Genomic DNA, 72,089 nt, shown 5'->3' on the forward strand with positions numbered 1-72,089 from the left:
TCAAATCTTGACTTATCTCCAATAAAATAAGTAAATTCCAAAATATGGGAGATTGAGAGCGCGGGCTATCTTCTATCAATCAATATCTCTTGGATACGACCTATATGAATGCATCAGATATTGAAATCCTCAATGCTAGATCGGCCGAGCTGACTCTTCTAGTGCAATCTTGGCATCTAAAGGATGAGATTCGTTAGAAACAGCGATCAAGGGTGGCTTGGCCTAAAGCAGGTGACAAGAATACAAGGTTCTTTCATTCTTTAGCATCTCACAGGCATCGAAGACATGTGATTCATTCTATGTGTATCAACGGTGTCTCCTTTTCGGGCGATTAGGTAATCAATGTTGTCACCAACTATTTCTCTAACTTGTATTTCTGCAACCAAGCTGCAGGTGACAATATGGGTATGACTTTATTTTTGTCCATGGATCGAGCTCTCTCCAACTCGATTCAGAAGTTGTTCACCGAAGAAGAAATCTTCTCGGCGGTACAGGATTCGTCTGGGTGGAAAGCTCTAGGATTTGATGGGCATCCAGTGAATTTCTTTCACATATTATGACAATGCGTTAAGAGTGACATTCTTAGTGTCTTCGTTGAGTTTCATCGCAATGGCCGATTACCGGTTCATTCTCACCTAGCAATTGTGTCGCTTATTTCTAAAGAGGAAGCTGCATCGGATATCTCACGGTTTCGCCTTATATTAGTGTTAGGAAGTTTATATCGCATTATCGCCAAGGTCTTGGCTAATAGGATGCGGTCAGTCGCTCCTAGGATTTTTTCGAAGGCTCAGTTTGCCTTTATTTCTAATAGAAGGCTTCAACATTCCTTCATTTTGGCCACAAAAGTGTTGCACTCTCTCAAGATCAGCTGGGGGGCCTTCTTCACTCTTAAGCTTGACTTTCATAAAGCCTACGGCTCGGTTCATTGGCCGTTCCTCTTCAACATGTTGGCGAACTTGGGCTTCAGCAGACATTTCTCTAGTTGGGTGCATGAGCTGGTAACCAATGCCTAGTCACAGATTCAGATTAATGGGGTCAAGGGAAAACAATTCAAACTTGGTTGCGGTCTTCAACAAGGATGTCCTCTGTCTCCGTTACTCTTTAACGTTGTATCTGAAGGCCTTGTAATTTTGGTTAAGAGGGCAGTTGAGAGTGGTCTAATTGAGTCTCTTGGTATACAGGAGTGTCGTAGTCAGATCCTAACCTACACTGATGACATGATTATCTTCAGAAGGGCTTCCATCCAACAAATATTAAGATTCAAGCTTGTCCTTTTTTTCTTATCGATGTCAGGTCTATCCATAAACTACGATAAGTATTGTCTATCCATGGTCAATGCTCCTCCGTCAATATTGGACATAGGCCAGTGGATATTCGGGTGCTCGGTATAAAAAAACTCCTTTTCTTATCTGGTTCTATCGCTTCAAATCAGTTGTGTAACAACAACAACCTGGAGTACTACTATTCAAAGGGTTCAGAATAAAATATCGGGCTGGCAAGCTTCCTACCTTTCTATCGTGAGTAGACTGACTCTCATCAAGCATGTTCTTTCTGCTATGCCAGGATTTTTTATGTCCATGTTCCTGATGCCTATGGGGGTTAGTAAGAACCTAGCTCGGGTAGTGGCGAACTTCCTGTGGTCTGGGCGAGGTCCCAACAACAAGCGCCACCTAATAGGGTGGGACACACTTCGACTTCCTCTATATAGGAGGGGTTTGGGAATCAAGGATCCCCGACTGAGGAGTATGATTCTCGTCGTGAAGCAGAGCTGGCTGGCGCACCAACCTGGGTCCCCGTGTGCAAGTGTGTTTCTAACTAAATATGGAGGTGTTGAATCATTGGTGGGGGGCACAAGTGTGCATCAATGAATAATGTCAAAGCTTTGTCGATCATGGATCCAAGCATGTTCTGCGGTTTTGTCACATAATGGAAATGTTGACTCACAGTCTCAGTTCTTTGGACGCAACTTTGCTCCGAACGGATCTTTCCGCTCAAAAGAAGGCTACCTCGCTCTCCTTCCATCAAGGGTGGACCAGTTCCCGACGAGCCCGATTTGGGGCAAAGGTCCGACTCTGAGATCATGTTTCCTAGCTTGGCCAATCTTACACGATCGGGTGTAGACTGACAACTTCCTCAAATCCATCGGATTTCATCTGTCGAGTAAATGTGTGTTGTACGAGGCAACCGAAGAATCTACGTTTCACCTTTTTGGGGAGTGCTCTGTTTTTCAAAACATTTTTAAGGTGACTTGGAATAAGCTGGGGGTCAGCGTGCACCAGGAATCGTTCGCCAGCGATTTGCTGTAGGATCCTCAGTCAGTTCGTCATTGCAACAAATGATGAATTATTTGGCGTACTTGGCTTCTCTCGTCATGGTGGGCCGTATGGATGACTCACAACAACGTTATTTTTTGGTATATTCCAGTGTTCAACAAAATGGTGAACCTTATTTTGGCGGACGTGTACGACATTCTACGCATCAGCATCCCTGATCTACAACACAATCTGCCTCCATGGACCACTCATGATTCAAGGTGATGCTCGTCGACTAACTGTATTTGTTTCTTGTTTCTCTTTTTTCCTTTTTCATTTCTCTTTTTCTCTTTTTTTTCTTCTTTTTGGGGCTCCTTGGCATGTCTTGGGCCTTTTTGGTTGTCCGGTGGGTTTAATGTTGGTTGAACCTGTTTCTTAATGTTGATGGTCTCTCTCTCTCTCTCTCTCTCTCTCTCTCTCTCTCTCTCTCTCTATATATATATATATATATATATATATATATATATATATATATATATATATATATATATATATATATATATATATATATATATCTCCGTACCCACATTTTTTAAAATTACCATGTTGTCCTTCCATATCCATAGCTGCAGCCGTGCCCGAGTGACAGTGTGTTCAGGCGTGCCTTGCTAATAAAAGCACAAAGCTGTTAAAGGGAGAAACGTAGAACCCAATCTGGATGAGGGCATCATACCCTTTACAATATAGAACCTGAAACTCCATTAGCGAGAAATTTGTTGTGATCTGGAAAAGCAAGCAGCAGTAATGAACCAGACCGTGTGATCCCTGATACCATAGCCAGATTCCATTTGGCACGATGAAAACTGAATCAGATGAAGAGGTGGCTGATAGATTATTCATGTTTGAAACGCAAGGGGTAAGTGGCATCGATTAGGCACAGAGAAACCTAGCCTTTACAGTCTGTCTAGGTTAAAAGTCTTGCCGCTACCACAAGTCTTATAGCAGCTCGTGGGGAAGAGTATTTGCACCTTATGAACTTGCATAAATGAAAACAACTTGCATGTCTCCTCATGAAGTCCCACGCTGAGGCCGTAGAGAACGTTCGCAAATGTGTCCAAGCAAGTTGGTCTTTCTTGGAAGAATCTCTTGGGATCCCCTGTGAATAATTCTTGCAGATGAGGAGTAATATGCAACACATTGTGCTTAATGATGCAGTGACGAGCCAGTAATTATCAAATTGCTGTAGTAAATTGTGATATATATATATATATATATATATATATATATATATATATATATATATATATATATATATATAGAGAGAGAGAGAGAGAGAGAGAGAACTGAACATATTAGGCCTCATTTCTTGTTCTGTCCCATGGTTTTAAGTGTTTTATGATAGGTCTGAACCATTAGATGTATTTAGCATGCTCAATTTAATTAGTGGGGGACTACTCTTGGATCATATTTTTTTATGCAAAATATGTTTTTATGAGTGGAAAAAAACTGGTACCTTCATAGTCATTAATTTTGGATCAACAGAAAAACCTGTATACATGTGAGATTTAGGTGATCCAAAGCCAATTTCCACTAAAAAAAACTATAGATCACATCTATGGTGTTAGATGTGAAAAATACCAAAAAAATACGATTTTGAGAGGACAGAACTGGAAAAACCGAGAAAGTAGGAAGCACCAATGCGTCATATATATATATATATATATATATATATATATATATATATATATATATATATATATATATATATATATATATATATATATATATATATATATATATATATATAGAGAGAGAGAGAGAGAGAGAGAGAGAGAGAGAGAGAGAGAGAGAGATGAAAACCTATCGTATAGAAATGTACTAACCCTACCCACTAAGATTTTTTTGGAGCTTTTTAGAAATTCCAACCTGAAAGATGTGTTCAGCATGATTATTTACCATAAATTGGCACTTGGATCATGCATTTTGGATGAAAAAATGGTATTTGAAGCCTAAAAAAATTATAAAAATTGTAGACCATTGATTTTTGAACCTTATAAAAACTTATTCATGCATCATAATCAAATTATTCAAGTGTCAATTTCTAGTAAATCAATCATGCTGAACACATGTAAGGTTAGAATCACACAAAACACCAAAAATTGACGATCTCAAGCAATTGGGTACCATATGTATATATATATATATATATATATATATATATATATATATATATATATATATATATATATATATATATATATATATATATATATATATATATATGTGTGTGTGTGTGTGTGTGTGAGAGAGAGAGAGAGAGAGAGAATGAAAACCGACAAAATAAAAAACCAACTAAATTAATCATGCCAAAGGATTTTCATGATTTTTTGTCATTTTTCAAAATTTCAACCATACAAATGTGATCTATATACTTGTTTTTATAGGAATCACTTCTTGTAACATTTGATTCAAATGCATGATTAGGTTTTTAATAGGTTTCTATAAGGTTTCAAAAATCATTAAAACTATCATGTTTTATTTATGGGGTCAGAATCATTAAAAATCAAAAATCATAAATTCTGACACATTTATGGGGTCAGAATTTTGAAAATAATATCGAAAATCCACTATCATGTTTTATTTAGTAAGTTTTGTATTTTGTATATATATATATATATATAAACATGTTGTATGGCTAATTTAACACGTTTTTTGAAATGCCCTATAGTTTTTAATATACTTTCATGTTTAAAATTACAAATATTTAGATTTAAAAAGATGTTTTACCTTTTGCACATGTGAACTTCCTATATATGCAAACTCAAAAATGAGAACTCTATAGGGGTTTTTGATTTTGACTCAAAACAGAAAAGTTACAGTCCTATGTTTTATCTTTCCAATGACTAAAAAAACATAAGTTTTTGGCGTCAGATCGAAGAGATACAAATATAAGAATCTGAATAAAATAGTCACATATTTGAGAAAAAAATTACATATATTTAGAAAGTCTTGCATGTGCAAATGGTAAAAATGACTTTAAAATTGAATATTTGTGGTTTTGGATATGAGAAGAATAACAAAAATTATATGACACTTAAAAAAACATGTCAAATTATCCATACAACATGTTCATCATTTCCTTATATATAACCTAAAAAATGAGCATGGTGCTAAATGAAACACGCTATTGGATTTTTAGTTGTTTTTATTCAAAATTCAAACCCCATAGATGTGTTCAGATTTACTAAAAATGGCTGCTTGGTTTATGCATTTTGGATGAAAAAAAGGTGTTTTGAAACTCAAAAATTTATGAAAACTGTAGACCATTGATTTTTGAAACCTTATAAAAACCCGTTCATGCATTAGAACCAAATGCTCTAGTAAGTGATTCCTGTAAAAACAAGCATATAGATCACATTTGTAAGGTCCGTCGAAAAAACACCAAAAATTTAATAGCATGTTTCATCCTGTGTTGTAGGTTTCCATTCCCCCCTCCTCTCTCTCTATATATAAATATAATGAACTTTTATACAAAATCTAATAAATGAACTATAATAGTTCGATCGTGCTCTTTTTATGACGAGGAACCCTTGCCTGAGGAAAACCCCGGGTTGGCCCTCACAACCGTCGTTTGATCATGTTTTGATCGGACGACTGTAGTTGTCCTCTTAAATATACTCCCTTTCCCCCCTTTCCAGCCTTAAACGCTCTCTCTCTCCGGCCTCCCTTCTCTGGCGATCAGACGACCATTGGCAACGACGATCAGCCCATCGCCGGCGACGGTGGCCCAACCTCTCTCCCTCTCTCACCCCCTTCTCCCTTCTACGGTGATCAGACCCAGACGACCATTGGCGATGGCGACGACTATCAGCCCTTCTCTGCCTATCGAGCTGACTATCCTGTCGAGCTCCATGATCTGGCACCCACCCTGCGGAGCTCACCCTCTTGCTGAGCACCCTATTCGTCTAATTGGCCACCTTGCGGAGCTCAGGCGACATCTTCCCCATTTGTTTTTCCTATGTCGGATCAGGCGATACATCCCGTGTCGGGTGGAGTTGGGGTACCGCCCAAGAGTGAGGAGATGAGGCTGCAACGTGAGAGTGGTGGGCGCCGGAGGAAGTTTCAGCCCATCGCCGGAGTTGGCGTACCTTCTGAGGGAGAGTGAGGAGAGGAGGGAGGGTGAAGTGTGAGAGTGGCGGCCGCCAAAGGGTTGGAGTACCACCGGAGGGAGGCTGTGCCCTCGCTGGAGGCATGGGATACCACTGGAGGGATGCTGCAACGTGAGGGAGAGGGGGTAGAGGAGACACAATAAGGGAGAAGAGAGAATGGGCAAGGGCAAGCATTGAGAGAGTGTTTATTAAGGGGGTGATTATGGACCTTTAGCATATGTTGTATGGAATCCTCCAACCTTATAGATGATTGATTTACTAGAAATCGATCATGCATTTTGGATAAAAAAAATGGTATTTAGAGCCTAAAAATTTTATGAAAATTATAAGTGGTTGATTTTTTAAACCTTATATAAACATATGCATGCATGACAATCAAATGCTCCAAAAAATGATTCTTATAAAAACAAGCATACAGATGACCTGTAGGTTAAAATTTAAAAAAAAAAACACTAGAAATCACCGTGCCCATTTTACAGGTTTCCGTTTTCATATATATATATATATATATATATATATATATATATATATATATATATATATATATATATATATATATATATATAATGCCTTGATGCATTAAATTGGTGCGTGCGGGCACACACACATACAACTGGAACGTGGTTAGGACCTGTTATTTGGGAAATCATGGGGCAGAAGGAACTTCAGGGCCCTGTTGCATGTATGGACGAAGCATACGCATATGCTAGCAAAGCAAGCATGTGCACACGTCAATAGTACATAAATAAAAGACAATACAACAATCGAATATAATTAACGAACGATAACAAGGTCACAGTTGAACACTGCAATCAAAGTTTCACGATTTCTTGGACATATTTACAGCCACAGGAACAGAGAACAGGGGGCCCATAAAAGAAGTCTTACCGTAGAGCGGACGAAAGTTCAAAGGCTTAGAATGAGAGTGGTGGGTCATCAGATTCAAATCACATCAATCTCATCAAGACTGAGCCAATCATTTGATTCTGTGCTCTCTTCAGCCCTCCCTGGATGGTTTTCACCATCGCCTTTATCCTTACTCGAGAGAGGCTTGAGATCTAATGGGCGGCTGCTGGGAGTGGAGCGACCGTCCTCTGCTGCATCATCGCTAGGGGTTTCACTAAGTTGGACCCATCCTCTAGATCCATCAGCAGACGAATCAGAAGCATCCTTAGCCTTGGAGCTTGTTGGTACACAGTTAACATCATCGTCCTCCAGATCGCTGAATGACACATCCTCCTCGTTCACCAATGCAGTCGCCATGTTTCCAGAGCCACTAATTTCTGCACTCTCCTCTAACCACGCATCTCCATCTTCCTCGAAAGTCTCACTTGAAACTTGCACCGTTCGTGTCAATACATTCTTATTTTGTATGAATGATTCTTCATCTATGACTGATTTATCAACAATTCTCAACTCATTCGTTGCAGACAATTTTTCACTTTCAGTATCCACATCTAAATTTTTAGCTGGCTCCAGAGATGCATTCTTAAATGAAGATTCCATTTCAGACACTGGAACACGTTCCTGGGGAAGCAATTTAGGGTCTTGAGCATAGGCTGAACTTTCAGTCCTGACACTACCTGTCTTTGTGCGGGTCTGCAACTCCTGCAACATACTTCTAGCCTGAACAATCTGCATAAAAATAGGTGAAGTAGCGAAGCGATAAGTCATGGTTTGAGCAGAATGTTGGCTTAAAAAGCCCAAAGCCCAAACTGGTCATGACTAGGGACAATAAATTCACAAAGTTTAGTAAATGCAAAATGCCATATTTGATAGCCTAAAAGAAACCATAATGATTATTCTCCTGAAAGTATTGAATCCCCTGTATCATTTAGGAAGAATGGGTCATCATGATTGTCCAAAACAATAAGAAGCTAAGAACATATTTCTCTTGAGAAGAACCTTTAATGATGACAATGATTTGTTATATTGCACATAATGATCTCACCTACAGATGGGCTTGGCACAAGTATGATGTTCAATTTAGATCCCAAAATACCTTTGCTTTCTACTAAAAATATAATAAATAATAATAGAACTATTTATGATAATTCAATATTCAATAACAAATTAAATTAAGAAATGTCATATAATGATACAGATGTGCATACAAGCTATATAAATATAGACATACATGCAAGTTGTACTAAATGAGTCATCTTTGACTCCGACTAGAAGTTTTTTTTCATTCTTTGAAATGCCTTAAATCAAACCAGGCCATGGATATTTTCATATTAAGATTTGAACCAGATTTAGACATAAAACCAACATAGCAGATATCCAGTACATCATCAGAAGTGGATTGATTCTACATTGGATCTGACTAGATCCTAGTCAACTAAAGGTGGTGGTTGGTCCAATAATTTGTATTGCTTTTCTTCTAATAAATGTCAATCTTTCATCTCACAAAGAACATGGTGGTTCCACCAAGTAATTGCTTCTGGTTTGTAAAATCCTTGAGGTTCTTCCTGCCCATTGGGAGTACAACCAGCTTTGACCTTCCGGCAAGGGATGCCCCATGTGGGTTTGAATCGTGGTCATCTCATGTTAGGTGACAAACCGTGGTTGCTCCAACCAGGAAGTGGAGCCCTTGTGCGCACGTACATCTATATCCTTCCGACACACTGGTATTTTTTTTTCAACATTCTCTGAATTTTAACAGGTATGACTTGCAGAGCTAAGATAAATATTTAACACTACAAAGCTGACTGCGAATCTTGATGAGAGAAGATGAAGAGAAAGAGGGGCGGATAGGATTGGAACAAGAATCAACCAGCCTTGTCCTGGTCGTGCACTTTATTATTTATATTAGTAGGCTTCTGGTAAATTTCAGAAATACCTTTGATGCTAGTATATGTTATTGTCACGAAACACTAAAAGAAAAGATAATGTCACAAAGTGACTAGGAAATGCACAAGCACACAAGCAATACGCCACTAATGGGCAAGAATACAACAAGTCACAAAGTGTCAACAAACATAAAAATAAGAAAGAAAGCTAAAAAATATAACTTTTATAGAGAAAACAATTACATGGCGCAAAGCCCCTTATTTATACACAAGAGAAGACCCAAGGAGGCGCTCCCATAGGAACGTTGGAGCCCCTCCAATGGTCATAACTTCCAATGGTCATAATTATGACCGTTGGAGGGGTCCAACGTTCATATGGTGGGCCTCTCCAATGATGTAAAAAAAAAGGAATAAAAAAAAGGAGAAAGCATATTCCAAATGAATATGCGTGAAATATGTAAAAAGACTATTTTACCCTTAGTGGGTATTATATATGTATAGGTGTCACCCTATATATGTATATAGATATATATGTAAATATAATTTAACACCCCCCTCAAACACACAGAGAGATCACCGAGAGTTTTCTGAGGAGAAAGTAGAAGCGAGGCGATGCCAATGCTTTGGTGAAAAAGTCTGCTAGCTGATACTCTGAAGTAACATAGGGTAGTTGAATGATATCCCGTAAGAATTCATCTCGAACAGAGTGGGAATCCATCTCTATGTACTTTGTCCGTTCATAGAAGGTGTGGTTGCTAGCAGTGTAGATACTAGATAGCACTCTTGTTGTTGCAACACAACTTCGAAGAAGTAGAAAAAAGAACGCCCATATCTTTGAACAAACTTTTCAACCAGACATGTTCAGTGGTAGTGGTGGCCATCGCTCTATACTCAGCCTCTGTGAAAGAAATAAAAACTTTTTGTTGTTTCTTACATCTCAAAGAAATTAATGATTTTTCAAGAAAAACACAATAACCTATTGTAGAAATACGATCATCGAGGTTACCCCCCAATCAGAGTCATATAAGCAAGTAAATTAGGAGATGAAGAGGAGGATAAAAATAGTTCTTTTGTTATGGTTCTTTTTAAATATTTGATAATTCTTATAACCGCCGCCATGTGAATCGAAGTAGGAGCAGTCTGAAATTGACTTGCACTGTGAACAACATGAGTAATATCTGGCCTGATAATAGACAAATATGTTAGTGAACCAATCAACTGACGATAAGAAGTAGGATCTGCTAAAGGAGTTCCATCATTGACTCTCATCTTGGCGTTGATTACTTCTAAAGTCTCCACTTTCTTTTCGTTAGTTAATCCAAACTGAGCAATAATGTCTGATGCAAGCTTAATATGAGATAGAAGCTATCCCCTAGGGTAATATGCAACTTCAATCCCTAAAAAATACTTTAGAAAACCAAGGTTAGACATATCAAAATGTTCTTTGAGAATATTTTTAATAAGCTCAATGCCTTTTTTATCATTTCTAGTGATGATCATATCATCAACATATAACAATAAGATAGTTATCTGATCTCCTGTAGTCTTAACAAATAAAACAGTATCAGTATAACAAGAGGAAAAACCATTAGCAAAAACAACTTTGCTAAAAAGATCATACCAAGCTTTTAGAGCTTGTTTGAGACCATAAAGAGCATTGTTAAGTTTTAGAATATTTTCTTTACTAATCTCAAGACCCGATGGAGGATCCATAAACACTTCTTCACAAAGACTTTCATTTAAAAAAGCATTTTTAACATCAAATTGATAGATAGGCCATTGTTTAATAGATGCTAAAGCGATCAAGGTTCGTACACTAGTCATCTTAGCTACCAGGGCAAAAGTTTCTTCATAATCGATTTCATATTCTCGGGCGTATCCTTTAGCAACTAACCTAGCTTTGTATCTTTCTAATGTTTCATCGCTCTTAATTTTGACCTTATATACTCATCTACATCCAATAGCCTTTTTTCCTAATGGTTGACTTACAATGGTCTAAGTATTGGCCTTGTTAAGAGCTTTTAGTTCAAGTCTCATAGCTTCAATCCAATGTGGATGCTGCTTAGCCTCTTTAAAATTGGAAAGCTCATGATAGGAATGTATCATCATTAGACAAGTTCTATATCTTGGAGAAAAAAAATCATATGACACAAATTTTTAAAGAGGTCTACTATTCTTAGAGGATCGCCTAAGTTGGGTTTCTTCATCTTGATCTTCAAAGAGATGTCATGAGAGTATCTATCGAAAGCACTTTGATGTTCATTTCCCTCATGCCGAGTATATACATGAATATCATTAGAATCTTCATTGTAAGAATCATCAATTGTACGCGACAAATCATCATTTTGATGTGAATTGTCATTACAAGTATAATCACAAATTAAATCACTTTTAGACTTAGTTCTAAGTAATAAGTCGAATAGAAAAAAGTAATCAATCTCTTCTTTAGATTTTTGAATTTCAAAACCAAAGGTTACATTTCTTGAGACATAAAGTTTATTGTTTTGTACATCATAACACCTATAACCTCTTTTATTTTCACTGCAATCAATAAAAGTACATTTAAGAGCTTTTGGTGATAATTTATCTTGTCCTTGAAAAAGGACAAAGCACTTATAACAAAAAACTCTCAATCTTTTAAAATCCGAAGATATTTTGAACAATTTCTCAAAAGGGAAAACATTTTTTAAAGAGGAGAAAGGCATACGATTTATGAGATAAGTTGCGGTAAGAATAGTTTCGGCCCAAAAAAAATTTGGAACATTTTTAGAAACAAGAAGTGTCATTGTTGTTTCAATAAGATGCCTATGTTTCCTCTCGGCAAAACCATTTTGTTGAGGAGTTTTTGGACAAGATCTTTGATGTATAACGTCGTTTAATTTAAGAAAATTTTGAAATTCTTTTGACATGTATTCGCCTCCAGAATCGGATCTAAAAATAGCTATGTTGTTTTGAAATTGATTTTGAATAAGAATGTAAAATTCTTTAAATTGGAGAAGACATCGGATTTGTCTTTAATAAAATACACCCATGTGTATCTAGTAAAGTCATCAATAAAGACAATATAATAAGAATAACCTCCTTTAAACATAACGGGTGTCGGTCTCCATATATCAGAATGCACTAATTCAAATAGTCTTTTGGAAACAAAATTACTATGTGAATACGGCAGCGAATGCATTTTTTCAACAATACAATCATTGCAAGTAAATGTTTTTCATTAAAAAAAAATTCAAAAATGGAAAAAGATATAACTTGGAAATACTACGATGTCCAAGACTTTTGTGCCAAGTCTAAATATCTTTAGATTGAACATGATTACAAAAAGATTTGGATGACAAAGACAAAAAATCTATGTAATATAGATTTCCTCATATATGGCCTTGCTCAATCCGCTTATCGGATCGAAGATCCTGCACATAGCAATGGGTTGATGAAAAAGAGACACTACATCCAAAATTAGTGATTTGAGAGACCGAAAAAAAAATTAAATTAAGTTTTGGAATGATTGATGGAGATGTAAATCATAGGATAAAGGTTGGGTGGATGAAATGGAAGAGTGCAACTGGAGTGTTGTGCGATCGTAGAATGCCATTGCGGTTGAAGGGAAAGTTTTATAGGACGACTATTAGGCCCGCTTTACTATATAGTACGGAATGTTGGGCTGCCAAGAGACATCATATTCAAAAAATGAGTGTAGCTGAGATGCGTATGCTGAGATGGATGTGTGGAAATACAATAAAAGATAAGATTCAGAACGAGAAGATACGTAAGAAGGTAGGCGTTGCACCCATTGAAAATAAGATGAGAGAGAATCGTTTACGGTGGTTTGGACATATTCGACGAAGGCCTAATGATGCTCCAGTTAGAAGGATGGAGAAATGAGAAAATATATTAATTAAAAGAGGTCGGGGTAGGCCTAGGAAGACATGGATGGAGGTGCTAAGAAAGGATATGAATGCTTTGAACCTCACCGAGGACATGGCATTGGATAGAAATGAATGGAGGAGAAGAATTCATGTGGAAGACCCATAATGATTTTCTTTGTTGGTTCATATCGCCGACCCCAATTGTTTTGGGATGAAGGCGTAGTTGTTGTTGAAGTTTTGGAATGATTCTAATTTTTGGAACATAAAATTCTTTGTTTTGACCATAAACTTTTTCAAGGTTTCTCATTCTTTCAACATCTAATGATGTTCAATCGGTTGTGAAAACAAAGGATTTAAAAGTATTGAGACTTAGTTTTGACAAAAGATATGCATTCAGAGACATGTGGAAAGAGGCACCCGAATCAAGAATCCAAGCAGACATACCTGGAATTGATGAGATCGCGGCACCGAAGGTGGAAGGTGTGGAAGAATTGATTCTCATGAATTGTTGGAGAGTTTTTGTAAGTTGCGCAAAGGAGTCTTTTATATCTCCATCTCTCTTTGATTCTTCACTTGAATTGCTTGGACACTCTCCAACGAAAGCCACCTTTCTTTTAAGCTTAGGACAATTCGGTCGAAGATCACCTGGTTCATTACAATGATAACAAATAATTTTTCTTCCACCATCATTGTTATTTTTTCAAAAATGAGGTGGTTTATATGTCCTTATATTGTTTCTCGGTCTTGATACCGCATGAACCTCATCAATATCTTTCTTTAAAGCCAAACAAGTTTCTTCTTGGCACAAATCGGCTAAAATTTCACTAAGAGGGATAAAAGCCCTGTGAAGAAAGGACCCTCTTAATTGTTTAAATTCGGGACGAAGCCCATGAATAAATTGAAAAAAAACTTTATTTTCATTTGTGCTTGCCTCATATCAATAGCACTTCCTTCCCATTGTGGCTCAAGAAGGGAAAGTTCATTCCATAATGAGGATATAGCGCTATAGTAGTCTCTAATGCTCATGTCCCCTTGCTTAGTTTCTCTTATTTTTCTTGCAAAAAGAAATGCCTAGCAAGGTCTTTTTGAGTGTACACACCTTTTATAAAAAACCAAGCTTCATTTGCCTTCTTGAATTTTGCAAGATTGACACATATTTTGAGCTCCACATTGTTCATGAACCATGTCAATATCTTGGCATGCCCGCTTTCCCAATCTTCTATTTTAGATTGATATTCTTGAATAGTTTTGGCCTTCTCTTCTTCATTCAAGGCCTTTTCTTCATTTCCCTCCTTTGTAAGCTTTAATTGTGGTTCCACATACATAATCCCAAAGTCCTTTACTTTTAAGATTATTTTCCATGGCGGCCGCCCACATCCTATAATTTTTTATTTAATTTGAATGAAAGATTTGAATCTTTATCGGTCATTTTGAAGGAGTTTGATGAAGAGCAAAAAAAAGAGTGATGCTTAAAAAAATTTACTCAAACGTGAGTAAGAGTACTCCAATGGTACTTTCACAACCAAGGCTCGGATACCATGTCACAAAACATTAAAGAGAAAAGATAATGTCACAAAGTGACTAGGAAATGCACTAGCACACAAACAATAGGCCACTAATGGGCAAGAATACAACAAGCCACAAAGTGGCAACAAACATAAAAATGAGAGAGAGCTAGGAATTTTTATAGAGAAAACTCCAAGAAGCTTAACAATTACATGGGGCAAAGCCCTTTATTTATACACAAGAGAGGACCCAAGGAGGGGCTCCCATAGGAACGTTGGAGCCCCTCCAATGATGTAAAAAAATAAAATAAAAAAAATAAAAAAGGAAATTGAAAAGGAATAAAAAAAGGAAAAGGCATATTCCAAATGAATATGCATGGAATATATAAAAAGACTATTTTACCCCTAGTGGGTATTACAAAATGTATATATATATATATATATAATATATGTATAGGTGTCTCTATACATGTAATATAATTTAACAGTTGTGTGTATGAAACCATACCATGATCCAAGTATATTGTAGGTTTATTATGATAATAATACAATATATTCTAAACAGTGTTATCAACAACGCACCTTCAGGTGCAAAAGGCACGCCTCGCCTTGAGGCGCGGCCCTATGTGCCTCAAGGTGCAAAAAAAAAATTTGTTTTTTTTTATAACAAGATTTTTGAGACATGATCAACAAGATTTTGGTAGGTTAATCTCATATATTTTCCAGTCATTTCAGTTATGTAATCAGTTTCTTAGTATATTACTATATTTTAACTTTTGTTGGTTAATCTCATATATTTTTCAGTTATTTCAGTTATGTAATTAGTTTCTTAATATATTTTAACTTTTGTTGGTTAATCTCATATATTTTCCAGTTATATAATCAGTTTTTTAGTTACTTTTATATGTTAATCTTATATTTGTTAGAATAATCTCATATATTTTAATTTTTATAGGTTAATCTCATATATTTTCCAGTTATTTCAGTTATGTAATCAGTTTCTTAGTATATTTTAACTTTTGTTGGTTAATATCATATATTTTCCAGTTATGCAATCAGTTTTTAGTTACTTTTATATGCTAATCTCATATATTTTAACTTTTGTAGGCTAATCTCACTCATATATTTTCCAGTTATGTAATCAGTTTTTAGTTACTTTTATATGTTAATCTCATATATTTTAACTTTTGTAGGTTAATCTCATATATTTTCCAGTTATTTCAGTTATGTAATCCGTTTCTTAGTATATTTTAACTTTTGTTGGTTAATCTCATATATTTTCCAGTTATCTAATCAGTTTTTTAGTTACTTTTATATGTTAATCTCATATTTTTTAGAATAATCTCATACATTTTAACTTTTATTGGTTAATCTCATATATTTTCCAGTTATGTAATCAGTTTCTTAGTATATTTTATCTTTTGTTGGTTAATCTCATATATTTTTCAGTTATGTAATCATTTTTTTAGTTACTTTTATATGTTAATCTCATATTTTTAGAATAATCTCATATATTTTAACTTTTGTAGGTTAATCTCATATATTTTCCAGTTATTTCAGTTATGTAATCAGTTTTTTAGTATATTTTAACTTTTGTTGGTTAATCTCATATATTTTTCAGTTACGTAATCAGGTTTTTAGTTACTTTTATATGTTAATCTCATATTTTTTAAAATAATCTCATATATTTCAACTTTTGTTGGTTAATCTCATATATTTTCCAGTTATGTAATCGGTTTTTTAGTATATTTTATCTTTTGTTGGTTAATCTCATATATTTTTCGGTTATGTAATCATTTTTTTAGTTACATTTATATGTTCATCTCATATTTTTTAGAATAATCTCATATATTTTAACTTTTGTAGGTTAATCTCATATATTTTTCAGTTATTTCAGTTATGTAATCAGTTTCTTAGTATATTTTAACTTTTTTTGGTTAATCTCATATATTTTCCAGTTATGTAATCAGTTTTTAGTTACTTTTATATGTTAATCTCATATTTTTTAGTACTTATTTGAGATTTTCTATTTCTTATTGGTTGTTATTTCATCAATAAAGCATTTCTTTATTTATTTATATTTTTAGATATTTTTTTATAATTTTTTTAAAGTTTTCAAAAAAAATATTTGAGGCTTACTCCTCACCTCGGTTTTTGGTGGAGCGCCTCGCTACGCCTCAACGCTTTTCACAACACTGGTTCTAAACACATCTGGTCTAACAGTCCTCAAGCTTTACATGGTAAGGACCATGTACAACTTGTTCTTCAATTCCCAATGCCGTGATAAATAACTTTTTCACTTAATGCTTGTCAAAGATAAACTGTCTTAATCGTCTAATCATATACTTTTTCAGGATCAAAATGCTTGTCCAACTCCATATGCTTCACCTTACCATGATAGATTAGGTTAACTGAAATAACAACTGTAATTGTCTCAATCAATGTTTTCAGAATCAGTTTCCGAATCAAATAGGGTTTCCAAAAAAAGCCCGGATTGGTGAGAATTGGATCCAAGTGAATTGGTATATTTAAACAAATGATTTTTTTTTCAGAAGAATCAGAAAGAAAAACATTGTATATATAGGCCGATTCAGACCAAATTCAAACTGATACAGATGAATCTGATGATTCAGTAGGGACCTGAATAGAATTGGAAAAGGGCAGATTCATTCGAATTGGCTGATTCGGCCAGTTCAATCCAATTTAGATAAGCTGGTCTCAATACAAGATAGAGTAGGTAATCAGCTAAACAGGTGCAGTAAGAAGATCTTGCAGTCAAGAAATGTCAGTTGTATGGCTGCTGTCCTATACTCTGCCAAAATGTGTGATCATGCAACTATATGTTTTTTTATACTTCAAGAAACTAAGTGAGAGCCTCAAATGTAAAAAATACCAAATCATGGACTAGAGAATGGCTGGATCACCAGTCTACATCTTAATATGCCACCAATACTCCTATAGAAGGATTAGAAGAAATGGAGGATATTAATCCATATTTGCAAATTCCTTCTATTCACTTGAGGATCCTCTTCACTACTTCAAAAATGACTCTTTCTAGGTGCATGCATATATTGTGCAGATTGATTTACTGTGAAGACAATATCTGAACAACGAGCATGTAAAAGAAAGATACCAGGATGCTATCACTACGCTCATATCCTAACCTGGAACTAATGAACACTACCACAAATAGATTAACAAATCAGAAATTTAATATGTTTGCAGCATATTTATTATAGTTGCAATATAAAGCACATACCTGAGGTGTTGACAAGAGTTCAGCGTCATGCTTACTAAGTCGTGAGTGCAGAAGGACAAAATATATCTTCCAGAAGCATCCCTCACTCATATGGCCAGGGCAAAGTTCGATCCTCAGTGCTGCCAATCTTGGAGCCAAACGTTCAACAGCCAAGGCATGATCTTGCTGGGCATCAGACATCTCAAAATCTGCCAAAGATATGCAATTCATAATGTAAGAATTTTGAGCATAAGACAATATTTTGACAGCATAACACAAGCTCTTAAACCAAAACAGCGACAATGGTAAACTCAACATTGCATTAATGTGGAAAATCAACTTTCAAGTCCTATTCTATGGCTAGATAATTCATTCACTAAAATAAAGTTTCATATTAGCTACCAGTTACAGAGAAGTTAGCCATAGAGCATAATAGTCCAAAGCAGTCACAAACTTTGCAGGACTTGAGAACAAATTAAAAAATAATGTGAAAGAAAGAAACGCTCTGTAGATACATAGCCACACATTATTTAATGGTGGCTCAAAAATAAAATTATTATTCAGTTAACTTAAGGGACCGAACATATATGTTGAATTACTCTATGTAGGGTCATGTTAGTCTGACCAGTACCATATTATTGCAACTTTTGCTATGTAGTTCAGTCCAATAATGGTTGCATTACCAACCCCAGTATACCATCTAAGTAAATATGTGACCCTCAGTCAGTTCTTTCAATTCATGATGGTTATTAAGATTTGCCAGATACTGAAAAGACCAAATATCATATAATGGTTAAGTTGCATAACTTTGCAGATTTGTATACCACAACAATCCCTTTCTTTTTGCAAGATGTATCTACATTTAGAATATGACCAGGATTTCTGGTTATTTAACATGGTATTCAGTATTCTCTCCCAAAAATTGCCATTTTGAATTTTCCCAAGAGATTTGCATTCTTCCTACTTAAGAGTTTCAATATGATCATGATTTCTGGTTATCTAACATGGTATTTTCTCCTAATTTCTCACTGCAGATTTCCCTGAAATTTGCATCTTTCTACTTAAGAGTTATCAACATGAGTGACCTCCGTTGCTTGTTAACCAAAAAATATCAAGGTCCTTTTTTGCTTCTCAAATTCAATCAAGAATCAATGATTAATGGTTATAATAAAGAAACAGGGTGGTAATAGTTTTACAAAGACAGCTATTTTTTTTTCAATGAGAACAGCTAAAGTTAGCAAAATGAAATTATGTATACATTAGTAGTAGTGGAAGTATTCGTTCTGCAGTTTAGCATTACTAATATTAATTTCATAGCAAAAGTAACATAGTTAACAGTATGAAACAAGAACATTCTTAAACTCATACCAACTAGCACAAACACACAGAGACATCTACACGTTCTGAGTGAGAGAGAGAAGAAAGACACAGAGCACCAGAAAACAAATTTCTTTTTGTTTCTAATTTCAATTAGGACCACTCAACGGATTGATTCCTAGCCTGAATCCGAGATCAAATGCCTAGATAGGAAATCACCAAGCAGAACTGAATCACTACCCAGCACTCTAATCATACCAGGGTCCCTTTTGGTTCAAATGATCCTCACACAGTGCATCAGAGTCTCCTCCACTTGGCAACCCATGAAGGGACAAGGTAAACAAGAGTCAGACTATCACAAGCAGAACAAAAAAGAAGACAAAAACAAAATAAAACAAAGTCAAAGAACAGCTAAACGATCAGTCTCTAATTTGGATTTCCCAATCCAGTCAAGATCTGAAACAGCAATTTTTCCTTGGTAAAGAGCCTCATATCACATTATATTTTCCAATGTATCCACATAAGTGGCCCTTTCAGGTGATCAAGGACACCTATATTCTACCCTCTTTGGGGATCAGCCACATGAAAGCAATGATCATGGGATTAGGGCAAGATCCCCAAATAATCTTTGTAGGAAAAAGGGACATGAAAGGAGCCAAAAGTGAATAATAGCAAGAAACAACTGAGAAAATCTTTGATCTAGAGTACCTAAAATGAATTTCTCCTCCTCATCCACTAGATGCCGGGCCAATAACTAGCTCATCAGATGCAACTGCGACTTGAACTCTATTCTCATCGAATTCCTCCTAAGCATGATGCTCAAACTCCATTTCCGAAGTATCACTTATGCCACCTTCACCTTTTACTTTCTTGCTAAAGAAAAGAACTCCTAATTATTCAGAAGCAAGAATCTGATGTCTCAACCATGAGTTTAACTAAAATGTTATGGACCCTTTTCTGCTCCAGGTCTGACCCAGGGAATCCGCCTCAGTTGGATCCGTTCCGCCAGAGGAGCCGCCCATTTAGAGTCCAACTCCAAGTGGGACTCTACCAGATTTATCAGACTTTGCTGGATTTATCAGAGTTCAGCCCAGCCTGAAGTCATACCTAGGCTAGGATCTATGGAAGTTATTCCTTAGGCACACATCTAGGGTGTGAATGTTCCTGTGTAACTTATCTTCTTCTCCTTCTGTATTCTATAAATATGTCTGTATAGTTTAATTTTTCTTCAATGAGATTTATTGAGTGTTCCTCTAAATTTCGTTCATGTTCTTGTGTGTGAGTGCTCATTGAGGGAAAGATTCTACTCCCTCATCCGTCAATCCATTCTCGCTCATCGCCGGCTAGTCGGGAATGTATTTCTCCCTTCCAGCCGTGCCTCCGCTTACCGCCTCGATCCTCATGGCCGCCTGGTGGGGTCCGATATGGGCCAAAGCGAGCAAAGAAACCTTGCACACATTCATTGATGGGTTTGGGGCTGAATTTTCATGGGATTGGGTTATGTATATATGGGTTTGGGACGCAGGAGGTATATTAAATAATGATTGTAAAATGGGAACATGGGGCATTAGTGAGGATAGGGTAGGATGGATTCGTTTATGGGACCAATTAGGTGAGGCCTAAAGAAGGGCTAAGAGGCTATAAATAAGCCCCATGTAATTGGGTAAAGGCATCAATGAAGAATTTGGCTTAGGCCTTGGAGGTAGCTCAGCCTCGAAAGAGCATTCCCTCTCCCTTGCATTCAACACCCTCACTCTTCTCCCTAGATGCGTGTCCTCCTTGGGTTGAGACTACTCGTAGCCTACCCTCGCCGTGCACATTCCCACCTCCCACACACCCATAGCTTGGTCGAGGCCTCTGTTGTCTCCCTTGCCGTGCATCCATCCCATCGCTCTCGTCGTTTCGTCGTGCACACCACCTCCGCGCACACCATTCCACACGAAAGTTCACTCTCGTGCGTGCACACAGCACCCTACATCGACGATGCTCCTCGTTGGCTCCTATCAGAAACTTCAACAACTGCCAAAAATCTTTTTCCAAAAAATCTTTCAAACTTGCCAGCTAATGAAACCCATAAGCTTCTAGTTGTCTCGGCCAAACATTGTGTTGTACGGTAAACCAGAGTGGATGGATTTGTCAAGGAAGAGTTGCTATCCACACTGACTCAACAACATTCCCAAGGTGAAGGCCCCAATCCACAAGAGCATTTGCACGGCCACTAACGCAGAAAGGCAGGATAAGCCAGAAATTTGCAACTTCAGATCAGGACATAAGCAGGAGATCTTGGTCCATACTTGGTATTAAAAAAATTAATGTCATCGTGGAGAATTTGACAGGGACTATATCAGCAGAATCCTGCCAATGTCCTGAGCTACACACAACGGGTTGATGGAAGGAACACAGGCAACTTCAGTGCAGATAGAGGAGGCGGGAATTTGCAAAGAGGACTCGTTTTCCAGTCTGACAGTCCCCAAGTAAGTGATTGTGCAAGTGGGCACAGGAGGACTTGCAGACACCTCTTGTAGTTCTTGCTTCTACAATTCGCTCAATATTCATTATAGAACATATACAGTGTTTAAGGAATCAATCACATAGAACAGTAAACTGGAGGGGGATTAGGGCAATTGTCGGGTATTTTGTCTTCGTTATTCCAGAACCAACCTAGTGAAGCTCGTCTAATCTACAACATTAACTCGGAGAAACCATCGCATAAAGTCAAAATACCCATGTTTTTTTTCGTCCAAACGGATCCTTTTCTCCAGAAACAAACGCTCATCGAAATTCCGCAGTAGGATGAATAGAATACCGGATCCAAAATGAATGCCCATGGAATTTACCGATGCAATCAATGATGGTTCATGCAATTTTCTAGCGGACAACATAACAAAATGATCGGATCAAATCCACAGATAAATGAATTAGGGCGAAAAGAGATCGAAAACGAATAAATGCCAGAAAGACGATCGATCAGGTCTTTTACCATCAGCGTCTTCATCATCGGTAAACAGGGGGAAATCCAGCCAGGTTTCCGGATGCATCGATATGTTCCTCGCGAAGGTCAGGACCTCCTCGGTGACCCCAACCGCCCGGGCTGCCGACTCATCGTCAACGAGTTCCTCCGAGTCGTCCTCATCCACCGTACCGAACGGGAGGAAGCTCGAAGCGAACCTCGAGATCTCGCTGACGGCCTTGTTACTGGAAGCCAGTCTGGAGATCCCGGTCTTGAACCGGCCCCCGATCTCTGATAAATCGCTGCGAATCCCGGCCATCCGCGGCGAATTCCCAGCGGCCGAAGCATCATCGCCGGATTCCTTGCCGGAAGAAGGGGAATCTGGGTCGGAATTGCGAGGAGGAGAGGAGGGAGGATCAGTGGAGGAGGAGGTTGGGGGAGGGGCGAGGAAAGAGGCGACGCCCCAGAGTTGGCGCGTGAAGGATTTGGTGAGCTCGGAGAGATCTTCCTTGACGCCCTTGCCGGTGAGCGAGGAGGAGGAAGAGTCCTCTGGATCGTCGTCCTCCTCCTTCTCGTCGGAGTTGAAGGAGTTCGCCAGAGACCTCGCCAGCCACGCCATGCTCACACTCGCTTGCGAATTACAGAAAGGATGACGGAGCAGCTCATTCCCGTTTGAGTCGCTTTTTTTTTTTTAATGTCCTTGGCAACCGTAGATGCGACGATCATCGTAGATTCGGACCGGAACCGGGATCCCGTGGCGTACGGCATGCATTGATGATAGCGCTGACAAACGGGTCGGATCTATCTGGTTGCCCGATTCAACATGACCCTAATACCGATTACCGAAATCTAGCCGCTCGTGGATCGGCTCATGTTCAGCTCGTAAAGAGCTCGTTCAAACTCAATATGAACAATAGGTATTCATTCAAACTCACATGTGAGAAGGTAGGATCCTTTCAGCATCCACCATCGAAATGTTATCGGGTTGACCCGAATCGAATCTGTAGATCAGGTTTGGCCTATGATTTTTGTTGGATATCCAAGCCGACCGGACTCACCTGAGTGTTTTCTAATATGTTTTATTTGAAAAATATCTTAAATGCTCTCTAAACGGTTCTTGTCAACCTAACATAACCCGTACCCAAACCCAAATGCTTGATATTTAGTCTGGTTCGGTTGCACCCTAATGGGTCAGATACCCAACCTATTGACAACCCTAATTGGTTGGCAGGAGAACAATCCTTTGCTCTCTCGGACAAACGGATCAGGTGTGTACCAAATGTCCAAATCCACTGCCAGTACATTTCTAGACTTGGTAGAGAAAAAACATCCTGAATCTGATTAGGATGCGATAATGTTGAATTTGAATTTGAACTGTATCTGGATCAAGCAGGTGATTCAGATATGATGACAAATATATTAAGTGGTTGGATTTGGATTCGGTTTACTTTCTCTATCTTGCACAAAACAGCCTTGTTAGGTGTATGTCATGTTATAATGAGGAATCTTTGAAGAAATGCAAATAAAAGTAATTACGATTAAAATGTTACTAAGATGTCAATTTTAAATAAAAATGCTAATTACAATATTAAAATGAAGTTTAATGGACATAGAGGTGCAAACGGATCTGGTTTGGTTGGGACCTCCAATCCACTTCTGACACTTTATTTCTGGATATGGATTCTAAAATTAAGATGAAAAGGTACTCGAATCATATTCAGATTATTTTTAGATTCAGATCAATCTCTGATCAATGTTTCCAGCTGGATCTATGTTTGGATCCAGATATGATCCAATCAGTTGCATAAACCCTTAATTTTGGTCATCTTTTACCAGATCCAGCATTATCACACATATGTTGGATCTGGATCCAACTATACATCATCAGATCACATTCAGATCCTAACTTGGATGCAAATCTATTGCACAAAATTCAGAGGAACGGGCAGAATACTGCCCATGTTTGATTCTTCCGCAGCCCTAACTGCACATCGTTTATACGCGCAGCACTGATCCACTAGATGCAGCTTAATATTCAACCAATGATGCTCAGATTAAACCCACCAATGCAAGTCCTACCAAATCAGTTTGGGCGTATACAAAATCTGATTTAGCTGGGTGCTTAGGGATAGGAAATAGGTAGAGCCGCTCATGTTCAGCTCGTAAAGGACTCTTAAAATAGGCTCCGCAAGCTCGATAAAAATAATAGGTATTTAAAAACATATTTTAGATATATTTACATGTGTTTTTTTGTAATCCTATTTCTTTAAGCTATAAACCAATGCATTTTTTTTATAAACAAGCCAGCTGAAACTCGGCTTCCTTAACTTGAACTTATTATGAGCTCGAACTCGGCTGGGCTTGCCACAAGGATGAACCAAGTTTGAACACTTCAAGCTTGCACTACAAGAAAAACGTTGATTAGCGACGAAAATTAGCGACAGAAATAATTTATCACAAATTTGTGACGGATTAGTTAGAGAAAACTAGTCGTCCCTAAAATTGGAATTAGTTGCGAAATTAGCGATGAAAAAATTTTGTCTCAAAATTCATCGCTAATTAGCGATGAAAATATTTTATCTCAAATTCCGTCGCAACTTCACAACGGATAAGCGACAAAATTTTTCCGTCGCTACTTTGTCGTTAATTTGCGATGGCGTTTGAGACATAATATTTTCATCGCTACTTTTCGATATAAAACGTCCAACTAGGGCACAAAATTCTCTCCTCCCCCTACTCTCTCTCCTCCCTCTTCCGCCGATCACCCCCGCGCTGCTCGCCTTCTCCGCCCCTGCTGTTCGGCGACCCAACATCCGACAACTCTCTCTCCCTCCCTTTGTAATTGCTCCCCGCCTGTCCGACCTGCAGCTCGTCGGAGACCTCATCGGCCACCTCCCTCACTTGTTCCCCCCACCAGAAGAAAATAGTAAGTCATCAATATATATATATATATAATGAAATTTATAAGTATTTTTGCATACTTTCTAATTGATTTTTTTATCATTTAACCTTATAGGAAGCCAAAAAAGAAGGTCTTGTGCCTACAAGGATGTGTTTGTTGAAACACATAAACGTAAGGGCATGAGAGAGTTCGTATTAGAGAAGGTGAGAGCAACAACGGTATATATTTATTATATTAATAAATATTGTAATATACAAGTTATCATGAATTATATTATCATAAATATTATAATTCTTAATTATTAATTCACACTGTAATCATTACTTTATAGAAGTTATACGAACAATAGACGGTAGAACGATATGGCGGTGACTCCACTCAGCATTGACCTTTTGATCATGCAACATGGGTGTCTGCAACCGATGAACCCAAAAAAGGTTATGTGTTCGGGTTTGAGACTAATATGAACACCACAACAGTCATTGCCTCCTCTAGCAAAAGCTCTCAGAGTTCTCCCATCGACATCAACTCTCAGCGTCTGATTGACCTTACTATTTCTTGGGATGGTATCTACCAACTTCTTCAAGACACAATGCGTGACTTTTTACATGAAGTCATTCTCAACCTTGTCCATAATGAGTTGTGCAACTTTTTTCGGGACAGAAGAACTCTGTCTGCCTTCAACATGAGCTTTGGTGCCCGTCAAGTATGTATAACGTTTATTTCAATACATATCTAAAGTTTCATGTCATTAGTTTCATGCCGTTAGATTTCAATATGTATAGGCCTATAATATTTCATTATGATTATATTAGTTGAATTTGACTATTCTTTAATATGTGACATTGACACAACCTCAACTCAAAATCTCATGGCCAATTGGCAATGGCTATCAACTCAGAACCTCAACTAATATTTTTAGAGACTCTACATGTACTGATTGTTCGCTTCTGAATTCTGTTAATGTCATTCACTTTATTGTTAGTCTATGTGTCATTCAACCATGTTACTTTGATTGCCTTAGATTAGGTGCATTGCATATAATTTATTTTGTTATATTTTGTTTATCAATATTAATATTTTTGTTTTATTGTAAGATGCCAAAGATGATAAGCGTAAAGGGGCTGATGGAGGCATGGATGGAGAGGCAGATCGAGACAATGAAGATGATGATGCTCTGAATCTTGGCGAGGAGTAGCTTTATGTATTGAATTTATTTTACGTACTTGTTGTTTCAAACAAAACTCTTTGTATATGTTCACTTATAACTAATTAAAACTTGGCGAGAATTATACTGGGTTGTTAAATTTGTTTCACTTATAACTTGTGTTAAATTTGTTTCACCTACTTTATATATGTATTTTTTATGTGTACTTTGTCTTTTATACATAGCTTATATAAATTGTATAACGACAAAATTTTTCTCGATATTTATATTTCAAACAAAAATATTTTATTTTTTTTAAAATTTTGTGACGGATTAGTGACAAAATTTAAAGATAGATATGTATTCATCGTTAAATTTTTGTGACGAACATGTATATACCACAAAACCAAATCAGTGCTTATTTAGCGACAGACTCGCGATGGATCATGACATTCACTAATTCATCTCAAATTAGCAACAAAAGTAGCGAGAGATCAATTTTGTCGCGAATTAGTGACCAAGAAATTACGCCAGACGCTATCCATCACTAAGCCATCGTCAATCCGTCGCTAAACAGTTCACCGATAGACTTATGATGGATTAGCGTCGGATAGCGTTCGTCGCTAATTTGCAGAATTCTTGCAGTGTTGGCTCATTCAATTCATTTAGCAGGTTTATCTGCTTATAAATAGGGGTGCAAATGTGTCGGATCCATTATGGAGTTTTACATATTTTGGCTATTCTGGATCTGAATCCAATCCAAATCCCCACAAACCCTTCCCGGCCTCAACATCCTGTTCATGTGGTTTCCTTATTACCAAGAAAAAAAAAGGTGATTAAAATGAAATGTGTTTGAACCCCTCTAGACCTGATCCTAAACATGGATGAGCCTGCTTAAGCTCAGTGTAATTGATCTAATGAACCCAAAACGAGGATCACGGATCAAGTCTAAGGAATGTTGGATAGAAAAGCGTCCAAGATTCCTTGGGATTCATTCATCTCCAATATGCAATGACATCCATGAACTTTCAAAATAAAAGGCCACCACTTCTGATGATATCCACTTCCTAGATGAATGGTTGCAAATGGATGGTTGTGATTTGTTTAGAGCTTGAAGGTTCTGGTGGGTTTTTGGATGTTCACTTCCAAGGAACCTTGAATGCTTTTCTGCCTCAAGGTTACTTGACCCGATCCATAATACCAAACGAATACTTGCATATCAAATTTAAATGTTAACCTTTGTTAAAGTTCCAGTATCTCTCGGGAATAAATGAGACAACCACATGGTTAAGTTGCACTTCTTAACCTAATGGTCTTAGGTTTGAATCAAATGGGACAACGCTGATAAACAAGCAAGCCAGCCGAGTTGGGCTTGTTCAAGCTTGACTTGTTTAGGTTAAACCCCACGTCAAGCTCAGGCTTGAGCTAATAACATGCCGATATGCTCAGCTTATTGAGTCCATCTTATGAGCCCGAACAACCTTAGATGGGCCACGAGCTGCTCGCCTTGTTTCCCAACCTTTTTTTTTTGTGTGTGAGGGTTTATCGCCCATATTGACAAGGAGAAAGAAAAAAAAAAGGGTTTACCCAAAGGACCTAAATTTTGAATCTCACCAAAAGTTAGAAAAGGATTATATCCCATCCATATAATATGTCAATCCTAACCATCCATATAATATGAGTTTTTCAGCTCTTTCCGTATTTTTTTCACAGTTCCGACCCCATAAATGTGTCGGGCATGGTCTATTTAAGAGGAAACCACACCTGGATCATGTGTTTTGGATGAAAAAAATGATATTTGGAACCTCACAAATTTATAAAGATTTTGGACTGCTGATTTTTTGAACCTTATGAAAACCACCCATGTGTCCGGAATAGAACGCTTCAAGAGCTGATTCCTATAAAAATCAGGTACATAGATAATCTGTACTATGGTCAAAATTTAAAAATAAATAGAAAAAAAGGCTGTAAAACCCATTTAGCACGTTCATTTTACAAAGTGTGCAGCTACCAATCACTCCATATATATATATATATATACTTGATTGTACCTGCAATCTAGTTGGATCTCATGATGTGAGATGTTTTGACTCAATCTAACGTTGAGATGTAGTAATCATGTTGATTTAGTGAAAATCTATCATTTTCTTGACTTAAAAAAAATATATGTTTTTTTATTCAAAAAAATGTAGTGCACTTATGATTTTTTTAATCGCCCCAAAAACCTGCACACACATTGAATTTTGGAGATCCAAAAGCCAATTCCTACTAAATTGAGCATTAGATCACATTTGTGATGTTAGATTAAAGATAAAATAAAAAGTGTTTTGTAAAGTTGATTATAGGTACAATCAATTTGTAACAACTATTAACCCTACAATGTGACATTTTTCTGGGTCATAAAATCATATAATTTCATCGAAAAAACGTTATTTAAAATCAATCCATCTATGGTATCCAATTGAATGAAAACAACATGCTCAGTCGATTAAAAAAAGTCTGCAACAGTATCTATATAGGGACAAGGGTTTCATCGGACACTAATTTTGCATTGAACAGGCAGTTGCGCATCTGCTCAAAGAGCCTCAGTCGCAATCGCCGCTAAAGGTCTTTTTTGCAACACTGATTTCACGCTATCAGTGGCACTCCTTTGTCTGACATGGCGTCCAATACTCCCGTCTCTCTCTCTCTCTCTCTCTCTCTCTCTCTCTCTCTCTCTCTCTCTCTCTCTATATATATATATATATATATATATATATATATATATATATATATATATAAACACTTTAACCTTGTTTTTAAATGGATTTTTGCAAATTGATCTCTGCTTTGTAGCTGATTTGCAAAATAGTTCCTGTCTTATGCCATTTTGCAAATCGGTCCCCACCTTTTCACTAACCCTTGCAAATCAGTCCTTAGGTTAACAGCGGTTTGCTTTCCTAATTGACGGCAACCGTTAAAAGAGTAGACAAATTGACAGTTCTGTCCTTACAAGAGGACCAATTTGCAAAATGAATGTGGTAAGGAGTAATTTCCAAAAAGTTAATACACTAACAATTATTTGATGAAGGGCATTTTGGTGACCAGCAAACTATAGTCAGTGTTTGACCATGGTCAAACTAACAACTGATGACAGAAAGACCAGTTTGTAATAGCCGTGAGAAAGCAGAGGACTGATTTGCAAAATGGAATAAGGCAGGGACTATTTTGCAAATCGGCTATAAGATGGGGACCAATTTGCAAAAACTCCAAAAATTAAAGATTGATTAGCTCTTAAACTATGTTATTTTTTTGGGTAGGAACTAGAGTCCAAACTAGCTGGCAGTAGGGGTGGCAATCGGGTCGGGTTGGCGGGTTGGCGTTGGCGGGTTGGCGTGTCAGCATACCTCAACCCGAACCCGACCCGTTTTGGCGTTGGCGGGTTGGCGTGTCAGCATACCTCAACCCGAACCCGACCCGTTTTGGCGTTGGCGGGTTGGCGTGTCAGCATACCTCAACCCGAACCCGACCCGTTTTGGCGTTGGCGGGTTGGCGTGTCAGCATACCTCAACCCGAACCCGACCCGTTTATTAAACGGGTCGGCTGTGGCAAACACGAACCCGACCCGTTTAATAAACGGGTAACCCGACACGACCCGCCAACCCATTTAATAAATGGGTTGGGTTGGGTCGGGTAAACGGGTTTTCAGGTTCGCGGGTCAGGTTGGCGGGTCGGGTTGGCGGGTTGACGGATTGGGTTGGCAGGTAGGCAGGTTGGCGGGTCGGGTTGACGGGTCGGGCAGCCGGGTTGGCGGGTTGGCAGGTCGGGTTGGCGGGTTGACCCACCCGCCTAACCCGTTTATTAAACGGGTCAGCCGGGTTGGCAGGTTGGCATACCCCCAACCCGAACCCGACCTGTTTAATATATGGGTTACACGGGTCGACCCGTTTATTAAATGGGTTGGCTTAAGCCCAACCCGAACCCGCCTAAGAGGCGGGTTGGCGGGTCGGGTTGGCGGGTCGTGTCAGAAATTGCCACCCCTAGCTGGCAGGTCACTGTTGAACATGGAACAGATGTGCTATTCTTTAACACAAATGGTGTCTCCAAAAACAAAAAAACAAAAAAATACCATAAAAAAAAACCAAAAAAAAAAAAAGGATATTGACCATCTAAAGCAAGATGCACAACTATTCCGGATAGTTTACTCAAGAAAATCTAGAATTTAAAACATCGAATCTGACAAATAAGTTGTTTATCAAACTAGGCAGCATTCTTGAAAGCATAAATATATAAGCTTAAAAAATTAATTAAAACCTTTTTTTTAGGCTAGGCCCAGGTACAAACTTCATCATCAACCACAAATTGACAGGCCTTTGGTTGGTAAAAACCCTTGAGGTTCCCTTGCCTATTGGATCGTAAACCTAGCTTAGACCAAGCAGAAAGGGTGATTTTCAATTTGGTGACATTCACAAACCCTTGAGGTTCCCCTGCCCAAAAAAACAAAATTATCATATTGCCTATTTTCAGTATCATACTTTATCATGATATTAAAGTGATCATAAAACATCTTATAGTATCATATATATATAACCTATTCCAATCTTGTGCGAGTTTTTTTTCTTAGGGAGGAGTTGTGTTTGTTTCGTCACCTTTCATAAGAAAGAGGCTTTTATGTATATAAAAGAATGCACGTTCCCCGCATGGGGTGGAACAATCATCCCTGTGGAGATATATGGTTGGACCCACATATTTAATATCAATCCATTTTTTCTTATGAAAACTAGGTCATGCTTGGGCATGTCATTCGTGGGGACGTCATTTCCCATGGGCGGGTGTGTAACAAATTCACCATAAGATTTTCCTCTAGAATAAGTTTGTGACATTGGTCCAAACTATGTTCAGTGATTCCAGCAACCCAAAAAAAGAATCAAACATCAATCTCTTCTATAATAATGGGTAATTTATATGTACAGGCTCTAATGTAAAGTAAATTTATGTTTAACTGACTCAAATATTTAAGATAAATGCTTACCTTTTTAAAGAAATTGCTCAAATGAGTGCTTGTTACTTCTAGCCTCTGACATTATTTATTTGTCCTTAATTGCAGCTACAAAAGTGACATTCAATAATTTAAAAGAAAAAACAAGATTAAAAGTATAATTTTAAAAAATTCACTAGAGTTAAGTCATATAAAAAGTAAATCAAGTGACCATCGGAACAATTTGTTGAGGTAGGCATTTATCTTAAATATTTGAAAGCTATGCACTTTAAACCGTTTCGGTTTATAGCTAAAGTAAGAATAAAAAAATAAACTTGATACAAGTCCGAAAAAATTCAGAACAAATTGGAATTGAAGTTTCAAAAACTCAAAAATCGAATTTAATTTAGTTTTGAACTTGGATGCTGAAAGTTCCAACTAAAATCTAACCAAATCAGCATTTAGGGTTTAACCAAATCTAAAATATTGTATTTTGATCCGGTGACATTTCTAAATCTATCGTACTCTTTTGGGTTGAAAAATTACTCATCCTTGAGTTTGGATCATCTATTTTTCTTGTTCTAACAAGTGAGGCATGAACCTACAGCATTGCACACACATCTACTTTTTAAACTTCTTGGGGGGCATGCTTGTGTGCCAAAGAAAGTGCCTCCACGCATCATCATGCGCTGAGTCTCTCTCTGTCTCCATAGACAGACTTCGTTTCCACTGGAAAGGGTTCCAGTTGAAACGCGGAACTCTTTCTTCGCTGAAAGAGAATCCTGTGTTTCAACGGAAGGTTGTGAGGCCCACAAAAATGCAAGGGGTGACCCCCCCCCAACCCACTTTCTGCGGCAAGCAAACATGCCCTATAAAAACCTAAGTTGGTCATGGTAACTTGAAGGGGTTGACTCGCCTTATGAGAACCAATTATGCCACATGGAATATAACTGTTCATTGGTTACATTCTATCCTCACCATACATCTTACTTGGAAACCATTTCAATGGAGCCGACACACATCTCGATCAAGTGAGATGTTCAGTGTGGATAAATCAGTTATATTCAATATGACCTGAATCTTCCGTCGGATTTTGCGTTTGTACTCAGAAAAATTGAAGCATCTAAGGCTCTGTTTGGGAAAAGGGTAGCAGAAGAGTTTGGGACAACATAGAGATGGATAAATGATGTGACAGTGTCCAAACAAATTTGAATTGTGTTTGGGAGAGGGAAGTATGAATGTCGGCTGAAAATCAACCAACTCCTTAAATTACAAGGTTTTCTTTGGGTTTCTAAATTTTTGATGGTTCAAATTTTGCACCGCATCTCAATAAATCATATTATAACGCTCTGGATTTTCAAAACATTACTTGATCAAAAATTCATAATTTTTTTCTTCGTAGCAAAACTTAGAAAAAAAATTAACAATAAAAATAGATGATAATGAGTTATCGATTTTAGAAAACACCGGGCAAGTCACAGGTATGTGACCAAGCACTCATTAACCACCAAAGTGTTCTATTTTATTAAAAACAAGTTATTTATTACAAACATCACTGTTTGGAAAAGTTGTATTATATAAAACTGATTTTATAAAGAAAGTTGTGCAACACTATCTTTATAAACCCTGGAACTCGATGCCACCTTACTCCGCATATCGTATCATAAGTTCAGTACCTGTATTCTTTATTAAACAGGACTAGAACCATTGTTGATCTGGTAAGAAAATATTCAAAGAAAATCAAGTATAAACTCGTAAAAATACACAGACCACTTATGACCACAATTCGCAATAACAATGCTCAAGTCTCCATGACTTAGCATATATCGCGAAAGCCTCCTCAGGGCCACAATTAGAACATTTCACTCATGTCTCCAAGACTTGACATATATCACATGAGCCTCTTCAGGACCACAACTAGAATATCAAGTTCAAGTCTTCAAGACTTGGCACATTCGTATCCCACGAATCCCAGCAAGAGCTCTGTGGGCTTAGCTTAGTCGTGCAGATACAACACCTTCCATAAGATTATGCAAAAATCATCAGAACAACGCTTTTTCATTCATACATCATTGGACCTAGAACTAAAACATTGTTTCGATATTAACTCGTTCACCCTCTTGTACGTAGGAGAACTTATCTTCGACTTCAACAAAGTCATCTAGGTGTTTATTATTTCATGTATTTTAGATACCCTAAAAACCTGATGACCCTGTCCATAATAGGGCAGTAGAACTCATATCAGGATAATCCCACCAGGTCATTTCAGATGCATCATCTACTGGTTCAATCCTTAGATCTTAAGGATAACCCGACCTCCAAACCTCTTAAGTGACGGGGAGGTCCCTTGAACTCTTTGATTCATAATAAATATGTGTCACCCATGGCTGTACCATCACCATCTGACATGACTAACATAAGTTCTAAAGAGGTTCGACAACATAACCGTTCTTTATACGACATTTGAATGTTACTCAGCCAAACTAGTGTTTCTGCATTAAGAAAATATGTAACTCAACCCCATTCAGTATTCTGAAGCATGCTCCAACCATGTGGTCCAGGAACTATCATTAAGTTTTATTCATATGCATGCATAACTCCGCTCTTGGCATCTATGAACTTTCACGAGTGCTTCACCTCTTTTGGATGGACAACAAACTCCGACACTCCGGTCCTTACGAGTTTTGATGTATAATAGTATTTTACATGAACATGCATATATCACTATCACATCGGATCGACTGCTCGGCGTATGAAACCGCAACGAGCACTTGGCCTAGTCAAGGCACAACTACTCTTGTGTACTAGCCCTTACGAGTAGGGTGCCCTTATAGGCGAAGGTAGAACGAGTCATTCTGACAGAGTTCCGACAATAGGGGCATCCTTGTGCCATCCAAATTAGTTCAGATAAGTTCTTTACCAGAAAATTCAGCAACACTTCTTCTATTTAACGGAGGAAGCATGACAACCCTTTCTTCTTATAGAAAGTAACTTGTCAGAAATTGGGCAACACCTCCTCTGTATGATGGAATACGTGATACATTCTTTCTAAGCTTCGTTGAGCTTTTTCTAGAATTTTTGTCAACACTTCCTCTCTTTAACGAAGAAAGTGTTGTGTTCTTTTAAGCTCGGTGAACATCTTTTAAAAAAATTTGGTAGCACTTTCTCTTTTTGATAGAGAAAATGTTATGCTTAACTCGGGGATTGTAAAAACCCAGTGTTCGTTGTTGTTGTTTTTGTTTTTTTTATTTATTTTGAATTTAAATGTTAAGGTTAAGTTCTCATATTTTTCTGTACATGTATATTTTTACATGGATCGACCATTGATGGGCAAAATCGCCTTTAAGGTTTATGAGTATAAGGCATAGATATAAAATAACGATTCTGGCCAGCATGATTGGAATAGTAAAATCCCTTTCCTTCTTTGTCTTAAGTTATTAAAAACAATTAATTAAAAGGTGGATTTGGTTAGTGATTTAATGACCCCTAATTTAAGTAGGTGAAGATAGAAGGTTGGATTTTAAGGAGGTAAGTAGCACACGTTTTGGAAACTTTATTTAGAAAGAGAGCTACTGTAGCAAGGAATGTTAGTAAAAAGAATTTATTAGATGGCTAGCATAAGGAAAGGAGGTGGCTGGAAGATTGGGTTGACTCATAAAATTAACAACGTAAAGGAAAGGTGACCAGAAAGGAAGAGAGAGATAGTGGTGAAAAGGAGGTAACGTTGAAACAAAAAAAAAGGAATTTGTTTTGTTGTAAAAGAGAGAAGGAGACGTGGACTGCATCCTCAAACAAGCTTTTAAAAAAAAAGAGAGAGGGGGAAAGAGAACTGGAGATCGATAGAGGAGCTTGAGCAACGGAGCGTGTTGATCACAACCTTCTTGCACAAGAGAGCGAAGGACCGGAGCGATTTGAAAAAAAAAAAGGTACGGTGGTTCAGATTTTAGCTTATGATTATGTGCAGCATGCATATGAACTATAGGTTTTTGAGGAAATTTAAAACTGTATTTACTGCATTTGGATTTCCAAAAGATTTAAAAGAAAAAAAAAATATCAAGACTCTACACGTTAATGGACATGGGACCAGACGTTAGTATGTGTTTCAAGAGGGCTTAGAGATTTGGTATACATGGGTCTGTGTTTGTACAGGTGTTCATCAGCATATAAAACAAGAGGTAAGCATCCGATTTATAATGGACATTGGGTATATGTTAATTTATATTATGTGGACTCTACACATTAATGGATATGGGACCAGACGTTAGTATGTATTTCAAGAGGGCTGGGTGAAAAAAAAAAAAAGTAAGCATCAGATTTGTAATGGACATTGGGTATATGTTAATTTATATTAGGTGAACTCTACACATTAATGGATATGGGACCAGACGTTAGTATGTATTTCAAGAGGGCTGGGTGAAAAAAAAAGTAAGCATTAGATTTGTAATGGACATTGGGTATATGTTAATTTATATTAGGTGAACTCTACACATTAATGAATATGGGACCAGACGTTAGTATGTAATTCAAGAGGGCTTAGTAAAAAAAAAAAAGGTAAGCATCAGATTTATAATGGACATTGGGTATATGTTAATTTATATTAGGTGAACTCTACACATTAATGGATATGGGACCAGACGTTAGTATGTATTTCAAGAGGGCTTGTTGAAAAAAAAAAAAAAGGGGGTAAGCATCAGATTTATATTGTACGTTAGGTGTATGTTAATTTATACTATGTGACTTTATATTATGTGACTTCATGCATGTACTTTAGCATGGCATTTAGATGGGGCAAGTGGTTGGAGAATTCAGCGTGAGGGCATGGTTGAAACCATGTTTTAGATGTTTATTCTTGATGGATATAGATTACTCATATAACTGTGAGTTATAAATATTATTATTTCATTAGTGAATGCAAGTACCTTGTATTACTTCTTTTTGAATAGCTTGGTATTGTATTGATAATATATGATGGTAAATGGCTAAGCATAATAGGGCATTGATAACATGATTTACAGGCCAGGTTCTAGTCATACATGGTTTCAATGACCTACAGGTTTCTATCAGACTGTATAAATAAATATATATATATATATATATATATATATATATATATAAAATAAAATAACTTGGGTCAACTATTGACGTGCAAATCTCAGCGATCCGATGAAATTTTTAGGCATGTCTTGGCATTTTGGAATCATCGAGAGGTTCGTTAACTGGTCCCTGAATGATGTTGAATGGGTCTGAGTCCTAATTTTTCAGCAAAATTAGTCTTTTCAGAAGTTTATCAAGAGATACCCATTTTAGACAGATTATGTTAAAATGACCAAACTTATTTGTTTCATAAATTCAGGTAAAAGTTTTATATGTTTGAAATAGAGTCCTTTTGGTTCAGATATAAAAGTACGGTATTTGCATCCAAAACCCCAACGACAATTTATAAAGGGCATTTGGATAATGTACATGGAAGATATTATTTTTTTAGTGTTCTATGGTTTTTTTTTTCTCTAGTTTAAATTTATCATGTTTGTAAAAACACCTCAACCCTTGTACCTTGGACCAAGTTGTACATATGTCGTGTACCCTAAATGGGGAAGTGGAACTCCTCCTGAGGGAGTATAATAAGTCAGGACTTCCGTTTGCCTACGGAGAGGGTAGGTGGTACCAGGCTCTGGGATTTCTGTTATATTGTTTGGAGAGCAAGGCGTCTCCTCGGTCCACCCAGCCCGGTTGTCCTAGGGGGACCTGGGTAGTTACACGGGAAAGCCCGATGACTAGCCCTACTGACTGAGCTCAATATGAAAGGCTCACTATGGGACCTCCCGATAAATGTATCGCCCTAGTGGGAGCAACGGTTGTGGGTACCGCAGTCCTCTGTATGTGACAATTGGAATTGATGGCATGGGTTTTGACTAAGGGTCAACACCGACTTTTATGGTCCAGGGACAACATGGAACAAAATAATATGTATATAAGTTTGTTATGGAACATATTTCTATACATAGAAATGATTTTCTAATGCCATGTTTTCATATGCTATGATCTTTACTGTTGTACTTTGAGAGGCTAACCTCTCCGTTGAAAATGTTACAGGTTCTGATTGATGGCGTGGCGTTGGACAAGGCTCGACAAGTGTGTTGCTCTAGGGATTTGGTTTTGGGCTGTTTTGTTATATTTTGAGACTTATTCTACTGATTCTTAAATTATGAACTTGAATTTCCAATAAGATGGTTTGTTCAGTTATTTGTTTGTAGCGAGCCCAAATCTATTATGTGTTTCAAAAAAAAAAATGGTTACAAATTTTGTGTTAAATTTGGGACGTTACAGGGATAGATGTGCACCGTTGTGTGTACTTCGCATCTATCAAAGTTCGTTAGAACCTTAGGCCTTAGCTAGGCCATGTGCAAGTGACTTAGGTTTTTACGAAAAAATAGTTTTGCGCAAGAGCAAAGCTTTTTCAATAGAGACTTCTTTCGTCAATCAAAATCTTGATTGAGGAGCGATATATGAAATCGCATTGGCGATAGGAGTTGATCTCTATTTGAACGTTCATTTATGCACAACTACATGTAATATAAGCACGAGCCTGTGCAATATAGCGTGATAGTGTAAATGAAAACATATATAATGTTCGATAAAAAAATTGAACTAAAAAACTTGTATATAGCAAATACATATATATTTGCAAAAAACAGGAGCCTTGACTTTGTTCGACACGATGACAATCTTAAATGCATAAGTAAATTGCAGAAAACAAGAGTTTTGGTATCGTTCGACGCAATGACAATCTTAAAAGCATAAGCAAATACATATATATGTAATATGCGAAAAGCAAGAGCCTTGACATCGTTCGACGCGACGGCAATCTTAAATGCATAAACAAATACATATATATGTGAAGAAAGTAGGAGCCTTAACATTGTTCGACGTGATGATAATCTTAAATGTATAAGCAAATTGCAGAAAGCAGGAGTCTTGATATTGTTTGACGTAACAACAATCTTAAAAGTATAAGCAAATACATATATATGTAATATGCGAAAAGTATATACATATATATCGAGAAAAGTAGAACCTTGGCACTGATTAGTACGCAAACCAACCAAGATATGCAGCGGTGCTCTAACGAGGTGGTTGAAACACTACTAAGTCATGGCTGGCACGTCCTTTACGTCCGGTATGATCACAACTAAGAGTGTCTTTTGTAGCTTCTAACGAAACGGTGATCCAACAAAGTCTAGACAAAGAACCGATTTGGACCTAGCTTAGGTCCAACTAGGTTCGAACCTACCTCAACTAGGTTAGGTTTAGTCAGATGGGTTGGGTTTAGGCAAGGAAAAATTATAGAATATCAAACTGTCAGAACCAAGGGGTCATGTCCTAATTGGGTTTAAACTGTGTCAAGTGGGTCCAGGCTCACCCTAACTAGGCTAAGTCTAGGTCAAGTGGGTTTGACTTAGGCTAAAACTGAAATAAAAGAGAAGAGAGAAAAGTTAATCTATTAGGTCAAGTCGGTCTTGACCAACTGTGTTCAGCCTGGGCTAAGCAGGTCCAAGCTCACTGCAAGTGGGCTTGGTCTAGGTTAGAACCAAGAGAGAGGAGAGAGAAGAGAGAAGATAGAGGCTAGAGTGAGAAAGAGGAGAGAGAAGGAGGATGATTTTTCTAAAAGGGGCTCACCCCTATTTATAATTTTTTTAAATAGGTCTTGGATCAATATATGGTGTGGATCCAACCCAAACCCTTTACTTGATCCAAGACCCAAACTTGAGTATAGAGCAATAAAATGACTTTTATATCTCTGTGGGGCTCACCTAATTAATTCCATGGGATATTTATATAGGGCCCATAAGATATTTTTGTGGGACCCACAAGATATTTTTGTGAGTCCCGCAGATTTTTGGGGTTTCACCGATATCTTTTATGACAAATTATAAGTACACAATTTTCTTCGTATCGACGAAACTAAGAAAGTTGGCTCGTTGAAATCTCTTAATTTTACTTAGCGAGAAAGTTATAGCTTACTGACTGATTCAACATATATTTACGAAGATACGTACGTTATAAGTATAATTGGTTTGTTGAAATTTATTTGTTTCGTATTTCAGATTTATATGTTGTTTTTACATAAAATACCTCATAAATTTATTCAAAATTTTTAGAGGTTTTACACATATATTCACCTATTTTACCCCATTATTAACTACAATAATAGTGCACTCAAGATACTTACAACTACGCTCACCTCCAACCAAGCATCGACAGTAATCTAAAGTTGAAAGCCTGAATCCTTGAAAGAGTTACTTATGCTCCTAAGCAACAGAGGGAATTTACAACTCATTTGAAAACTATTTTCCTCAAAGTCCAATTTTTGTATTTTCTCCGACTCCTTGCAAATCCCTCCAACACCTGTTCCCAAACAGAGCTTAATGGGTAATATGGTGGAGTTGTAGTTGGGAATTATGGATGTGGATCGGATGAATTTGGGAAATGGTATCCCATGTGGTAATCGGGGTCCTGTGTCAAGATGAAGCCCCCCCCCCCCCCACCCCCACCCCCACATGGGGCGGCTGTTGTTTTGGTAAGGGTCCAACTAACCCCAGCTTGCCTTTAAAAAAAAATGTAAGAATCATCTCGGACCCATTCAGGAAATCAGGGGATTTCAATTCAGGGGCTGAATCATTTTGAATGAGCCAACTTTTAACCACAGAAAGGCAAGTGCCAAAAGAATATTTAAAAACTAATTTTGAGGTTTATTTGAAAATTAGCCGGTTCAGGCCAGTTTCATATCGATTCTACCGATATGATACGAATCTGCCGATTCACGACGATACTGACAACATTAGGTGGGTATAAGAGGTGACTTGGGCATATGTTTTGGAATCGGCAAGGACCAACCCAACCTTTATCAAACTGTTGAGGCTAAACCGCATGTAATTAGAATAATGAAGACGACAAACCGCATTGAACTGCGCTCGCTATACACAAACTACCTTCATCCAATGCTGATTATACCTTTAAAAAATTTACTCTAGAGGCTTCAAAATGATGCAACATGGACAAAGCCACTCAAAATTTACCGAAGAAACTTCATCCAATCGGCTGTTGCATCTTTTTTATTTTGAATCATTGGCCATGATCTAATCTTGAGATTCTTCCATAAAAAAAATTAATGCACGAGTCACACCTATGCCCTTCTAGCAGGAAATCTTAGGTTTAGGTTGCACCTGCTCCCTAGATGCATTTAGCATAATTGAAAAAACATGATCTTTTAAGTCTTGAAAACATGGTACAACGTGGGTCCTTAATTTTTCAAGCTCTTGAAATCCTTGCATGCATATCATAGCCATCATAATCATATAATACAATGTTGTAGGTCATAGACATGGGATTTGATCGACGAAAGATATGGTTACACAAAAAAGGAGCAGGTGCACCCTATCATTACTCTTATAAATGCTATAATCATCAAATAAATCTGATAAAATTATATCTCTAAATATTGGTCTTAAAAGATCAATTGAAGCTGTTGATGCTCTAGCACACAAACGCACCAAGGATCTCTAAAAGCAAATTTTGGGGCGGCAAGTTATGGCTTCCTGGAACAGGCCATGTCCATTGATGATGGATTTTCCAAGGGTTTCAAGAGAGGGCGGATCAGGTACAATCACGTTGCACACTTCGAGTGTGCTGCTGCACTTGGCCGCCCTCCATCGCTGGAGACCAGTCTGTCAGCTGTGGGGGCCAACAGAAGATGGAGGCAGAAGTGAGTACACAATTGGGTTTTGGGTTTTTTCCTTCCAAGCAGATACATTCTTTGTAAACGGGGGCGGAGCAAACTGATAAACATTTGTTTATGGAGTGCAATTGTTTGGAGTTGGGTGTGGCCTTGAGGGAGAGGTAGCATATTCCTAAAGGAAAGTGGAGGAAACTCAAATTCAAGGGAAAGGACATCTAAGAGGCTTGTATTGTGTCCTTCCATATTATGATATGGTGGATATGGAAAACTCGAAATGAAGGAATCTTCAGAGATAGTCATACAAGCTCCCCAAGCGACTCAGGAAATCCTTCACACAGTGAGAGAACATGCTATGGGCATAATGGCTAACTCGGTACACCCAGTGGCACAAAGATGAAAGATGCTCTCAATTGATGGGAGCCCCCCAACTGAAGGATAGGTCAAGCTTGATATTCAGGGTATTTTCTGCCGGGAGTGGCAGGTCGGTTTCACAGTTAGAGATCAAGGTAAGTTTCTGGAAGCAGGATGCTACTCAGTGAAATCAAGGTTAATCGATCGGGAATGGAGCGCATGGGAGGGGGCTCTGAGCTTTATATCGCCTGGATCGAAAGTTGTCATTGAAGAAGGGCGTTTTGATCTTGTACACAGTCTCAAGAACTTTTTAGAAGGGGGGAAATATAGGTTAGATATACCCCCATGGTTGATAACCTTTTTTGTGCAAAATGGATAGAGTGCAGGCAGGGCCGTACCTATGTTTTATGGGGCCTGAGGCGGAGGGAAAAAATGGGCCCCCTATTAATAGCAGGAGTTCTGGGGCAGGGCTTCGAAATTTTTTGAGCTCCTATTAAAAATGGGCTCCTTAAAAATAGGCCCCCTATTAATAATAAGAGTTTGGGGGCAGCGCCTCGAAATTTTTTGAGCCCTCTATTAATAGTAGGAGTTCGAGGGCAGCGCCTCCAATTTTTTTGGGGCCCCTAAAATTTTTTTTGCTATTTTTAGTCCCCATTAAAAATGGAATCCCTATTAAAAATGAGCCCCTAATTTTTTTTTTGGCCCAAGGGCCCAAATCTCATTGGCCTCTTGACAGGTCCGGCTCTCAGGTTCAAACTAGACACAAGGTTCAAACTAGACACAGACACATGATTTTTTTTTTACCAGAGCCCTAGATATATTGGCTAGAGGTGAGGTGACCAAATCATGGAAAGACCACCCCCCGGGCTGATAACCCCTGTGGGGGGGATTTTTTTGATGGACAGCTAACAATGTTTTTTGGTGCAATAAACCAGTAGGGGTCTGCCTAACCCCAGGTTGCTTATATAAAAAAGAAAAGAAAAGTGAGTAAACAGAAAATATATAGCAACAGTTGCATTGGTACATTATGCATAATGATAGGCTAAATGTGCATAATCCCAAAAGTTGAGCCAACACTATGGTGCGGCCTCTGCCAAGAGGCATTCAATGAATTATAACAAAAAAAAAAAATCATTTGGCAAGAGCAACAGTTGCATCGGTACATAATGCATAATGATAGGCTAGAGAGTGGTAAATGTGCATAGTCCCAAAAGTTGAGCCAACATTACGGTGCTGCCACTGCCAAGATGCATTCATGAAATTATAACAAAAAATCATTTGGAAAAGTTTTTCGAAAACTTCTGCCACCCCATTGCACGTGGTTGCATAAAATGGTGGGGCCATTCCCTCCAATATGTACTAAATTACCAGCTGATAAACGGTAAAAGAAAACCAGCCTTACCGTGGGTTGCAGAAGGCGCTTTATCTAAAAAGAGCTACATGGTTTGAATCAGTGTTATCAGAATCCAAGCGAAGCGAAACGGCCAGAAAACCGGATTTCGCTTAAGGCCAAATCGAGCCCTCCTGAAAAATCAGCCAGTTCAAACCTGATTCAGCTCGAATTAAACAAAATCCAGCCCGACTCTGGTTGAATCGGTTCTTTTGTTCATTTTTTGATTTTTTAAACAAAAAAGATTAACCGATTCAGCCAGATTTGATTCAAGCCTGAATCAGCCGATTGTCTCTGAATCGTTTTGAAAATCAATTCAGGTTTGAAACCAATTCTGATGACATTGGTTTAAATTGTATCATTTGAGATCATTGAACCCTGGTTTTGGGTTGAAGAAGCATCCCATGCATTCAAGATTTCCATGGCTCCTTGAAGAGAAACCGTTAGGGCTGGAAAATGAGATGAGCGGATCAGCTCATGTTTGGCTTGTAAAGAACTTATTCAAACTCGTGAAATAGGATTGGCGAACAAAAATATGAACAACAAATGTTCGGCTCAACTAAACTTGTATAGGCACGTTAGCTAGTAACAAATATATTTTATATCATAGAGCAGACGGTTGAAATGTTTGCGTTAGAAGCAATATGTTTAAAGTACAAATCCTATAGATTGTAGCCTTAAAACAATGTATTTATTTTGTAAACCACTCAGTTTGAGCTTGGCTCGGTAGGTTTAGAGTGCAAATTTTATTATTTTCAGCTTGGGAAAATGCATTCTTTTGCAAAAGAACCAGCTTGAACGCAGCCCGTTTAGCTCGAGCTCATGGTTAGCTTAGGTTAACCATGAGTTCGAGCTTGGCTTGACTCACAGCGAGGGCGAGCTGAGCTTGAACACCCTGTGTTGTGTTCGTTCAGCTCGTTTAGCAGCCAACAGCCAGTCAAGTCAATAAATGGTACAGTCTGAAACTATGAATAAATAATAAACCAAGAAACAGCCAATAGTGAAATAACTCCAAAAAAGATGCATCTTCCAAATGTGGGTCTCTTTCCATTTGAATCATCACTTAGATGATGAATGTTGAGAAATGTAGACATCCTCTTAGGGTGAAAGCCTTTCTCAGCCATGTCGAGTATGTCTGAGCCTGTAGCATAGGGGTGTGAAAAATGGCATTTTGAACTAAAGACCACCATGAAATTCATAGGAAACTAGAGCATGACTCATGCTTGCTGAGCTTCAGCCAGGCCATACCAAAGAGGCAATGGGTACATAACTCATCTCAGTAATCAACTAACTACATTATGAGACTGCACCTCATTGTTCACTTTTCTGAGCAAAACGGAGAAAGCAGTTGAAATAGAAAATCAGACGAGAAAAAGAATGAAAGAAATATTCATATCAACAATAGCCTATTGAAAAGAATGCAAGAATATAAATGTCTCATTTTCCATCTTCCATGTAAATGTCAAAGGTCAGAAATGCAGGAGAATTAATTGGTCAGTCAGTTGACACATTCAAACTCAACTGTTGAAGGGGCTTTGAACTGAGCACATTGTAATTGCACAACAGAACAGCTTCACACAGAGATGAACTGAAACAACTGAAGCAAAAGCAAAATTCAAAAGATTTGTATTCAGGCCAGCAATGCAAGCAGTAAACTAGGAATCTTTTCATTGCAATAAGTTCAGCCGCAGAAGCTGAAAAATGGCATCATTAACACTTCCATTTTACATATGAATAGAATACAGAAGATCTGGATTACCTTACAATCTTTACTATAAAATCGTGGGGAGACGAGAGCATGGAAATAATCATAATCAGGCAGGCTCTCTTCATGGAATGCTCAGTAACCGACCAGTGAGTTGTAAGATGAGGAGCAAGGACCAAAATTATTTGATTGCAAGCTTGAACGCCTTCTCATTCTTACTTTGAATTATGACAAAGCGCCCCTTGTAGTTCTTCCTTCCTTCTAGAAAGAAGGCATATGCCCTGCTCCTCCTATTCCATTCCATGAACTAAATTACAGTGCCTCAATGTATCTATCAAGAAGCATAGGCAATTCTACTTTTTGATCATCCCAACTACCAGAAAACTTACCTGAAGGAGAAAAATAATAAGATTGCATCCAACTCTTGCTTATTCAAAATTTTCAATGAGTCAAGCAGCAGACTCAAATCCAACTTATGTGTGCACATCCTCACAAACTGTTGGGCACATCTTGTGGATAAACAAGTAGAACAGAGACATTGCACATATACACAGAACCGGAGATTACCTCCCAAGAGACACAGAAGCCTCGCATCCGCTGCCTTCATGGTAACATGGGCATTGTAACCAATTTCTCACACATGAGCCTTTCCACAAATTAGACTGATTAACAGGCCCTGAGAGTAGACATGCCGAAGGCCCATTTACTGTCTCAACAAATAAGATACACCGAATATACAACAAAAGCCTCACTGCATTGTTCTTGTGAGTTTGCACTTTGAAATGAAAATGGTGGCTGTGTAGTTAAGACTACATAGCTTCAAAAGCTCAGCAGACCGCTGTTTCAAGGCTGGATTGCAACCACTCTGTATCACAAGCAGAAGCTTTGCTGCCAACCCGGCCTCCACAGCAACAGAAGCACACTCCTCTGGAGCTAGCTTACAAACTTCCCACAAGATGGATAGAGCACACTGAGTACAATTCTCTGAAACTCTCATAAGCAGCCTCACTAAGTTTGGTATTGTACAAGGGCAATCCTTCAGAGCCGTCCTTCCTTCTGGTATCGTAGAGAGGAGGTCCAGGGTGAAGAGTGCATCCTCCAAACAATCCGAATTCAAATTGGGCAAAAGCTCCACCAACTGAGACACTGCTCCTACACTAACAACCAGATTCTTAACCTGCAAATAGGAACAAACCGTCTTCAACAGCCGAAGCCCTGCCGCAATTCCATTGGAATATCGTTTATCCTTCACCAATCTCAGCAAACCCACCAACAAGCTGAGGCTCGACACAATCTCCGATCTGAAATCCTTCTCATCCACCATCAGCTCAATGAGCTTGGTGCAATTGATCTTAGTCTCCACGGTCCCTTCGTTGAGCATATCCACCAACAGTGAGACCTTTGCCGGTTGCATCAAGCCCGTCTTTGCCTCCGAATCGAGATCCAAGTTTACCAGAATGGCGATCGCTTCCGAACCAACAGCATGAGAAGTGAAAGGACCAAGAAGCGATGATACGATCCCGACCCCACCCTCATCGACCACGGTCTTCTTCGCAGATGCATGGGCAGCCACAACCTGATGAAGCTCCTTGAGAGCCTGAACCCTGGCCTGCCCCTTGACCTTTCTGAGGGATTCCAGAAGCTCAGTCACCCTACCCTGCACATCTTCAGATCTCTTCTTGTGGAGCAGATACTTTTGGGAGTACCAGCTGTAGATGAGGTGGGAGAGGGTTTTGTTGGGTGTGATTGAATCATCCCACAGCTCCTGCATAGTCGTAGGGCACGTGAAGTGCCCAAGGGAGAGCCACTTCAAGATGTTGCATCTTTCATACGTCTGGCCAGTGCAAAGGGTGACGGGGTCCTGCATAGGCTCCAGAGAGATGGGGCAGATGAAGACAGAGGGCACCTCAATACCTTCCAGCTCCTCAATCATCATCCCCAAATTCAGCTTCTCCCCAGATGGAATCTCATCCTTACCAATCACAGTACCACAATCCAGATCCAGGACATTGTTCACCTCTCCATCCTTCCTCCAAGAGGACAGCTGAAACAATGGCATCTTCCCCAAGCCCAACAATCAGAATCAGAGTCCCAAAAGCCCCAATCTTCTCCAAGATCCCTAACAACCCCTAAAAACCAAGAGATGGGTTGATCCACCCATGTGGGTCATGGAAAGCAGAAAAGAGGAGGGGAGGAAGCAATACAAAGAAAGTCATTCATTGACCATTCACAACCATATGAAAACACACACTTCCACTGATCAGCAGCAGCACCAGCAGCATGCTAAAAAATCTAAGCTCAAAAAGGCACTACCCACCATGGTCCACTCATCAAAATCACAACCCAAGATGAAAAAGAGTAAGAGAAGACTACAAACCCACCTCAAAAGATCACCATTCATCCCACCACAGGAAAAGCACTCCCATTTCACTCGTTCCTCGTGCAAATAAGGGAGGCGAAAAAAGAAAGAAAAGGAAAAGGAAGGAGCCCCCCGCCCCTTTGAAACGAAATCTCCTCCAAAGGGTAAGAGGAGACCCGTGAGATCAAAGAAAAGGCTCTGGTGGGGAAGATGAGAACAAACTCCTTGGTAAGGAAACACCAAAGGCCCCCCTCTGCAACGCCTGCTCTTCCTTTTCCCTTTGTTTTTTTTCCCCTTTTTTACAAGAAAGGACTGTGGTCTAATAGAGAAATAAATTTGTTTTGTGAGTAACAGTGAATTTTTTTAATTTTGAGGTGGATGGACCGGCTACAGCCGGTCACACGTGCCTCGGCCAGCGCACCACACGTGCAGTCATGTCACCTGTCAAAATACAAGGCTCTGTTCAGCTTCAGCCTGTTTTTTTTTTTGCTTTGAAAAACAAAGAATGCCACATGCATCCTCCTTCCCATCTGCGGGTTAAATATCCATGGAGTCCACGATTCTAACAAAATATCAAATACGCCCTCGGGGGGCAAAAAGCAAAAGTTTCTCCACTTCTGAGTCCTGACTCGTTCCCTCGTCTTTTTTTTTTTTATCAGGAAAGGGCTATTGAACAGCAAGCAACATGTGAGCCTAAGAAACGGGTAAGATATCATCAAATGTTCTTGTCTATTAGCGGGCAAAAAAAAAAAGAAAAAAAGAATCCCTTTAATTTTACCCCTCATACCACTTCACATTTCCATGGCAATCTCAGCTAATTGTGATTTATTTTTAGCTAATACTGGGCGACACCAGGTACTACTTTTGTGTAATTTCACATTAATAGTGTATAAGAGGACACATAAGAAATTGGAGTAACTTTCTTGGTGGCTTGACATGAATGACCATAGTTCGAAACCCATGAGAGGTGCCCCCTTGCTAAAAGGTTGAAAGTGAGTGTATTCTCAGGTCGGTAAGGAGGGACCTTATCCAGATAAACGGGATAAGCAAGGAAATCACATTGTCATCTGTAATAGAAAATCCGACTTTCTCCCGTTGGTCTGGATAAGTGGTTGCATCCAAACACCGCCTAAGACCATTATACCAAAAAGAGAAATTTCAAATCAAACCTGATTCACGCATTTTTATTGTTTTTAACATCTGCAGATCTAAATAGGAGAGGAAAAACAAAAGAGAAGAAAAAAAATATATTTAATATTTAAAAGAGATTGGTATTGGTATAGACTATAGAGTGAATTGGTGATGTAAAAGAACAAGGGGGTGAAAGAGATTGTTTTCATGGAAGTAAGCAGGTGTGCAAATATATTTTTCTACAAGGAAATATATGATAAATTTGTAGGGAGAGGGATGGCAATGATAATTGACGTCCACGGGCAAAAACTAAAAGCTCTTTCTCGCTGATATTTTTGAGCCGTCGATCTCGATATTCGGACGGATGCCGATCAATCGAAAATTCAAGAAAAGGGGAGGATGAGGAATCTGAAAGAGAGAGAAGAGCACCTCTCGAAATGGGAAATCGAATATTTTTTTGTTCTTAGATTATTTAAAAAACCAGGCACCCTCTTTTTTAAAGTGCCAGCTCAGCCTTTGACCGTTTGTCCTTTGACTGTACTCCCCCACACCCTCCTCCCTCCCTCTCTCTCTCTCTCTCTACAGCGTACACCCCCACGCACAACACACACTCTCCCTCTCCACAGTGCGCAGTCCACACAAGTTACAACCTCTCTCTCTATCTACATACACTCGACACAACCTCCTCTCTCTTATATCCAGATTCCAGTGGACAGACCCCACGCACCCTCTTCTTTCTCTCTCTAGAGTGTACACCCCATTACCCCCACCCACACACCCTCTTCTCTCTCTCTCTCTTACTTTCTCTCTCTAGAGTTTTCACCCCCACACACCCTCTTCTCTCTCTCTCTTACTTTCTCTCTCTACAGTGTACACCCCATTACCCCCACACACACACCCCTTCTCTCTCTCTCTTATTTATTTTCTCTCTCTAAAGTGTAACCACACCATGGGCTTGATCTTTATCCTATTAAAAACCTTTGGTTGACTGCATGCATGGCGAGTCGTGGCGGGTCAGCAATGTTGGATCTACACCCAGCCACAAGAGGACACGTATCACATGATCACAGTCTGTGCTGTCTCCTCGTGGCTAATTAATTGGGAACACTTCCAAAGATTAGTGTGCCAAAATTACACGGTTTATCATGATGCCATTCCCAAATCATGTGATTTTTTGCTCTTTTCAAAACTACATTATTTTTTTTCAAAATTTCTACTTGTTTTGGGGTTTTGTGATTTATAGGAATTGGGTGCCTTGGCTACCATAAATAAATAATTTTTCTAACAATAATAATGTCATTCATGCATATATAAATCCTTACCTCCTTGGAGTATGTTATAATTCTTGCATTTAAAATTAATAAAAATAAATGTATTAATACAGGTAGGGCTCCAAGGAGAGGGAAAGGCAAGTGGTTAGGTTTTCATTTGATGCTAGGTCGGACTGCAAGTGGTCAAAAAGTCTTTGAATTATTTTTTTTGGATTTCAGCATCTTTACTGGCTCTCTTTTGATATGCATGACGCAGGCTTGGACTTATAAAAGATGGAGCAGACTGGGGCAGAGGGCCACCAGGCAACATTGTCAGAAATTAGGAACTGAATCGATTTTCAAAGGGAATCGGCCGATTCAAGCACTAATCGAATCGGACTTAATAGATTAAATTTAAATTTAAAATAAAAATATAAAAAATATGAAACAGAAAAGCCTGCCCGATTCGACTTGAATCAACTGATTTTTAGAGGTGGGTTCGATTCAACCTGAAGACGAATTGATTTTTGGCCGATTCGATTAGGATGGGTTTTGGTTCGATTATGATAACACTGCCACCAATATTGTCAGTATCGATATCGGCCCTGAATGGTTTAGCCACCGATTCAGCTGCATCGGGTCGATACCGATACTCAAGTGAATCATTTCTGTGTTGGCCAGAAAATAATAAAAAATGTTACGCATCTATCATAACGGTGACACATGTTGAAACTATTAAAATAATATTAAAAAACAATTTTTACTATTTTACATTTATTAAAAAATAGTCTACTCAGGAGTGAAGCGTATCGACTTTCTGCCGATACTATATGCACCGATACTGATAACATTGGTAAAGACAAATTAGTATAGCACACAGCCGCACACACACACGCGAACACCTACACGTGTGGTTCCATCTAAATGAAAATATCGGCCATATCATGTTTTTATCTTGTTATTAATACAACAAAGGTAAAAATTATAATATTGTAATTTTCTACGTGTATATATACATATATAAAACAGAACCTCTACCTCTTTCAAGATATCAACAAAGGAACTCGTTTGTTTAGAGAAACGTTTAGAGCACTAAAATTTATATTAAAAAAATATTTTTTAAATAACTAGAATATGAATGAAGTTTTTGGAATTTGGGTTCAGATCACATTGGGCATTGAATTTGAATCCTACATTTCTAAGGAAAAAAACTCATATATATATATATATATATATATATATATATATATATATATATATATATATATCGCTATTTTTTTATTATGTTTATTACATAGAGAAAGCGCAATAGGGGATCGAAGACCTGATTGTGCTGGTATGTACATGTCGTATCAATAGTCATTGTCTTGGCAGCATAAAACTTCAGGCACCTCACCAACGGGGTCCGCGTGGTTGGTAGGAGCTGTCAGTGCACGTCTCCTTGTGGTGGGATGTTACTGGTTCAATCCGTACATTGAATAATAACTGAATAAAAAATAAAACTTCAGGAGGCCTCCATACAACCTCAAGGGACCTCCTGCTTTACCTTGTTGGAGGAGAAGGTGCCTGGATGGGGATTCGAACCTTCACATATTAGGGATGTCAACGGGTCAAATTCTCGCTAAAATGGGTGGATCCATACCCAGATTCGGCTAAGTGATGCAGGTATCAGATCTGGATTCATGTCCGACTGATTTTTTCATAAAAAAAACATACCAGATCCAGTAAAAATTAGATAGACCAGACACAGTCCATATCCGATAAAATAACATTTTTTAAGGTTTTTACATTGAAAAAATATGGATCTGAATCAGAACTCGGGTTGGATATGGGTTTGGTATAAACTTTCAATAACCATACCTGACCCACATAATAATCAGACCTCATGGACCCAACCCGGATAGTTAATTGGACCCTCTTCTTTGTAACCAAACCCCGACCCTATAGGATCCATTACAGGTCAGGATTGGGTTATACCCGACCCGTTGACACCCCCTATTATCTATGAGCCTAAGACCATGTCTTTTCCTTTACGTAAACCCATATATAAGTCTTTTAAATTTTCAACTTATTGATTTGAATCCGAGTCAGAATCCAAAAAACAAAAAGTTGATTATTTTGGATCGATCCCAAACTCAAAATGTATCTGGTAATATTGGATCCATTAAAAGCATAGCCAAAACATGTAAAAAATGTACTCTGATCAGATTTTGATATGAATTTGAATGAAAACTGACCTAAACATACTGATCCAAATCCTAAAATGATCTGATTAAGCAAAATCCAAGACCCATGCGAGTCTTACTTAAAGGATCCAAATCCAGAAAGAATATACCAGATTCAGATCCGACATCTGACCGTATCTGAACCTTTTGCAACCAACCCACTGTACGCATGCAAGGAGCATGTGCTAATTATGCATGGATGTGTGATTGTGTTGTGCTCATGCTAATGTCGAGTTGTTTGTTCAGGGTAAGTGGCTGCATGTCATAGTTACAAATCTTGTTATCGAGATTTTCTCGGCCAAAGGAAATTTTGCCATAAAATCAATTTTCTCGATAAAATATCGATATATTTTATGCTTTAAACGATGGTATCGTACTAAAAGGGTGATATGTTAGAAATATGCCATAGTTATTGAATATCACAATTTTCAGGATTAGATCCTTTTGCTTTTTTCAAAATCTTGCGATAAAATAGTGAGATTTAAAAAAAATGACCAATATTTGTGGCCATGATTAGTGGTACCAGAAAGAGAATGAGGCACCAAATTTTATATAGGCTTGTTTCCCAGCTGGGGGCTCGTAAAGAGGTCATTTGAACTTGTAAATTAGGTAAAACAGGCACGGCAAGCCGAACACAAACAATAGGTGTTCAGCTTGGCTCCATTCATATAAGCTCATCAAGCAGTAACAAATGTAGTTTAGGTATATTTTACATCATATAATATAGTGTTAAACAAATGAATTGAAGTATTTGCCTTGCATATATATATATATATATATATATATATATATATGTGTGTGTGTGTGTATACAATTGGTTTTTCCTAAAAAGGTTCAAAAAGTCATATTAGCTAGTAATTTTTGCTTAATCTAAATTTTTCTTTTGGATTTATAACCCAAAGAAACTGCACCCCTGGCTCAGCCTGCCATACCTACAGTCGCCGTGCCGGCAGTGTAAAACTCGGATGCTAGGACCCCTGCCCCGGAGGCCAATGCTATGCTCATAAATGTGTTTATCATATGTTATTTTCTAGACATACTTTGTTACAAATTATTTTAATGAAAGCCTAATTCTTTTCACATAAAGTTTTGATGCATATGAGTCAACTTTAGGAACCTCTAAACATATAATTTTCTGAATCCAACATGCTCTGTTCACTCAAGGAATGATAGATATCGCATTCATAAAGTCTGATTCAATAAAACATCAAACAGCAGTCACGACCTTTTGAACTGCTTCATGGAGCATTTTCTCATATAAGATTTAAAATTTTAAATCCAGACGATCATGGGGGGAGAGAGAGAGAGAGAGAGCAACAACTATTTGCAGATAGCAGAGGCACACTCAAAGTGTGCCATGTGATGGCACCTGATCCTGTCTCGTTTCACTGACACTAGGTCCCCAGTGTTCTTGACCTCTTTCCCAAGGAAAACATATGCTTATAATTTATTAAAAGAATAAGTGTAAAGCTAAACTATTCAGCCCTTTTCATTTAAGGTTGGGCCCGGATCCCCTTGGTTGAAGGTCAGGTAGAGAGAAGCAACAAAGGAAAAAAATTCCATCTTTTTTCAATATTTGTCATTTATGAGGCACCATTGGTCTCCCCTTCAATAGGGTTGAGCAAGCACCCTGCCTTTAATGCTTTAAGCCAAGTTAGTGCAAGCTAAATACTGACTTTTTTGTTTCCTAATAAGAGGGAGAAAAGTTTGAAACCCTCCTTTTTTGTATTCCATTCACATGGTCGCTGTACTCGAAGAAGAAAAATTCATGGTTTGTATCATATGGTCAGTCAAAGCATGAGACCATAGAATTAAAGGGATCAAAGCAATTTGACTGACCAAGACACTTTTGACTACCCATTGACCCTCACCCAGCCAGGACCATCCATCTTAAAGAAGGATAAAGCACAAATAAGAGTAGTTGAGGGCAGTTATTATTTTTGAATCTCAACCCAGGAAGGGTTGTGAAACAAGGGGTTGAGTGGGTTGGTTTTGGATCTAGGTATTACTAGCATTATCTATCCGGCCAGACAAATTCCACTGTCCCAAAAAGTGATAAGTAGATAGGTGGGTCAGGCTAGGAATTAGGGATGGCAGTGGGGCGGGGCGGGGCGGGAGACAAGGTCTCCACCCCCACCTCGCCTCAAGATTTTATCCTCCACCCCCGCCTCCATCCCTGGCAGGGAATGGATTTTATCCTCCATCCCCGTTTCATGTCCTCCATCCCCGGTTCAAACGGGGATGAGGCGGGGATCGTGGCGAGGCGGGGCAGGAAAAAGTGCACGTCCATCCCCGCCTCCACCCCCCGGACGGGGATGGATTTTAACCTTCGTCCCAGCCTCCATCCCCGTTTCATACCCTTCATCCCCGGTCCAAACGGGGCGGGGCCCCGCTTTCCCCCGGTCCACTGCCATCCCTATACTAGGAATTTCTTATCCCATTGTCTTGGTTCAAGTGAGCATCAGTTCCCTATCCAGTCCAGTGGGAATTATATATGGGACCCGTCGGACTAGTGCACGTGGAGTCCCATTCGAACCATCTATGTCACAAAGATACGAGTATGCAGGGACACGAGATGTGGGTTTGACTCACAAGTCTGAATTTTTCCCCAAAATAGAACACAAGGACCTGTATTTTTTTTTTAAAATTTTAGTCAATAAAAACTATGTTGATATTTTTAATATTTACAATACATTTTATTAAAATATTAATAAAAATATTAAAATAATAAACGTATGAATGCCTGTCCGAATGAACAAGTTTGTGTGTGTCACTAGGGACACGAGGGACATGCGTGACATAGCTATCTATGTCAGCTGCAACTAAATCAGTCTCAGGCCAAAGAACAGGCTAGCGAAGGCCCAGTGGGCTGTCAAGGGATCAGGGCAACGGGATTAACATTAGGGATGTCACATGCATTCTAATTTGGATGAGATATCCAACCCAATCTAAATCCATTTAAGACAGATTTGGTAAAGAAAAGCGCATCTGATTCAGATAATATATATGCAAATCCAATTATGTTTAAATATATTTCCTGATAGCTATTTTATGCCATTTGGATCTAGATTTGGTAGTACTTTTTTTCATCCAAATCTGATCTGTTACGAATCCAATTAGCCAAGTTCTGATTAGGTTGAATTCCGAAAACCACATATCCATCAACCCTATTTGCTGCACGTCGCCGGCGATCGATTAAACACACACACACACACACACTTGATGACCCCAACACCAACATATCCCACTGCAGCTTGACGACCACAGGTAAAACCCTCGATCTGTTTTTTGTTAATGAGGGTCATCGTGGCTGCAACCGCCATGGGCGTATGATTGCTGGGAAAAGGCAGTCTACCCACGACGGCTGTCACCATCGTCCGGTAACCAACGTCGCCCCACAGCGATAGGCAGTCACCTCAGGATGGCTCTATCTCCGGTGAAGGTTGTTGCCCCACAACAATAGTCTGCGATGAAATGCTATCGCCCCACAACGACAGTTGCTGGAGTTCAGGCAACCATTTTTCTGAATACAGATGAACTACGTTGCCCCACAACAACAGGTTCAATCTGTTACAGTCGCCCCACATCGATAGGTGTTGTCAACATGCGACTTACCTCGCCTAACGACGATAGTCACAGCAAAATGCCATCAGGCCAGCACACACCCATGCAAGCAGAATGCATGGTAGTGGGCCCATAACCCAATGTTGGCATTTCTAGCATCAATGTACACAGAAAGCGTACCTAAAGATGCCATAAAGTGTGCATGCAGGCGTTCGGCGTTCTCCTCATCCGGTCGACGCCCACGATAAGCTCAGGCCTTAGGTCGACGGTGAGCAGGATCCTATACCACGTAATCTACATGTGAAATTTGGGTAAGCTTAGAACAAAAACTCTCATCATTTTCATGGCAGTCTACCGCTTTATATAATGGGAAAGACGCAGTTACGTACGTAACTCCCACCCACTATCTCCCCATTATATGGCTTACTAATGGTATAAAATCAGATCACCTGAATGGGTTGGATCTAGATCCGTTATGTCCAACATGACATTCATGCGATTTGACCTGCCTGTTTAGAGGCCTAGGTCCCTTACCACTCAGGGACACAGCCTCAACTGCTTATTTGCTAATTGCCCCTCATAAATGTAAAGCCATAAAGTATCCTTGCTCACCGGGTAGGGCACCCTAAGCTAATTATTGATGTCCTTCAAACAGAACCCACCTAATCAAGGTGCACGGAGAACATCCGATCAAATTGAAAGGGTATGAAATGCACTTATCCTGCTGCGCATGAATTGAATCATTTATTGAGCAAATGAGCAAAACTGATTTCAGTCATATACAGACCTTGTGAACAGCTACCTTATTCACTCATTTTTGAGCTTTGACACTCTAGACATTGCTGTGACTTGTCAGAGCTTCACAAGTTGGAGCTTATGTTTCTATGCTTCCACAGTTACACAGGTCAGTTTGTCAAGATGACTGTTTCCATCTGCATCCTAGCCATATCACACTGAAGACTGTGAAGTTATCCAATGGAGGAATTGTTCGGAACCAGTCATAATTTGAATTCTTCAAACAAGTGGGGCCCCTGTATCTATGTCACATGGATACGGATGCGGAGGATACGGCCATTTTTATGAAGTTTTCAATATGACTTATATAAAACGATACAGAACGACAGTCAAAATGGAGTATTCCTGTGACATAGCCCTGCATTTTTTTACTTTTCTCTCATCGCATATGAATCCACAGTTCACAATTAGTAATCAATTCACATTTTCCCATCAACCGTAAATCCAAACGTACCCTTAAAATGGATCATCGTCCTTAAGCAATCACCAGTAGCAGGAGGGAAATGCACTTCAATTCTCTATGTAGGAATTTATCGCAGTTAGGGTATAGTAGTTTCCCTGTTATACGCTGAAAAAGGTTTATAATTAATTCAGGAAAAAGAGAAAGCGACTCAACAATTTTGTCTGTTTTGACCATTGGAAGAACGCCAAAAAGGGTGGTTGATTCCAAATGCAATCTAGATAGCTTTGTGGCCTCATGGGCTGTCTCGTAGTTCACAAAGCTGAAAGCAGCAAAAATGAATTGTGGCTTACGTGTGTATAGGTCTGTCCAGGGCAAAAGAGGGTCAAAAAGGTGGAAGAAGAACAAAGAAGCAAAAGCAAGATATTGGTTCAGCATCAAAATGAGAGAGAGAGAGAGAGAGAGAGAGAGAGAGACGGTCTTCAACGGTCCAACCATATAGAACAATCACAAGATTAGGCTGCTTTCAAATAGGCATAAGAAGCTAAAGGGACTCTAATTCCCAGTGCTCCATGGGCACGACCATCCATGCAGTGGCTCATTGGTCACAAAAATTGCCAATTTATCACGATATTAACTTGATAAACACACTTTTGTAGAGCTTTTATATTATTCTTATTTTTGCAGACATTTTTACATATTTTCTATTTTTATATGCCAATATTTTCCTTAAATTTTCCTAAGATTTTTTCAAACTTGGTGTCCTAAGGGTATTTTCCCGAAAAGGAGATCTGCGATTATATTTTACCTGCTGGATAACTGCATGTATTTAGTATTTAAGGTAATTTATGTTTACGCACCTAATGCATGGCGGATTTATGTTTGCATGCCTAAAGCTTAACCTTTTAAGAAATTGCTGAGAGAGAGAGAGAGAGAGTTAAGGGCATATAAGCAATTTTCAGAGGGTAAGGAGTTGCTCAGGGAGTTATCTTAGAAATTTTTTATACGGTTAGGCATTAATATCAAACCTAAAGTGTTCAAGACCAAATTTCCATATGTTAGATGCCTATACGTAAATTACCCTAATAGACAGCTAAAGGAGCAGCTAAGGCTCATCTACCAGTCTTCAAGAGTTTAGGCTGCAACACATATTTGCTTTTATTCCATTTCAGTCATTTATGGGACCTTATTAGTCTTCTCTTGAATCAAGGCTGCCCGTCATCATTTTCTGAAAGCAAAGTTGCTTATGATATAATAAATTCAACCAATGGTACATTAACCATTTATGCATAATGTGGCAACAAATTCTCTTTTTGCTGCAGGTGGCCCTATGGTTCAACTTTTGCTTCTTTTTCTTCTGGGCATAATATTTTGGTGGCTTTTGTGGCCTTTAATGCCTACAAAGTCTTCTTCATTGGTGGTTTCAAAAGAACAATTGGTGCTGATCTAGTAGAAGCTGAATGTTGTCAGCTTTTTATTGATTCCTGTATGACAATCTTTTAATTTCCTCTAATAACATGAAGTGGTGTGCGTGCATCAAAGCTGCAGTGGATGGGCGTGGGAGATCTCTTGTTGCTTTGTCTTTTGTTTCTAAGTTTTAACATTAAGAGGGTATCTTGTAGCTGTTTATGTTAAAAGACCTAACAAGGCAGTGAACAGAGAAAGAATTCTCATATTTTTTCATTCAGCGTGTAAGTATATTTATGTATATCATATATTTACAAGTAAAGTAACAACCAAATGATAAGGATGAAATTTAAAATTTAAACTGCTAATTTGAATCTTGTGATAGCCTTGGATTATCAAGGAAAGAAGTAACGGAAATCAGCTCCCAAAATCGCTCCATCCGAGAATCACGTCCAGGATAGCATTTTGAGAGTTACCATTTTTGACACCCCCCCTCAAGTTGGTGCTCCTATGTCGATGAGGGCCAACTTGCGTGTTAGGTGAGCGAATTGCTCTCATCCAAGGGACTTGGTAAAAATATCAACAATTTGATCCTTCGATCGTACAAATGTAGTGCAAATCTCTTTTGCTTTAATTTTTTCTCCAATGAGATGACAATCTATCTCAATGTGTTTGGTTCGTTCATGAAAGACTCGATTTGCTGCTATGTTCATTGCTGCTTGATTATCGCAACATAGATTTATTGGTCCTTTATGTCCAATGCCCAAGTCTTTAAGCAAATACCGGATTCATGTTAATTCGCAACATGCTACTGCCATTGCTCTATACTCTGCTTCGGCTGATGATTTTGATACTGTGGTCTGCTTCTTAGTCTTCCATGATATGGGGCTTTTATCAATCATAACACAGTAACCCGTAGTGGATTGTCGGGTCATTGGGCAAGAAGCCCAATCAGAGTCAGAGAAACCTGTTACATTGACCTTGCTTTGTGATGACATCATGATTCCATGTGATATGGTTCCCTTTAAGTATTTGAGGAGTTTGTACATTGTATCTTGGTGGGGGAATCCTTGGTTCATTCATGAACTTGCTCAAAATATGGACTGAGTGAACTATATTTGGTCGTGTAATGGTCAAATAAATGAGTTTGCCCACTATTCTTCTGTACGATGTAGGGTCTTTGAGAATTTCTCCACTTTCATTGTCAAGTTTCAAATTTTCCTCCATGGAAAACTCACATGGTTTTACTCCTGTATATCCAATGCTTTCTAAGATGCTGAGTGTATATTTTCTTTGGGAAAGGAAGATGCCATCCTTGAATTTGGTAAGTTCAATTCCTAGAAAATATTTGAGCTTGCCCAGGTCCTTTAATCGAAAATGCTCATTGATGAGTTCTTTTAGCTGTGATATCTCCTGCAATGATGATGTCATCGACGTAAATAACTAAGAAAATCCTTCCACTGGCTGTGAATTTTGAGAATAGGGAATAATCGGCTTTGGATTGAAGGAAGCCCACACTGACGAGAAAATCTGAATGTTTGGCAAACCAGTTTCATGAAGATTGCTTGAGCCCATATATGGATTTATTTAGTCGACATACAACGCTCTCCCCCTGTCGACTATAGCCTGGTGGAAGAGTCATATAGACTTCTTCTTGAAGGTCGCCATGCAGGAAGGCATTGTTGACAACAACTTGGTAAAGATGCTAATTAAAAATAACAGCAAGGGCTAGAATACAACGAATGGTGGTGACCTTAGCCACGTGATCAAATGTTTTGTTGTAGTCAATCCCTTCTGTTTGTGTATAACCCTTGGAAACGAGGCGTGCCTTATAGCGTTCAATAGATCCATTAGAGTGGTACTTGATCTTGTAAACCCATTTGCATCCAATGGGATATTTGCCGGGAGGTAAATTGGTAAGGGTCCAAGTATTGCTTTCTTCTAATGCTCGAATCTCAGCTTGCATGGCGTTTTGCCACTTCTCATCTTGCATGGCTTGGTGGAAGGTGGATGGCTCAAAATCCTTAATTAGGTTAGTGAGAAAACAACGGTGTTGTGAAGAGTACCTATGATCATCCAAACGTGAAACAATTAGATAACATGTTCCTTTTTGTTTGCAGGGAACAACACTCTTGTGATTGTTGTTGGATTTGGGTAAAAGAGCAAGACAGTGGTAATCCTTGAGATGAGTAGGTGGGTAATGGTGTCGTGTAGATTGGCAAACGGGTTGAACCGAGGTTGGAGAATGGGTAGGGTCAGGCGCATACTCAAAATTTGTAGGTTGGATTTGTTGGTTCGATGGATGTATGACTTTGGTTGGTATTGATGCCTGTATTTTGATATGGAGTGGAAACAATTGGTTCATCGAAGGGTAAAGGGAGAACAGTGTGAGATTCATCCATTTGGGACCCATTATTTTCTTGGTATGAAAAATTATTTTCATAAAAATGAACATCTCGACTGGTAAAAACGATGTGGTTTTCTAAGTCATATAATTTGTATGCATTTTGGCCAAATGGATAACCTATGAATATGCATTTTCGGGCTCTTTTATCAAACTTATTGGTTTTATGGATATTGTGGGCATAGCAAAGACAACAAAAAATGCAGAGATGCTCATATTTTGGAGGACGATTATATAAAATTTCATAAGGAACCTTGTTTGAAATCGCATTAGTTGGTAAATGGTTGAGAAGAAAAGCTGCAGTCATGATACTTTCTCCCCAAAACTTAATAGATAAGTCGCTTTGAAAAAGAAGAGCACGGGCAATGTTCAAAAGATCGCGATGTTTACATTCTACTACTCCATTTTGTTGGGGTATGGCAACGCAACTATGTTGACGTTTTATCCCCATTTCATTTAAAAACTATTGCATTTCTTGTGAAAAAAACTCAGTCCCGTTGTCATTTCGTATTTTCTTGATTCGTACTCCAAATTGATTTTCAATAAGGTTCACAAAACTTTTAATGATGGAAAATGTTTCAACTTTGTACTTTAATAAATAAACCCAAATGGCTCTTGAAAAATCGTCAACGATTGTTAGAAAATAATGGGCACCATTAAGGGATGCGGTCTTATATCCTCTCCATAAGTCACAATGAATCAAATCAAAGACTTTAGAGGTAGAAACTCCACTGTTGGGAATGGAAGTCTAAAATCTTTAGCTAGATGGCAAGGATGACAATTGTCTATATATTTAAAATGTTCAATGAAATTAGTACCAAGTAGAGAAGTGGTTCTGAAATTAGATGGATGTCCGAGGCGACAATGCCATAAATTGGACTTATCAATGATGGAAGAGTTGATGACTTGATCGGTTTGCTCAAGGATATATAGGCCACCTTGCAATTTACCTGTTCAAATCATAATCGTCGAGTGTTGGTCCTGCAAGGTACAAGAAATATTATTAAATATTGCTTCACATTTGGATTCAGCACACAACTTGGGTATGGAAATAAGGTTGAATTGGAATTCTGGTACACATAGGACATCTTTGAGGATGAGACTAGGAGTGATAGTTATGGTTCCTGTGTAGGTTATATTGGCACGAGTTCCATTAGGGAGGCCGACAAATGGATGAAGGGATTTTTTTGGTGACTCTATCATTGTCAAGTTATTGCATATGTGGTCGGTGGCTCCGGTGTCCAAAATCCAAAGTTTGTTTGAAACAAGACAACAAGACAAGTTTAGGTTCATACCTGATATATTCGCAAGTGGTTCGGTTTTACCTTGGTTGGCCTTAGTCATGAGTTCAACAATTTGCTTGAGTAGTTCGGGACTCACTTGATTGGTGTTAGGCTCACTTGTGGTTTGGTTTGTGTTTGATGATGTAGTGACATTGACCTTAGGCCTTGAATGAGCATTAGAAAATTTTGTCCTACTTGGGAAGCCACCAAAAAATAACATTTTGCCTTTATATGTTCCAATTTACCACAATGTTCGCATTTCATTCGAGGTTTCCCTCATCCTCGTCCTTGATGTTCTTTGTAATTGTTTGGCAAAGAGATATTGGCAGCAATAGAGTCTGTTACTGGTGTCACCACGCTCAGTTCTTTATGTCTTTCTTCCTGTATTAGGAGAGAATAGGCTTTGGCCGTGGTAGGTAGTGGCTCCATCAATAGAATTTGGCTTTAAACTTGATTATAACTTTCATTCAACCCCATTAGAAATTGGATCAGTTGATCACGTTGTTGCAATTCATACACTTTCTTCATAGCACCGCAAACACATACATGCAAGGATGTGTAAGAAGCAAGATCATCCCATAATGCTTTGATCTTGCTGTAATATATGACAATCGACTATTGCCCTTGTTTACAATTCAGAATTTGATGTTGAATCTGGTACACTCGTGGTGCATCAGCTTGAGTGAATCGTTCACTCAATTCGACCCATACTTCAGCCGCAGATTGAGCATAGATGACAGTTGCATCAAGGTCTTTATGTATGGTGTTTAAAATCCAAGATTGAACAAGATTGTTGCAACTAAAGGGTCTGGCGAATCTGGTTTTATGATTGATCCATCGACAAATCCCATTTTGTTTTTGGCGTTTTAATGCCATGATCATGGCAATCCGCCATGTGGGGTAATTATCTTCCGTTAAACAATGAGAAACGAGCATGGTACCTGGGCTGTTCGAATGATGGATGTAATATGGGCTATCATTCTCAGTTTCTTTGCTTTGAGGTTGAAGGTATGTCTCGACATCTTCGCCTACCATGGTGTCTTTGGGAAGCAGTTTGGTAACCGGCTAACAGAAGAAGCAATAGATCTTCACCTGTAAGTGGCTTGATCTCACGACACAGCACTCAGAGAGGCTGCAGCAACAAAGATGGTGAATCAGAGATGGCACTCCAACAGGAATCACTCGAGTGATTCGTGCAACTGCTGAGATGGTGTCGCGCTGTGCACAAGGTGACCGTTAGGGTTGATATGCTGCTCTGTGAACACACGATGATCAGCAAATATGCAGCGAGAAAACTGTTGTTTTGCTGCCTACACGACGACCGATAGAGAGGGTGGGTTTGCAGCGCCTTGTGATGGTTGTGAATGACGAGAGAAGCAAGGTCAATCAACCTGCTTCGATACCATGTTAAAAGACCTGATAAGGCAGTGAACAGAGAAAGAATTCTCATATTTTTTCATTCAGCGTGTAAGTATATTTATGTACATCATATATTTACAAGTAAAGTAACAACCAAATGATAAGGATGAAAATCCTGCGATAGCCTTGGATTATCAAGAAGGAAGTAACGGAAATCAGCTCTCAGAATCACTTCATCCTAGAATCACGTCCAGGATAGCATTTTGAGAATTACCATTTTTGACAGTTTACGATGGCCATGGGCTGTATCTTATTATTGTTGCCTAGTCATGATTTTTTGTACTAAAAAGATAAGCCGCCGGATTGGCTCATATCCTAAGGGTGATCAATTGTAATTTTATTTACTTATTAATAGATTTCGAAGCATAATCTCCAGCGTTTCCTCTAAAAACAAAGTTATTAAATTAAAAAAAGAAAACAGGGCATTTAAACACAACCTTATCATTATTGAAGATGGAGAAGAACAAATTAAGGGCCTTGGATAATCCTTAAGCACCTTACAAGGGCATGGGGGATAACAAACCTATAAGAAATATGGGTGCGTTTGAAGCTTGTTGAATCTCAGATCTGAGGTAGCGTAGGGCATGCTGATGTGGCAGGAGCCCTAAGCCAAGACCCAAGGCAATTCAAACACCAAGTCTCAGATAAATAGTCTTAGTGAGGGTGAGATCCCAATGGATTATATAAGAAAAAGAAGGGTCATGCCCTAGCTTTCTCCTAAAAAGATTCCATCCTTTGATATAGGAAGCAAACTGTCCTATGACAATATTCTAACCATCCAACCGATCCATCCTGGTGAGAATATGGATCCAATCCTAGCCATTGGTTGGACGGCTAGGATTGAATGTAAGACAAAATCCATCAGATGTCAAATGATACGATCTGTACTCTAGGTTTCTTGATGCCTGACCTGTTTATAGAAAGTGTAAGAGACTTGTTGCATTGAGTGGGCTTGGATAAGAATTTCCAAGTTGGAAGTTGGGGTGTAACCGGGTCGGGTCTTATCATACCCAATTCTGAATTGGGACTAAAAGTAAGAACCAAACCCAACCCAACCCAATTTAATTCGGGTTCAGGTACAACTAGAAACTGTGGACTCATGGATTAATGGTTTTGGGTATAACCGGGCCAGGTCTTTAGTAGACCTGTTTTGATTCGGGTCGGGTTCAGGTATGGGTATGGGTATGGGTATGGCTGAAAAAGTAGACCCATATAGGTTAACTGGTTAAAGTATTAACAGGTTCAGGTTTCAGCTCGGGTCTGAATATGATCGGTATTATAGACCTAATTAAGTACTCATCAATAAAAAAATATGTAAATTAATGGAATCAATTGCTTATTAAGAAGATTATGTGCTAACTCATTAGGAGCTTAATAACTATTCTAAATAATGTCAAAATCTAGATAAAAAAAGAATATATCCATGCCAACCAAACATTTTAAGTTGAAACAATAAACAACAATGATCTATTCAAAATGTATCAAACTCAATGAGTTATTGAGTATTATCTTGGGATTCACTTCAATCTGACAATTTCCATGACAAAAGGGCAATCAAAAGTATACACAAAAACAAATTAAATGTTAGATTACTATATAAAATGCAATGCATATTAATTTTAAGTTTATCAACATACTTAAATGTTTAATTAGATATGCAATATTTACCAATTAGAAACTTTTCGATAGATCCTATATGAAGTGGGTTTGGGTACGGGTCTGTTAAAGTATATAGTCGGGTCGGATCTGGTTCAAGTGTATAATATGTTTGGGTACAAAAGTGGGTTCGAGTACGTAATCAGGACGTTTAAATCAATTTGTTTTTAAAATATGGGGAACCATTTGGGTCTTGAAACATAATTCGGTCGGGTCCATTTGAGTTCGGTTCTTCATTAACAATACCCAAGACTGGACCCATTTTCGCTACGGGTCTAAATTTTGGACCTGACCCAAACCCACGGGTCCATCAATATTGGTCTGGGTTGGGTATAATCGGTAAATGACATCAGGTCGGATCAGATCTGATATACCTGACCCAGTTTCACACCTAATTGTAAGCAAATGGGTTTGTTTCCTAGTTGTTCTTTCTTAGCATTGTTAGATTTCATGACATACATTAGATTTGTTTTCACCATTCAATGCTTTTATTTATTTTGATATTCTCAACAAATTACTGTGTTGGCATTACAAAAAGTTAATTTTTTAAGATCCATGGTATTCCCTACGGACAATGAAACAAGGTCACAATCAACGTGGCACCTCTCCACTCATTAGAGGATGTCTTTTCATCCACTAAGCTAATGTAATTACTCTGGCTTAGGATATCATAATGGTTTAAAATAGTTTAGGTTTTTTGTTTTTGAGAATGATGAAAAGTATCGTATGTATGATAAGCATATCATGCATGTAAAAATGTAAGCAAAGGGCATCCATCAGAAGATAAAAGATAAAAATTGTATTTAAAGTTGGAGAAAATATATCAACCATCCGAACTTGCCAGTTGCCACTGACCACTACCAGTCTTAGTCTCTTAATTAAAAAAAAAAAAACAAGTGACCATCGCAATTGAAAGAGAACCCTTAGGATACACTTTTTTATGTCCCATGTCGCTCAAGGTGGCAACAAGAGGATGCAAACAAGAAAAGGATAATTTTCTTTTCACTTGTGGGATATGGGCGGCCGGGGAGTGGGGGAAGGGAATGGAGCACTTAACAACACATCTTCGCAAGATCACTTCAAAATGAAGGGGGGTGATTGAAGGATCATGATCTATGGAAAGACTGATTCATTCACATCGACATAAGGGTCTAACTACATTGCATTGCTGGAATTCATGTTGAAACAGGAGCACTTAACAACACATCTTCACAAGATCACTCCAAAATGAAAGGAGGTGAGGGAAGGATCATGATCCATGGAAAGACTGATTCATATGGATCAAGGTCCTGAAATTCATGTTGTATATTTGAAACAGATTGACCTCCTTGCTCTCTCATGTTACAATACTCTTTCCGCTTTTTCCTCAATTCACATAAACCAAATGAATGGCTGGTAAACAGTTCATCAAAAAGATCCCATGTGACATATGAATGGCTTAGGTTTACCATCCAATGTGGTCTTGTGGTTCAGTCAAGGTGCAATCAGATTCGAATCCAAGATGCTGCATATGGATTTAGATATGAAGTCGTATAGAAAATTGACTCCCACCATTGTCAATATAAAATTTCAGTTCAAATAAGTTAGTTGTCGTATGAAATCCTATTTGTTCGATGTTTGACCAATTGACCTGAACCCCCACATTAAAGGAATTCCATGTTCATGGGAAAATTGGCAATACTTCAGAATACGATATTAAACTGGGCAAAGTCTGGTTTAGCTACAACCCTGTTTGTACCCACAAATTTTGCATTTTTCACCAGTTTAGACGTTGAAGCAAACATTTTTCTTACAATTAACTCTTCCCAAAATGTTCATTTTCCACATGTAAAGAGAACCTTTTTTTCCATGAGAATACCACTTCTCATAAGAAACCATTTCAAGTACACAAATCTGGATAATTGTTTCTACCTTTGAAGCAGATCGCATCAATCCAAAGTCTTTTAATGGATAATTTCGCGTAATGCTGATTAACTATTACTTACTTTAGCGTTGACTAATTCATTAAGTAGACATTGCAAAGCCGAAGCTGGGTGTACACCCTTGTAAGCAAGTGGTCTAGGAGGACCTGTTTTTTCTACACCAAATGAGCTCGCGAGTGAGTGAGCTGATTTTCTCCAGTTATAAACAAAATGTGATGTTGACCTAACCAAAGTTATCCTTTTTTTTTCGAAGGAAGACCTAGCCATATAGTTATGGCAAGCTTCTTAAAACCTAAAACCTTGCTTCAAAGCGTGAAACTACAGTCTTCCATTCTTTCCAATCTTCATCTTTTTTTTTTTTTATAGTCCAAGGAAAACACCCATCCATTACCGACCACACATTGGATGGCCTCCAGTTGATAAAGCTCTCGAGGTCCCCTTGCCCGACGAGGAGCGAGTACCCAGCTTCGACCTTGCAGCAAAGGACACCACCGGTGGGTTTTAAACTTGCGATGTCCCATCAACTTGGTGACATTTACAAGTCATCCCTACCAGATGAGCAGAGCACTTGTAGGCGCTTTCCAAACTTCATGAGAAAGTAGCTTTCAAGAAAACTTGCTTTCTCCTCAAAATAAACTTTCTGGATACTTTTTATGTCAAATATTGTACCTTTTCCTGTAAGATTTATGTTTAACAAGCAGAGCTCGCCCTCCTTCATCCCTTCCTTCATGTACCTCTGCGCCTGCGTGTTCCTCACGCCATGCCAATGTGAGACGCCGCCGTTCACCTCCTGGTCCGCCCATGACCACTCCCCTGCCTCCATCTTCACCGGCCAGAACCGACCCTCCCCCCCCCCCTCTCTCTCTCTTCTTTTGTGATTCTCGAGTTCCCCGCAATGGGTCGGGTTTTTATCGGTACCCACCAGACCAAAACCTAGATCACCGGGAACAGGTATAAAAATTGAACATGAGTAACATTTGGGTTGAGTCGAACCTACCCTGGCTCCTGACTCCTCAATAACATGATTGTCAGTTTTGGGAACAGGGTTGCAAATGGATCAGATATAGGCAGGATCTTGCCTAATCTGAATTCAAATATGATGTTTTTGCAGTCGATCCAAATTCCAGTATGGATCTGAATAAGATCTAATGATGTGAGATTTTAACCTGAATCTGGCCATATGGATGTGACCTACATGTTTGGTTTTATAAGAACCAACTCTTGAATCATCTAATTATGATGCATAAGTGGAACCTTTTTAAGCTTGAAATCAATGGTTCAAAATATTCAAGCCCTAAAAATCAAATATTTTTTGTTGAAAAAACCCAATCCAACAGTCGATTCTTAACAAATTCACCATGTTGAACATGTCTGCACACGTTGTATTTGCACACACAAAAAATGTAGGATATGCTAACAGTAGTTCTCATATATATTCTACTGGTTATATATATATCATAGTTTTAAAACCCAGTGACTCATCGCTCATCAATGATTGACTCCTGTCTGGTCATGTTAACTTTATATTTACATAAAATATGTAAATATATGCATACACTATGTATATTTTATAGCATATTACTAATATATATAATATGTATTATATAATATTTTTATAGTATGTTTAATGTATAATTTTATTAACATATGTATAACAATCTTTTTTATGTATTATATACATAATATTTCTTATAATATATATAGTTATATATATGACTCAATCAAGTCATGACAAAACATGGCCGAGTCATGACAAAACTCGGCTGAGTTATGTTTATTTTCGGGCCATTCACGGGTTTGACCTAGTAAGTGACCAAGTCAAACCGAGTAACTAGGTTGACTCGATGAGTTATTAGAAATTATATATATATATATTATAAAGAGAGAGAGGGGGAGGGAGAAATTGGTAGCTACTCACAGGTTAGGTGCTAAATGATATGTGCTAAATGGATTTTTTTGCCCTTATGTTGTTTTTTTCTCAGTTCAGACTCTATAAATGTGTTGGGCATGGTCGATTTACGAGGAATCCACACCTAGATCATGTGTTTTCGTTAAAAAAAATGATATTTGAAGCCTAAAAAATGTACAAAGATTTTGGACCGTTGTTTTTTCGAACCTGGTAAAAACCCACCCACGTGTTGGAATTGAATGCTTCAAGACCTGATCCCTATAAAATCAAGTACATGGATCACATCTGTATGGTTAGAATTTATAAATAAAATGAAAAAGACTGAAGAACCTATTTACCATGTTCATTTAAAACCTAACGTGTGAGCAGCTACCAATAAAAAAAAAAATATATATATATATATATATATATATATAAAATCCAACCAAAGGAAGATAAACCGTCCAAGCCACCTTCATATGTCAATTGTAGAAGCGTTTTTTTTTTTTTGCAAATCTGACCATAAGGATGTGATCTCCATGGTTGAAAACCTAGGAACCAAGAGTTTAAATTTTTTTATGCATAAATAAGGTTTTTATACAACAACAACAACAACTACGCCTTCATCCCAAAACAATTGGGGTCAGCGATATGAACCAAAAAAGAAATTCATTTTGGGTCTTCCACATGAATCCTTTTCCTCCATAAGGTTTTTATAATATAGAAAATTTTAATATTTTTAAACTGTTGTTTTTTAGCGCATCATAAAATCTTATTTAGGCAACAAAAAAAATTTGCTGATGATTTAAGGGATGACTGAATCTCGACTATTGAAAACCGCTCATCTGTATTTCCAGCAACATACAATGTGATTGCACTTTCAAAGTTTTATTTTTCACTCGTTCGCTCACAAATAAAACAACACCAAGCTTGACCGGCTGTCTGGTCTCACGTAAGCTTATGCCCGCCATCTTTTGACAGACCAAACTCGAACAATCTGAGAGCACGCATTGCCTTGGCTGTTCATTTACACCTGAAGCTCATAAAGAGGTCACTTGTTTCAAATATATTGAGCACCCTCTTCACTCTTTAACTCATTCCTATTTGTCCATTCACTAGCCAACTCTGTCTGCCCATATACGTTGGGCTAGTGGGCAAAGGCAAAAATGCAATAGCCTTAAGATCAGGTCTGCGACTGGCTCAATAGACCTGCGAAATATGAAGAAGTTGAACCACAAAGCTGACCGCATGAAAATGGGACAAACCTTGATTTCCTCCATTTTTGCCTTCCATTGGGAGATTGTTGGTCGAGCTCATGAGTAGGCTCGCTTCCAAAAAAAAAAAAAACAGTAGATGGAATATTTCTGATTTTACATAGTATCTTGAACAAGATCAAGGACTTGCAAGTGTCTGCCTTTGCAACACGGGTCAATCACATGACAACATTTCATGTGCCCAGGAGTGGGCATTGGGTCGGCCCAGCGTGCTAATGAACTGGGCCATTGACTGCGCCAGCTTGGCCTATTTACTAATGGATAGGGTTTTGGATTGGTTCTTAAAGGGCTCGGGTTTGAAGAGAATCTCATGGCCCGGCCCATTGACCCAACGGGTCAATGTGAAGCCTGCTGGGTCTGCCCCTGCCCGGCCTGACCCAATCTTAAAATGAATAAATGCTTGACTGAAATTATGGGTTAATAAGAGAATAACAAGTTCCCATGCAACTAATTCCTAATTTAGTGTAACTAATTAGGTAAATAGTAATAATTAACAAATAGCAAGTTCCTATGCAACTAATTATGTAAATAATAATAATATAGTTATCCAAGTTACTATGTAATAGTTAATTTATAAATTTTTTATATTATTAAAAAAATTAATAAATAACTCCGGCTAGCCCGTGCAACCCACATATATGGAGGGCCGGGTCGGCTTGGTCCATCTTGCTGCCGGGCCAATTGCCCACCCCTACATGTCCCCACTGCAACAAAACGAAGGCTCCACTCAAATGCTGTCATGTGGCCTTTGTCACATAGGTAGGCACTTAAGCGATCATTGTATCCCCGTTAGGATAGGTAAATGAGCCAAATGAACTGAACATGGCATGTTCGGGCTCGGCTCATTTACCAATGGATTGAGTTTGTGGCTCGGCTCATGTTGGTTTTTAGCTGAGTTGAGCTTGAGCTAGGCTCACCCTTAATAAGGCAAGCCAAACATGAGTTGGATTGTGTAGAAACATTGCATGCATGTTATATATATATATATATATATATATATATATATATATATATATATATATATATATATATATATATATATATTACACTTAATGGTTTATATTTTATGTGTTGTGGGTGTCCTGAATTTTAGACCAGCTTAAAAAATATTTTGGTGACCATGTAATGAGATTTTCATTGGGGGTTTGTGGTGGTGCGGGGGTGGAGCCTCCTTAGTATGGACCTGTTTAATTTTATAATTTTTTCCTTTTGTACCATTAAAGGTTTTATGCCCTTCGTTATGTTTACAACAGTCTCCTTTAGATAGTAGGGTATGAGAGTTTCAGAGCTGGTAAACAAGCCAAATGAAATAAACAGGGCATGTTCGGGCTTGGCTTGTTTACTAGTGAATTGAGCTTGTTACTCAGCTCGTGTTCGTGTTTAGCCGAGCTGAGCTTGGCTCATCCTTGAAAGAGATGAGCCAAACACGAGCTAGCTCGTGTAAAAACATTTCATGTTATTTATACATAGTATATACATTTTTATATATTATACTTGAAAAAATATATAATTTTTTATAAATTACACTTAATAGTGCATATTTTATATATACATTTTTCATTCATCCTTTTTTTATATATATTTTATGCATTCTTTTTTTTATATATTACATAAAATATATATTATACATGAATATATAAATATTTTATCTAACAAGCTCTCTCGAGCTGATCACCTTGTGTTCGGGCTTGACTCATTTAAGCTAAATGAACTGCTAGTGGCTCGGCTTGCCAACTATACAAACCAACCACAAACGAGTTTGTGACGAGTCGAACCAAGTCGAGTCACGAGCTGCTAGGTTCATTTATCAGCCCTAGTATTGATGATCATGGTTTTGAGAACTCTGTATCTTGCCTCTGTATTTTATCGTATTTGCTAGTAGATTTTTACTCTTCCTTAGCTCATGGACGTAGGCTTGAGTGTTGAACCACGTAAATCTCGTGTCTTCTCTTGTTGTTTTCTTCTTTGTATCTTGTGGTTTGCATAACATTATGTATACATTTTAATTCAATCTTATCTTTTTATTTATATTTTATGCATTATTTTTTATATATTACACTTAAAATATATATTATACATAATATATATTTTAAACTATATGAGCTCTCCCGAGCACCCTGTGTTGGAGCCCAACTAGTTTAAGCTAAACGAGCTGCTCGTGGCTTGGCTTGGCAGCTATATATACAAATAGATCATGAAGGAGTTTTTGTCAAGAGCTGCCCGTGGCTCGGCTTGTCAGCTATATATACAAATAGATCATGAACGAGTTCGTGACGAGCCAAACTGAGCCGAGTCTCGAGCTGTTCGGTTCATTTACCAGCCCTAATCCCAGATCCATTGTAACTTGCGCAGAGTTACGAAGGCAATACTGATTAACCTGAAGTTTTGACCATGCAATTTCATGATACTAAATGAAGGTGATTTTAACACTGCTTACTTTTATGCTTCTGTTAATTGCCGTAGTCAAAAGAATACTATTGTTACAATTGAATTTTAAGGTGATCTTTTGACTGAATTCGCTCATATTCAACAAGCAAGTCATCGTTACTTTTTTCAACTTCTCTCTGCAAACCCACAAGCTTCGCATATGTTCTCGTCACTGGCTTCAGTCCCTACGTACAGTCTCCGATGATGAAAATGAGTTTCTTCTCTCACCAATGTCAGATGATGAGATATGTAGTGCAGTTTTTCAAGGCCAAAGTGACAAAGCTCCAGGACCTGATGGCTTTCCTGCATGCTTTTTTCTATATTTTTTGGGATGTGATTGGCAAGGACATTACTCGGGCTATTCAAGACTTCTTTCGCAAAGGTAAAATTGTGCGGAATCTAAAC

At 38.3% G+C, this 72,089-nt stretch overlaps 2 protein-coding genes across 2 annotated transcripts; both read right to left on the reverse strand.

Annotated features, from left to right (window-relative positions):
- Positions 1–7,167: 7,167 nt before the first annotated feature.
- LOC149835501 (uncharacterized) lies at positions 7,168–22,757 on the reverse strand. Its single transcript, XM_090008545.1, has 3 exons — positions 22,123–22,757; positions 17,847–18,034; positions 7,168–8,056 (listed from the first exon to the last, which is right to left on the reverse strand). The coding sequence occupies exons 1-3, from the start codon at positions 22,709–22,711 to the stop codon at positions 7,364–7,366; spliced, it is 1,470 nt and encodes a 489-aa protein (XP_089864671.1). The 5' UTR covers positions 22,712–22,757; the 3' UTR covers positions 7,168–7,363.
- A 21,462-nt stretch (positions 22,758–44,219) lies between these two features.
- On the reverse strand, positions 44,220–46,922 carry LOC149835502 (U-box domain-containing protein 30-like). Its single transcript, XM_090010553.1, has one exon. The coding sequence runs from the start codon at positions 46,337–46,339 to the stop codon at positions 45,029–45,031; it is 1,311 nt and encodes a 436-aa protein (XP_089866679.1). The 5' UTR covers positions 46,340–46,922; the 3' UTR covers positions 44,220–45,028.
- Between the last annotated feature and the right edge of the window lie 25,167 nt (positions 46,923–72,089).

Source organism: Nuphar pumila, chromosome 6 (genome assembly GCF_984573655.1).
Source record: "Nuphar pumila chromosome 6, dmNupPumi1.hap1.1, whole genome shotgun sequence".
Lineage (NCBI taxonomy): Eukaryota > Viridiplantae > Streptophyta > Magnoliopsida > Nymphaeales > Nymphaeaceae > Nuphar > Nuphar pumila.

Coding starts and splice junctions, on each gene's coding strand:
- LOC149835501 (XM_090008545.1), bottom strand. CDS start 22,711: ATGGCGTGGCTGGCGAGGTCTCTGGCGAACTCCTTCAACTCCGACGAG. Junction 18,035..22,122: donor CGATGATGAAGACGCTGATG/GTAAAAGACCTG, acceptor TATCTTTGGCAG/ATTTTGAGATGTCTGATGCC. Junction 8,057..17,846: donor AACTCTTGTCAACACCTCAG/GTATGTGCTTTA, acceptor ATTTTTATGCAG/ATTGTTCAGGCTAGAAGTAT.
- LOC149835502 (XM_090010553.1), bottom strand. CDS start 46,339: ATGCCATTGTTTCAGCTGTCCTCTTGGAGGAAGGATGGAGAGGTGAAC.